Raw genomic sequence first — 72,089 nt, forward strand, 5'->3', positions numbered from 1 at the left:
TGAAATGTCATTTCAGGTGTGTAAAATGTCTATAATACACATGTACATGACAATTTATTTGCAGACACTGATTTGAACATGAGGGACACTCTGAAGCCATGTAATTTTGTCCATCAAATTGAAAGGAATCCCTCCGACCTCTGCAGTTTTGTTGCCGGTAATCAGCGGCAGTGCTGTAGTTTTTCTTTCACTTCGTTGGATATTGCATAATAATGGGAGGTAAGGGGGAGAGACAGATGCAAATTCTATCCTGCAGTTGAACGTAAAAGCTATACTGATTTTCCTCACATAACTATTCTTTGGAAGGAAAACTTCTCTGTGGAAGGAAAATATTTAATCTCGCTATTATTATTATTTTTGTTTTAAATAGACGTTTACTTATAGAAGGTGCGTTGATGTTAAATGAAAGTGTTCTCCACCACAGAACGGCACACAGTTGTCGGTGGGGATGGGTCTAGTGTGCGTCATCCCCGAGGAAGACGTGCTCCGACCATGGGGCAGCATGAGTGCAGTCTGGCTGAATTTTAGACGAACAAGCAAGTTGCACTCGGGGTTTCCGTCACTTACCTCACTTTGTTCAGGTGGCCATTTGTGTATGCAGGGGCATCGTTAATGAAGACCAGCCACCTGGACCAGCCAACCATGTTCTCCACTGGTCGAAGACTCTGCTACCACATCAGTGAGAGGCTGCGGTTAACACAGGCACCATGAGGAAGTGGTAACTGCTGGCCATTTGAATAAGCCGGTGTCCCTATGGCGAGGATAGGGAGTGAGAGGGAAAGATGAGGGTGGGGGTGTTAAGAGTGGCCCTAATATTGCTAACTTATGACAATACTAGAGGAGAATACATGTTCAACTGTCACCCATTTCTCCTGCTACAGTCGTTTGGGATGATGATTTTCCCCAGTCCCCAAAACATGTGTTGCGTTATGACACGATTACAAGCACTGATTTAATTTTCACGACAATTTTGATGATTAATTACAACAGTGAAGCATTTTACATCAGCTGAGGAGCATGTACCAGCGATCCTGAATTTCTGTTATCTGGGCTGGAAGGTGATTGTTGAGCAACGTAGCGGGAGGCGTCCATAGCAAACTCTGACGTCAAGCAACGGTAGATGCAGTCCTCAGCTGTTTACTTACAAGTATTTATTAAATTATATGGCTAGGGCCCCCCGTCGGGCAGGCCATTCGTCAGGTGCCGATCTTTCAATTTCACTCCACTTCGGCGACCTGCAGTCGATGAGGATGATAGGATTATGAAGAGGACAGCACAACACCCAGTCTCTGGGTGGAGAAAATTCCCCGACACAGCGGGGAATCGAACCCGGGCCCAGAGAACTGACAATCTGTCACGCTGAGCATTCAGTTACTGGGGACAGACTACTTACAAGTAATACACTTATTAAACTGTTATCTGTCCAACACCAGCATTGAACATATTTCCCGCCAAATAAACAAAGATAGTACCTTCAACTGTAACCTTTTCTACACTAGCTTGTAGGTGAAGGGTATGTCTGCCACTAGTTTCGAGTGGTATTATGAATTTTTTTCCCAGCAAGATGACACCAGTTGTATGACACGGTCAATTTTGAACTTCATTGTGACTTAAGCCAATTCTTGTGTAGCATCATGCATACAGTTGCGTAATTAGGACTGCTGTTTGTGATTAATTATATAATTAGGACCAATCCTTACCTCAGTTTCACAACAAGAACAACTGGAGCAGACTAACTTAACCTTCTTCTCCTGCATATAGATAGCTTCCAAGGGGATGCACATGGACTTTCCATCCAGAAGGACCGGTGTCTGAGTCCCCGAAATTCTTAATTTCCAACCAGTTCCCGGGTGGGGGATGGGTGGGACGTCATCATAGCTCTGGGACATAGAAATTCGCGCCAAAATTGATATTCTCATCAAAATTCGAAATTACCACCAATAAAGTTGGTGGGAGAGGGGTGGGAAGGGTGAGGTGAGGAGACCCACGTTAAGTATAGGGAGAAAACATGACGTCATCTGGGGGGGGGGGTGGTTGGGGTGGGGGGTGTAGATAATTGATCAATTTAGTTATTATCTTATCTATTTGATATCAAAATAGCACCACTACTGCCATATCCCTACCAACAGCATCTTGTATCACAGTGAGATATGTGTATTAACAGTTATGGCAATTACTTCTGTAATAATAAACAGTTTACTTAGTTTTTTCATCTGTCTCGCTTCGATTTAATTGCCCCTTATAAGTGTAACTGTTACTAGACTTGGGCGAAATTTTTGCGGGTTAATTCATTAAACTCAAGCCAGTAGCAAAATATATGTCTAAAAGAATAAAACAAAAATTATTCACTGATAGAGTCTGGGAAAGGCTCTAAATACTATTCTGTAACATAGTTCGTTATTAAGGAATACCGTACCCAGTCGACTTAGAAGGCTGTGTCAGCTATTTTGCAAAACTTTCTTTTCACATTCACTCCCTCCCCCTCCCCCAACACTCACACACCCTTCACGAAAGCCTGTACCACTTCTGTATCCACAACCCCATCGCACTTAGTGCTCTCCCACATCACTACGATGAGTCACAGTTATAAATTTCTTAGGAGTCCTCCATTTGAAGCGATTTACAGTGGCAAGATCATATAAATCTCTTTGCGTGGTATGTAGATGTGAGACAGAATCATTAGGATTAATTGAGAACAACTGTTTTACATATTAACATCCTGTGTCAGGTAACGTTCAGACACATGCGAATACATTTCATATTGACGTTTGTAGCAGATTTTGAATCAGGTGGTAGTCACAAGAAAGAAGGTTCCGAATTAAAATCAGAACGCTACATTAAGCATTTAGAGCGATGATCATTGCGTGTTTTCAATTCTGAAATAGAGCCGAACGCCAAAATAGTTCACGACGAATGGCACTTGACAGACTTGGCACTTGTCAGTTTCCATTATATGTGGTGTGTCGGTAGTTGATGTGGCCAAAGAACGACAGTCATACATCTCCAAAAAGATAAAAAATTAATAGGTTTATTTGCAATGCGTACACTTAATAACTGAAATATACTCAACGTTATGTCCTGTAGGTACTTTTCTGGTGCTGAGTTATATATAATACGAGTAAAGTTTTTAATAGCAACAAATAGTCTTGGATGCTTATGCACCTCGGTAGGCCTGGCGCTATGTGCGATAATCACGGTAAAAGTACCACCGACCTGGGCCATAATGGAAATCAAATGCAAGTTTTAAAATCGGCAGCTATGATTTTGACAAAAAGATCTGAGCATTGAGGGCCCTCACTGAACGTGGGTGAGAGTTTAAAAAACATATGTACGTAACTAGCGGTTAAATTAATGGTTCTGCATGTAAGGCCTGATCAGTTCATCAGACACTGGGGACCAAAAACTACTATTAAGACATATGTGCAACTGTCGTAATATTCAGGAAACTGTTTTAATTTTCATCAGTTGATACCAGGTTTTAATATAAGTACCAGTGTAATCCCCAAGTACAGGAAGTTTTTATAAACAAATATTGCTTCTCCCTTCACGGGTACTCGGAAACGAGATAGTCTACATGGACAGATGCCGTGCTTTGTTTGGTAAGCAGTTACCAGGAGTAAGAAGGACGATTGAGCTTAATTTTAAATTTAACTTGGCTGTGGAGGCACATACGGAACTTAAAGCCTTTCAGAAATAATTGAAATTGTTTCAGTATAGCTAGATATCTTCATTGTGGTACAGAGTATTAGCAGAAATAAAAATACGTTACGTTGCGCTTCAAGCTAGGGAACCCACAATAGGTGTAGTGAGTGCCGATATTAAATGCCTAGCGGACGAATTGAATAAATTGAGAATATATTGGATACTATCTACGCAAAAAGTTCTAAGGTAGCAAAAAACTTTGGAATATCTCCTGACTTGAATGTAATGATTCGCAGCACAGAGAAACGGAAACGCAATAAAAATGATTCGTAGATGGGACAGCAAAGGAAGATTTAAACCAGAGCCGGGAGGAGATTTTTAAACTAAATAAGTTCAGTGTTATTCTAGAAATAGGTGTGAAACGTAACTGTAACGTATGCTTTAATAGACAACAACATAGACACGTTTATGTTCTTATGGACCCTATGAACCAAGACGCTTCTAAACTATCAGAGTACATGGAAAACATGTTGTCACTGTACAGTACTGAAGTTAAAAAGCAGCATTTTAAAGAAGAAATTTTTAGTTAAAAATGTTCATACAGCTAATTTTGGGTTTAAGCCACTTCCCCCTCTGCGCCTTCTCAATGCTCTTCATAAGTGCAGTTTTAAAAACATAGGCTATTTAATAATATGTAAACTGGTAGCCTTACGGATTGGCAGCATTTTGCTGTGACTGCTGCCCAGGCACATCGGTTATTCACGTTTCTTGCAAGAGTTAAGTATAAATTGTTTGGTAACTACAGGGGGGCAAGAGCAGCTTGTTGGATTAGCTCAGATCACAATAAAGTCAGATTTACTCGACTCATTAGAATACAGTGGGAATATCTAAGTGTTCACATATAAAAAAACTAGAAAGAACTACAGTTTTGTAAAGTATCGAATTTATATAAATTTCAAGCATTAACAGATATTCTTAAAAACGTGTTGTTTCATTTTTACGCTAAAATTTCCTGGCTGCGGCCAAAAACCGGAAGTTCCAACCTAAAAAAAAATTTTATTAGCTTCATGCTACATCAACGTAGTTTCTTCAGTTCAGATTTAGTAATGTTAATGAGCCTATAACATCACTGAGTCTCTTGTGCAAAGCTCTTAGTATAGCTGTTTAAAAAGACACGTCATCCAATCAGTGTCACAAAGAGTGAGTTAGCATCTTCTAATGGCATGTATGCTTGGCACCCCATATCAGAGACAGCGAGCAATGAAAGAGTGGGTCGAGCATGTATGCGCTGACGGGAGGTGTAAAAGAGCCGACCTCCATTTAGCTGTGAGAGTCACGAGCCCGCTGGATGTGGTCCATGAAGTCTCCGTCGATATCGCTTTATCCGCCCCCCCCCCCCCTCCCAAAGAAAACTACTCTCCATCATGGCATATTGTGGGTGACAACATATCTGTGTATGGTGCTGCTGAGGCGTTGGCCGTGGTGCAAAGGCAGATGGCACCAACCAAACTGTGTGCCAACATCCGTCTTGAAAATCACCAGGAACGTCTTTAGAGGAACTAGAGGTAGGACGTTCATGAGTGCAGCATTGTAGCTTTAAAAGATGCAGACAGCTGTACTGCTTATAAAGTCTCTATATCTGTGCTCACCATCACTGCGTCAACAGGTACAACAGCTACAGCAGTGGCTGTGGAGGCCACAATGGCTGCAGATGTAGGCAGCAGTCAATGTCCGTGGCAGAGTCATTGGAAGACCTAGGAAACCAGTCATTAGGCACTAGCAACGACTGCTTCGATCAGAAGCTGCGGTCAGCGTTTCAGAAAAATGAAAGTCTGTGGCAGGATCACTCTAATCATGGAAACGAAGTTGGTTTTGTTTTTGTCAATGGGTGCTTAATTCGCTGTGAATCTTATAAAGAGCACAGCCAGACGTTTAAGTGACAACACCTGACTCCCAGTTGTGAGGCTTGTTTTAAGCATGACAAAAAACATTTTCCTTCTTACGGAATTTCGTTGTGCAGTTAGCACTGGAAACATTGTGGCAATGGTGAAGAAGATGCAGCAGAGTGTTATGGTGATGACCATCTAAGAGTTCTCATGGCGAAGCAATATGAGCAGGCATATTGTGGTAGGTTTTCAGATACAATAACAAAGTATTTTCCTACGAGTACAAAGCACAAATATTGAAAATCTCAACCTTGAAAATGTGAACTGTGCTGAGCTTCACCGTTCGATTGTGGGTGAGAGGTGGCATGCTACTCTCTCAATTTAACAACAATTTCAGTCAGATTAACGTTGATATTTTAGACAGTGATCTTGGCATTTCCCAGTACAACATTTACTGTGTGTGATTTATGAAATTTATACATCAGGATAATGACCTGGCCATGAGAGTGATTCTAGGAAAGAGTATTCATTGGTTACTCCTTACGATTGGACAGAAGGGCGCCGGTTATTGTCTGTCGTGGAAGACTGCCAAATGGCTGAAAATTGGTAGAGGAAGCCATTTAAGTGAAACTGCTGTAAACTAAGTTTTTGTCCAAGTGATGGGAAGATCATACAACTTCGTGCATTCTCATGTTAGAACCTGGGATGGTACAGACAGAGAAGCTGGCGCACGTGCTTAGTGGAGGTTGGCCCCACCCTCCCCGGATGCCACGAAGTCGCACGACTGTGTGTGAAGTTTAACAGCCTTCTTTCAGAAAGTGGAAATGTTCGGCCTGCAGAGATTAACTCACTCCACAAATTGAGGGACTGCTGTCTCGTATAGGTAGATGTTATTTACCAAAACATGGTCAAGCTTACCGGAACAAAAACTCCTGCTTAGTCTAAATCTTCCTTTTTCATACATGACATATTTGGGGACGCTGATTGATTCGTCTCACTATATGTAAAGTAGAGGCTCGCCGCCCAGCGTGGAATCCCTGGTGTTTTGGCTGGATTGGCTACCAGGCCAACAGAAAACATAAGAGGGGAGAGTCAATGAGTAGGGAAATTTTCGATTGGTTTGTGCAATGTGGGCGAAGATTCGTTTTGCTAATTACGCTCCGATATCGGTGGAAACCTGGTTGTAATGATTCGAGAAACTTTGTCTTTTGGTCCTCCTATGGTGGAGAACTTCAGTCTGTCCCTAGTGGGTGAGGTTTTGGGTCTGTACCTGAAGTGGTTGAAATGGTTCTGAGCACTATGGGACTTAACATCTGAGGTCATCAATCCCCTAGACTTAGAACTACTTAAACCTAACTAACCTAAGTACATCACACACATCAATGCCCGAGGCAAGATTCGAAACTGGGAGCGTAGCAGTAGCGCCGTTCCGGACTGAAGCGCCTAGAACTGCTCGGCAACAGCGGCTGGCGGTCTGTATATTGTGGTGGACTAGGAGGTTGTGCCAGTTTCCAACTGTACCGACAGTGGAACTGGATATCATGTTGGACATATTGTGCATCACGACGGTAAGCTTATTCGCCCAGAGTCGGCTGTCTGTCTTTTGAAGATTCCAGCACACACCGTCATGTCAAATTCGTTTGGCTGGACCAGCAAAAGGGTGCACTTCACACTGAAATCTTCCGGGATTTCAGGTCTCTTATTGGGAAGTTACTCGCGTTTTGATAATCAGAACGCCAGACCGCGTAGTTTACATATTTTCGTGGACACGTCAGAGCATTACAACTGCCGCAGCACACTGCTCCTCTCCACAGCACGCCGTTGTCTGATGGCGCCTGAGTCAAGGTAAAAGAGTAGAGTAGTGCTGTCACATGATATTCACAGCTCTCTGTTCTCAGGTGAACCATAGTTTGTGGTATAGTTAATCGTAGTTGATTTCATTTGAACAGAGTTGGGGCCCACAGTCAATCATGTAAACAACATTAGATTGTCTTGTAAAAGCGATTAATTCAGTCGAAAATTTCTAGAGATTCCACCCTAAAGTATGCTTTGCCTGTCAGACACCATTCCTTAACCGATTTGTGTTTGTCAGTTTTGTGTAAGATTTATCAGCTGCGTCTCTAGGAAGTTGTAGTTACTATAAGTTTAATAAAACTCGTCATTATTTTGTAACCTTAAATTTGTTGACATTGAGTATAGATTGAAGTATCAGGCAGTCGTTTCTGAAAGTATTTGTATGGAGTGTAGCCATGTATGGAAGCGAATCATAGACGACAAATATTTTGGACAAGGAGAGAATAGAATCATTCGAAATGTGGTGCTACAGAAGAATGCTGAAGATTAGAAGGGTAGATCGCATAACTAATGAGAAAGTGTCGAATAGGATTGGGGAGAAGAGAAGTTTGTGGCACAACTTGACTAGAAGAAGCGATCGGTTGGTAGGACATGTTCTGAGGAATCGAGGGCTTACCAGTTTAGTCTTGGAGGGCAGTGTGGAGAGTAAAAATCGTAGAGGGAGACCAAGAGAAGAATACACTAAGCAGATTCAGAAGGATGTAGGTTGTAGCAGGTACTGGGAGATGAAGAAGCTTGCAGAGGATAGAGTAGTATGGAGAGCTGCATCAAACCAGTCTCAGTACTTAAGACCACAACAACAACAAATACGCCACTGTTTTCATTCATACTTCCTATACTATTAACTCTTTTCATTTTATTTTGTTTTATTTATTTATTCATTCATTTTTATGGTGGTACATGGATACACCAGAAATTTAAGGTTTAATATTTTTAAATTAGTTAATTTGATTATTGACTTCTGAAGGAGATTACGTGCATAGGTCAAAAAAAGTGACATGAATAAATTCAGTAATTAATATAGAAGACTCATGTAAATAGCATACAATTTGTAGACCAAGGTAATATATTTCTTTATGTAAAGATAATAATATTTAGCTTCATTCACACATTTGTTTACGATTAAAGCAAGCGACGGCTTGCAGGAACAAAACAGTGTCGTTCGGATACGCTGTAATCCATTTTTTGGCAAAACCGTTGAAATCCTGACGAAGGAAGTTGCGGACCATTGTCCGAAACAATTGTTTACTGCAAATCTGCCAAGCAAAAGAAAGAAGCGAGCGCCCTGACAGTGTTAGTACTAGTAGTCGAATGCATTGGAATGACAAAAATACATTTGTTGTCTGCATGGATGACAATGGACCACCTTTTGCTGCAGAAACGACCAGGAAAATCAATATATAGGCGTTGCCAAATACCGTCAGTTTGAGGCCAATTAAAAAATTGCAGGAGCGGTGCTGGCTCATTGTACATTCATGCGCGGCAGAGGGCGGTCATACCTTCAGTTTATTTATTCAGCCAGAGCCGTGTACAATTCTGGCGTGCTAGCTGCTTAGTTCGAATGATTCTCCACTGTCCTCTATCTAATAATTACAACGCAGGTGCTTACAAATGTGTGAGAATCACAATTCGTGATGGTTCCTTAGGAGAATGCAATAAAATCATTCTGAAAAGGAAAGCAGTTGCGCTTTGCATGGTATTTGTGAACTACTGCAGCCGATTATTCTTCGGATTATGAGGTCAAACCATCTGAACGTAGTACCAGAGCAATCGTAATGATCTATCTTGTTCACTGTCCTACACGGTCTGCCGAGAATAAATGGGAACAACTTCCAGTACTAACGAATCAGAATGATCAGTTCGAATACAATAAACCACTGATGCGTTGAAATGTGGATCATTCCCCACAGGTATGTTGTTGTTGTGGTCTTCAGTCCTGAGACTGGTTTGGTGCAGCTCTCCACGCTACTCTATCGTGTGCAAGCTTCTTCATCTCCCAGCACCTACTGCAACCTACATCCTTCTGAATCTGCTTAGTATATTCATTTCTTGGTCTCCCTCTACGATTTTTACCCTCCACGCTGTCCTCCAATGCTAAATTTGTGATGCCTTGATGCCTCAGAACATGTCCTACCAACCGATCCCTTCTTCTAGGCAAGTTGTGCCACAAACTTCTCTTCTCCCCAATCCTATTCAATACTTCCTCATTAGTTATTTCGTTATGTGATCTACTCATCTAATCTTCAGCATCCTTCTGTAGCACCACATTTCGAAAGCTTCTATTCTCTTCTTGTCCAAACTATTTATCGTCTATGTTTCACTTCCATACATGGCTACTCTCCATACAAATACTTTCAGAAATGTCTCCCTGACACTTAAATCTATAATCGATGTTAACAAATTCCTCTTCTTGAGAAACGCTTTCCCTGCCATTGCCAGTCTACATTTTATATCCTCTCTACTTAGACCACTATCAGTTATTTTGCTCCCCAAATAGGAAAACTTCTTTACTATTTTAAGTGTCTCATTTCCTAATCTAATTCTCTCATCATCACCCCAATTAATTCGACTACATTCCATTTCCTCGTTTTGCTTTTGTTGATGTTCATCTTATATCCTCCTTTCAAGACACTGTCCATTCCGTTCAACTGCTCTTCAAAGTCCTTTGCTGTCTCTGACAGAATTACAATGTCATCGGTGAACCTCAAAGTTTTTATTTCTTCTCCGTGGATTTTAATACCTACTCCGAATTTTCCTTTTGTTTCCTTTACTGCTTCCTCAATATACAGATTGAATAACATTGGGGAGAGGCTAAAACCCTGTCTTACTCCCTTCCCAACCACTGCTTCCCTTTCATGTCCCTCGACTCTTATAACTGCCATCGGGTTTCTGTACAAACTGTACATAGTCTTTCGCTCCCTGTATTTACCCCTGCCACCTTTAGAATTTGAAAGAGAGTATTCCCGTCAACATTGTCAAAAGCTTTCTCTAAGTCTACAAATGCTAGAAACGTAGGTTTGCCTTTCCTTAATCTTTATTCTAAAGTTCAAATGGCTCTGAGCACTATGGGACTCAACTGCTGTGGTCATTAGTCCCCTAGAACTTAGAACTACTTAAACCTAACTAACCTAAGGACATCACACACATCCATGCCCGAGGCAGGATTCGAACCTGCGACCGTAGCAGTCGCACGGTTCCGGACTGCTTTATTCTAAGATAAGTCGTAAGGTCAGTATTGTCTCACGTGTTCCAGTATTTCTACGGAATCCAAACTGATCTTCCCCGAGGTCGGCTTCTACTAGTTTTTCCATTCGTCTGTAAAGAATTCGCGTTAGTATTTTGCAGCTGTGGCTTATTAAACTGATTGTTCAGTAATTTTCACATCTGTCAACACCTGCATTCTTTGGGTTGGAATTATTATATTCTTCTTGAAGTATTTCGCCTGTTTCATACATCTTGCTCACCAGATGGTAGAATTTTGTCAGGACTGGCTCTCCCAAGAGCGTCAGTAGTTCCAATGGGATGTTGTCTACTCCGGGGGCCTTGTTTCAACTCAGATCTTTCAGTGCTCTGTCAAACTCTTCACGCAGTATCGTATCTCCCTCTTCCATTTCCATAATATTGTCCTCAAGTACATCGCCCTTATATAGAGCCTCTATATACTCCTTACACCTTTCTGCCTTCCCTTCTTTGCTTAGAACTGGGTTTCCATCTGAGCTCTTGATGTTCATTGAAGTGGTTCTTCTATCTCCAAAGGTCTCTTTAATTTTCCTGTAAGCAGTATCTATCTTACCCCTAGTGAGATAAGCCGCTACATCCTTACATTTGTCCTCTACCCATCCCTGCTTAGCCATTTTGCACTTCCTGTCGATCTCATTTTTGAGACGTTTGCATTCCTTTTTGCCTGCTTCATTACTGCATTTTAATATCTTCTCCTTTCATCAATTAAATTCAATATTTCTCTGTTACCCAAGGATTTCTACTAGCCCTCGTCTTTTTACCTACTTGATCCTCTGTTGCCTTCACTACTTCATCCCTCAAAGCTACCCATTCTTCTTCTACTGTATTTCTTTCCCCCATTCCTGTCAATTTTTTCCTTATGCTCTCCCTGAAACTCTGTACAACCTCTAGTTCTTTCAGTTTATCCAGGTCCCATGTCCTTAAATTCCCACCTTTTTGCAGTTTCTTGAGTTTTAATCTACAGGTCATAACCAATAAATAGATTGTGGTCAGAGTGCACATCTGCTCCTGGAAATGTCTTACAATTTAAAACCTGGTTCCTAAATATCTGTCTTACCATTATATAATTTATCCGATACCTTCTTGTATCTCCAGGATTCTTCCATGTATACAACCTTCTTTTATGATTCTTGAACCAAGTCTTTGCTATGATTAGGTTGTGCTCTGTGCAATTACCGGTCGGCTTCCTCTTTCGTTTCTTACCCCCCATCCATATTCACCTACTACGTTTCCTTCTCTCCCTTTTCCTACTGACGAATTCCAGTCACCCATGACTATTAAATTTTCGTCACCCTTCACTATCTGAATAGTTTCTTTTATTTCATCATACCTTTCCTCAATTTCTTCAATTTCTGCATGACGTCCCCACAGGTAAGCAAGACAAAATGTCTGCGTTTCCGTATTGTGCCATAGGGCGGCAAAGAAGTTTATATTAATACCTAGAATGAAATAGCGACCAAGTTCAAGCTTCTGTGCTGTTTGATTTTGATACATCTTTTGCCAGATAAAAAAAAGCATTCAGCCGCTTAGGATCAGTAAGAAGAAAAATATTCTACCATGCACATATTGATGACATTTTTGACACCGTACGTTATGACTAATACTTCCTTCTTTAGCTGACTGTAGTTTACTTGGTCTTTGATTTGTTCAACGTTCTTGATGCGAATGCTGCTTGACGTCCTCCGTTGCCAGCACTTTGAGACGAAAGTGGCCTTATTCCATGTGGTGATGCATTATTTGCAAACACTAAAAATTTTTGCAGATAGAAATGCGTAAGGCACGAGGTGCTAAGAAATGCATGTTTCAATTTCTGGGAAGGTTGCTCAAATTTTCCAATCCTTTTGAAAGGAATTTCTTACACCTGAGGTGATGCAAAGGAGCGGTTATTTGCCCTACGGTCGGAATCAATTTTAGGTAACTGTCAATTTTCCAAGAACAGCTTGGAATTATCTTACATTTGTGGGAGAAAGTAATCTCTATATGGCCTCCTTTTAGAGTATGCTGATACAATAGCACCATGCTTAGTAAACATATACGACAACTGGCCAGAAGAGAAATACGTACCCAAACACTGGGAAGTTCCATAAGTCACACTAATGCGTAAGAAAGGAAACAGAAGTAATCGACTGAATTACAGAGCCATATCGTTAACGACGATTTGGAGTAGGATTTTGGAACAAGTACTGTGTTCGAACGTTATCAATTACAGCAAAAAAAAACGGTTTCTTTGACAAACAGCATCATCATCATCAGCAGCAGCATCATCATCATCATCATTTAAGACTGATTATGCCTTGCAGCGTTCAGTCTGGAGCACAGTCCCCTTTATAAAATTCCTCCATGATCCCCTATTCTGTGCTAACATTGGTGCCTCTTCTGATGTTAAGCCTATTACTTCAAAATCATTCTTAACCGAATCCAAGTACCTTCTCCTTGGGCTGCCTCGACTCCACCTACCTTCTACTGCTGAACCCATGAGTCTATTGGGTAACATTGCTACTCCCATGCGTGTAACATGATCCCTCCATCTAGGCCTGTTCGCCCTGACTGCTACATCTATAGAGGTCATGCCCAGTGTTTCTTGATTTCCTCATTGTGGACACCCTCCTGCCATTGTTCCCATCTACTACTACCTGCAATCATCCTAGCTACTTTCATATCCGTAACCTCAACCTTATTGATAAGGTACCCTGAATCCACCCAGCTTTCGCTCCCATACAACAAAGTTGGTCGAAAGATTGAACGGTGCACAGATAACTTAGTCTTGGTACTGACTTCCTTCTTGCAGAAGAGAGTAGATCGTAGCTGAGCGTTCACTGCATTAGCTTTGCTACACCTCGCTTCCAGTTCTTTCACTATGTTGCCATCCTGTGAGAATATGCATCCTAAGTACTTGAAACTGTCCACCTGTTCTAACTTTGTTCCTGCTATTTGGCACTCAATCCGTTTATATTTCTTTCCCACTGACATTAATTTCGTTTTGAAGATGCTAATCTTCATGCCACAGTCCTTACATTTCTGATCTACCTCTGAAATATTACTTTACAAGCTTTCAATCGAATCTGCCATCACAACTAAGTCATCCGCATATGCAAGACTGCTTATTTTGTATTCACACATCTTAATCTCACCCACCCAGTCTATTGTTTTCAACATATGATCCATAAGTAATTGCAGCCTTGTCTTACCCCTGAAACTACTCTGAACCATGAACTCAATTTACCGTCAACTCTAACTGCTGCCTGACTATCCATGTAAAGACCTTTAATTGCTTGCAAAAGTTTGCCTCCTATTCCATAATCTCGTAGAACAGACAATAACTTCCTCCTAGGAACCCGCTCATATGCCTTTTCTAGATCTATAAAGCATAGATACAATTCCCTGTTCCACTCATAACACTTCTCCATTATTTGCCATGAGCTAAAGATCTGGCCCTGACAACCTCTAAGAGGCCTAAACTCATACTGATTTTCATCCAATTGGTCCTCAACTAATACTCGCACTTTCCTTTCAACAATACCTGAGAAGATTTTACCCACAATGCTGATTAAAGAGATACCTCTGTAGCTGTTACAATCTTTTCTGTTTCCATGTTTAAAGATTGGTGTGATTACTGCTTTTGTCCAGTCTGATGGAACCTGTCCCGACTCCCAGGCCATTTCAATTATCCTGTGTAGCCATTTAAGACCTGACATTCCACTGTATTTGGTGAGTTCCGACTTAATTTCATCCACCCCAGCTGCTTTATTGCACTGCAGTCTATTGACCATTTTCTCCACTTCCTGAAATGTGATCCTATTTCCATCATCATTCCTATCCCATTCTACCTCGAAATTTGAAACATTACTGATCGTATTTTCACCTACATTGAGCAACTCTTCAAAATATTCCCTCCATCTGCCCAAGGCATCCACAGGATTCACCAGCAGTTTTCCTGGCCTGTCCAAAATACTTGTCATTTCCTTCTTACATCCCTTTCGAAGACTGCTAATTACACTCCAGAATGGTTTTCCAGCAGCTTGACCCATAGTCTCCAACCTGTTTCCAAAGTCTTCCCAAGATTTCTTCTTGGATGCTGCAATTATCTGTTTGGCTTTGTTTCTTTCTTCAACATAACTTTCTCTGTCTACCTGAGTTCTAGTATGTAGCCATTTTTGATACGCCTTCTTTTTCCTTTTACAGGCTGCCTTGACTGTGTCATTCCACCACTACTTTTACATACTAGTGTTCCAAGACATTCTTTAGCCACTTGTAGTACTATGTCCCTGTACCTTTTCCATTCCTTTTCCAATGTCTGTAATTGACTACATTCAACTAACTGGTACCTTTCTTAGATTGCTGTTATGTACTTGTGCCTAATTTCCTTATCCTGAAGTTTCTCCACTCTTATCCTCCTACATATGGACCTGACCTCCTGCACTTTCGGTCTCACAATCCCAATTTCACTGCAAATTAAATAATGATCAGTGTCATCGAAGAATCCCCTGAATACACGTGTGTCCCTCACAGCCTTCCTGAATTCCTGACCTGTTATTATATAGTCAATGACAGATCTGGTTCCCCTGCCTTCCCAAGTATACCGATGAATGTTCTTATGTTTAAAAAAGGAGTTTGTGATTACTAATCCCATACTGGCGCAGAAATCCAGGAGTTGTTTTCCGTTACGGTTGGCCTCCATATCCTCTCCAAATTTACCCAAAACCTTTTCCTACCCTTCTGTTCGATTTCCAATCCTGGCATTAAAATCCCCCATGAGCAGATCACTGTCCTTGTCCTTTACTCTAACAACTACATCACTGAGTGCCTCCTAAAAACTATCCATCTTATCTTGATCTGTCCCTTCACAATGCGAATATACTGACACAATCCTAATTTTCTTGCTAGACACTGTCAAATCTATCTACATCAGTCGTTCGTTTACATACCTTACTGCAACTACGCTGGGTTCCATTTCTCTCCTGATGTAAAGCCCTACACCCCATTGTGCTATTCCTGCTTTGACTCCTGGCAGGTAGACGTTGTATTCTCCTACTTCCTCTTCTTTCTCACCCCTTACCCGAATGTCACTAACAGCTAAAACATCCAGCCCCATCTTACTTGGAGCCTCTGCCAGCTCTACCGTAGTCCCAGAGTAGCCCCCATTGACATTAATAGGTCCCCATCTCATTACCATTTGTTTGCCGAGTCGTATATTAGTAGTCCCTGGTTTGTCAGTTAGAGGTGGGACTCCGTCACCTCCAAAGGTCCGAGGCATTTTGCTCTGATTATTGCCAGCATCATGTTTAAAGCACCAGGGAAGCAGGTTACTAGCCTTACTTGCCCCGAGTCCCATTGAGTTTTACCCCTAACGGTTGAGGGGCTAACCGGTGGATTTGGTAGTCTTTGCCGTATGAGCACAAAGGTGACCACAACTCAGAATATGTCCGAGATGCCCAGCCTTATTCCAAAGTAACTGGTATCCCAACTGTCGGGACCACTTACTTGGCCACTCATATGTTGCCCGTGGTTCATGAACTAGGACATGACTACAGGAACCCACACCATGAACCACAACAGCAACATCGATATAGAAAATATCGTTCTTGTGAAACACAACTAGATCTTTACTGTCACGAAGTAATGAGTGCTATTGACAAGCGGTGACTAATTTATTTCATATTTTTAGATTTCCGAAAGGTTTTTGACACAGTTTCGCACAAGCGACTTCTAAATAAAGTGCATGTCCATGGAACATCGTCTTAGTTGGGCGACTGGATTCGTGATTTCCTGTCAGGGAGGTCACAGTTCGTAATAACTGACGGGAAGTCATCGAGTAAAACAGAAGTAATCTCTGTCGTTATAGGTCCTCTGTTGTTCCTTATCCGACTCTAAATAATGAGCAGTATGAAACTATTCACATGAATATTAAAAGGAATCAGCTAAATTTCGGTTACACTAACGAATTACAGTTACGAATAATTTGAATTGGAACTATCATACAGATAATGTTGTGGTGAAAGTAAAACAAAGATCGTGATTTATTAACAGAACGCTTAGAAAATGCAATAGGTCTACTAAAGAGACTGCTTATACTACGTTTTTCTGCCCTATTCTGAATTTTTGCTGCGTGGTGTGGGATCCACATCAGATAGGATTAATGGAGCCACTGAAAAGTTTAAAAAGGAGCAGTTCGTTTCGTATTATCACGAAATAGGAAAGAGAGTGCCACGCATATGATACACGAAGTTTGGGTGTCAATCATTAAAACAAAGGCGTTTTTCTTTGCGGCAGGATTTTCTCGTGAAATTTCAAACACCAAATTTCTTCTCAGAGTGAGGAAATTTTTTGTTGGCGACCATCTACGCAGCGAGCAGGATCGTCATAATAAAATGAGAGGAGTCAGAGCTCGCGAGGGAAGAAACTGGTCATTTTTACACATGCGCCGTTCGAGAGTGGAACGGTTGAAAAATTCAGTATCGTGAAGGTGATACGATGGACCCTCTGCCAGGAAATTAACTGTGAAGTGCACAGTAATCATGTAGACGTAGAAGGCCTCTAAATAATTATTCGAGAGACGAGCCCATAAGCGTCAATGGCAAGTCTTAAATATTCAGTTTCCATACTGAAAAATGAACACTCCCGTAAATCACACTTAAATCCTGCGTCCACTGAAACTTGAAAGAGTCTGCAGATTGCCGTACAAAATGACGGCATCTAAATAATTTTATTAGGACGGCAGTGTCGACATCGCTTGCTCAAGAGAACGTTGAAATACGGCAGGAGCAAAGACGCTACCGAAGGAAGTCAACGTACGTGTTAACGACCATAAATCTTTTGGTTGCTTCATCCTGGGGAAGTTGGAAATAAGTCTCTGCTAAATCAATTTTTGGAAAGAATCGTCAAGCCGTTAGGCGATCAATTGTCAGGTCAAAGCATGAAAGCGGGAATGAATCAATCACTGTTTGAGCGTTATCTGTAGATTTAAAGTCTACAAAAAGTCTGGTCTTCAGGTCGATTTTCTTATGAAGGACAGGTGCCCATTGGCCTGGAGAAACGACTTCCAAAATTCCGATTTGATCCTATCCGGTGCGTTCCAATGCAGCTTCATCGCATATGGCGTGAGGTACTGAATGAGCCTGGTAAATCTTAGGTTTTGCATTGTCCTTGAGCGTTATATGAACTTTAAAATTCCAGTGTGCCATAGAACAAACGTTCATATTTTTTACTCAGCTCACGAATACTGGCATGTGAAACTTCCATATCAACAGCATGCACATTGTCCTCAGTATCTAACCCAGGTAAATCAAAAAATCCATGCAGGAAATATTGTGATGAGAACGTGGATGAACTACTGCGAATATCACTTCTGTAGTCGTGTTTCTATATTGCGCTTCAAAGGGCGCGTTGCAAGAACAGATACTTTCGCCGCTGGAGGCCGCGAGGCGTACGCATGATCTTTGTAGTTCAGGGTGTATATTCGTTCGTCAGCGTCTTTGAAGCACGCGTACCTAACCGAAACCGTGCAGATCGATTGGAAGTCAGCAGAGAAAAGAATAGTTTTCAGTTCGTCCGCTAACTGTCATATCTCGACTTGCAGAAGATTGTCTTATTTTGATTTGTGATTGATAAACAGTTTAGCTGCACATCTACTAGTTGAGAACTAGTTAGAATGAGACAAGTTTTGCACTGACCCTTTCGCTGTGCGCTTCCGTCGCTTTCATCCACGGTTCTTATATGGATTTCAAAAATGGCTCTGAGCACTATGGGACTTAGCTTCTGAGGTCATCAGTCCCCTAGAACTTGGAACTACTTAAACCTAACTAACCTAAGGATATCACACACATCCATGCCCGAGACAGTATTCGAACCTGCGACCGTAGCGCTCACGCGGTTCCAGACTGAAACGCCTAGAACCGCACGGCCACACCGGCCGGCTGTGTGGATTTCCAAGCGGAGTTGATTCAGATTTAGAAAAAGGGATCCTTTATTTTCATTTCCATTTTCTCAATGACAGATGTGGAACAGAATGTATTTTGCGTTTCTTTTGCACGCGCATTTGCTGTGCGTTTCATGACTTACGACGGTGTCGGAATTCCGCGAGGCGGAGAAAGCAGTTCTTGCGATCGTGTGTTAAGCCTAGTTTACACGATGACTTGGGTTGTGTCACTCGTTGCGTGGATTGAGTTGCACGCAAGTAGTTTTATATATGACCGTAGACACGGCGATACCAGTATACACTTCATTTTCGTCGTTTTGTGGGTCCCTGAGTCGTGTCTGAAACGAAAGTTTTGGCAGGTGCACGTCGCACGAGATATGATGGAGTTACAGCTTGTTGCGTGGAGTCGGTGCATAAGAAAAAAAAAAAAATAAGAAACTTGTTTCGATTCCTGACTGGATGAAGAAAAGACGTGAGCTCGGTTGCTCAGCATCCTTGCTGAGATTATTTGTAACGGAAAATCCCAGAAGCTCTTTTAATTATCTTAGAATGTCACCAGAATTGTTCACATTTCTTCTAAATAGAGTTAATTATGCCATAAGGAATAAAGGTACTGTACTGCGTGAAGCATTGTCGCTAGAACTGAAATTACATATCACATTGCGTGCATTACAATCGAGAACAGTCGGCGTGCTATAAAATATATGGTTTTAGCTCGTGGTGACGCTACTTCATTAACATTAGCAACAATAATTATTCGAAGCACGCCGCTTTAAGAAGAGAATGATTTGCAAACTAATCTCTTGAAGACAGACCTGTGCAGTGGCAATATTTCAAAATTCTAACATATGTGAATGGAGAGCACTGCAGCGATGTTTTAAATAGATGAATACTGAATAAAGAATGTAAATTCTTGAATGTGTATAGCCTTCTCTCCTCTCAACAATATTCCTTAACAAAGAGTTGGCCAACTCGAACGATGGGATTTTAGTCTTGTAGACAAGAGCATTGCCAAAGCTAGAATTACACAAGCTTGTGTTTTTCATAATTCAGTTGTATATGTGCTCTTAACTCTATAAATTTTGCCCTGCAGCTCAGATATTGTCAAACCATCTATGCTATGATCGCACATGACGGTCTCAGCGGCAGCAATATGTTGCTTATTTTTGTAATCAGCATCACTGAAATCCCACAAACACCTCTCCAAAGCACAGATATCCAAAACGCGAACATTTTTCCCCGTTCCCCACTCCATATTTCAGTTTGTCTACACTCTACGAACGCACATAACCTCAAAACTCATGCAGCTAATGACGTCAAAGTTGGAACACGCCGAAAGTGTTTAGTTTCATCAACGAGTTGCGCAAACGCGCGGCCCGCATGCGCAGTGGCCGGTAGCGCAGTTGCCTGCAACCTAGTGTCGTCGTGTAAACTAGGCTTTACACAACATTTCACACAAGACTTCGGAAGTGCGCCGTGTTTATGCTGTTGCGTGTGGCGTCGGTTGGCCTGTATCATGGTGAATGGGGGCTACTTCCAGCTATCCACGGTCTGTGCTCCCACAACAGGCACTTTAAAATCAACTTCAGCAAAAGCTCGCACTTCCTCTGTTTTGATTACTTGAAGCACGCCATTAAGACTAGAGTCGCCACGCTTCAGAATGTCGGCCCGTATTCTCTTATTATCAAAGTTTTGAATAATGGCATGTTATGTTGGAATGTAGCTCCACAAGAGCAGTTAAATTTACATCTCCTAGTCATGCCCTTTAGTTCAGCGATCCATTCCTCTTAAGACTGATTATTAAGGCCCTGAAACGAGCAGCAGCTACACGAATCTGAATGTCGAAGAAGTCATTCAGTTTGCTAATATAGTCTTCATAAGGTAGTGTGTGGGGTTCTGATGGAGCAACTTGCTACACAATCTAAAGTATACGTTCTCACACACGAAAAAGAGAAAGAGTGTCGTGGTTCACGCGTTATGTTGTACGCCTGAAAACGCTGCTCAAGCTGCAGGCCGCCCTCAATCCATTCATCTTGTTTAGCATCACAAGAGCTGTGAAGACGGCACCTGGCCGCTAGCAGTCTGTGCTTCCGTCGGTGTAATTTGCTGGGTTTGTTGTGCGCCCACCGATCTGTCAATAGCCTGTAGCAAGGAGATAATTTGTTGGCTCAGAAGATGAATAGTGTGTGACTCCTCTCCAGAAGCTATCACTGCGTATACAAATGAAAGACACTTGAAGTAGATAAAAGGACCACACAAAAATTATGAAAACTTTACTGATGCCGATCACTGCTAATGGGCGGAAATTAGTTGCCAAAGGATGTCTGATGTATCAGTAGTTGATGTGACCAATAAACGACAATCAGACATCTACTGAAACATAACAAAGTAATAGTTTTCTTTCGAACATGTACACTACATAAATGAGATACATGAAAGACTGAAGTGCTGTACTTTCTTCTGTGGTGCTAAGTCACATACAATAAGAGCAAAGTTCCTTAAGTCAGAGAAAGATCCTGCAGAGAACCCGAGGAGATTCTGATCATGACTAACAAACAGTAAACGGATCAAAAGCTTCTGTTCAGTCACTCGACCAGTCTCGGATGGCAATAGAAGACAGCAAAAAGAAAAGCTGAAGTTTTAAATTTCATATGTAAGAAATCATTCACGCAGGATTTTTGACTTTGGTACAGATTCCCGCAGGGGGGACATAGAAACGGCATCCGTGGCGTAGAGAAGCAGCTGAAAGCAGGTAAACCACCAGGCCCAGATGGAATTCCAATTCGGTTTTACAGAGAGTACTCTGCGGTACTGGCTCCTTACGCAGTCTGCAGTTATCGCGAATCCCAGAGGAGATTCCCAAGCGAACGGAAAAAAAGGGCAGGTGACTCCAGAATATAGGAAAGGTAAAATAACTGACCTGCATATTCTTGACATCTGTTTGCTGCAGATATCTTGAACATATTCTGAGTTTGAATATAACAAATTTCCTTCAGACAGGAAAGCTTCTGTCCACAAGTCAATACTGATTTAGAAAGCATCTCTCGTATGAAACTCAACTTGCCGTTTTCTCATATGATACTCTACGAACCATTGATGGAGGACAACAGGCAGTTTCCATAAACCTAGATTTCCGGAAACCATTTGACACGGTGCCCTGTATAGATTTTTGAGGACACTTCGAGTATATGGAACAGGTCCTCAGCTATGTAAGTGACTCGAAAACTCCTTATACAGGGTTTTACAAAAAGGTACGGCCAAACTTTCAGGAAACATTCCTCACACACAAAGAAAGAAATTATGTTATGTGGACATGTGTCCCGAAACGCTTACTTTCCATGTTAGAGTTCATTTTATTACTTTTCTTCAAATCACATTAATCATGGAATGGAAACACACAGTAGCAGAACGTACCATCGTGACTTCAAACACTTTGTTACAGGAAATGTTCAAATTGTCCTCCGTTAGCGAGGATACATGCATCCACCCTCCGTCGCATGGAATCCCTGATGCTCTGATGCAGCCCTGGAGAATGGCGTATTGTTTCACAGTCGTCCACAATACGAGCACGAAGAGTCTCTACATTTGGTACCGTGGTTGCGTAGCCAAGAGCTTTCAAATGCCCCCATAAATGAAAGTCAAGAGGGTTGAGGTCAGGAGAGTGGCGAGGCCATGGAATAGGTCCGCCTCTACCAATCCATCGGTCACCGAACCTGTTGTTGAAAAGCGTACGAACACTGCGACTGAAATGTGCAGGAGCTCCATCGTGCGTTAATCACATGTTATGTCGTATTTGTAAAGGCACAGGTTCTGGGAGAAAAGGTAGAGTATCCCGTATGAAATCATGATAACGTGTTCCACTGAGCGTAGGTGGAAGAACATGGGGCCCAATCAAGACATCACCAACAATGCCTGCCCAAACAATGAGTCGCATGTCAACACAAGCACCGAAGTCAACATTACCTTCCTTCAATTGGGCTAACTGGCGGTGAATTGAGGAAGTACAGTACATACTGACGAAACTAAAATGAGCTCTAACATGGAAATTAAGCGTTTCCCGACACATGTCCACATAACATCTTTTCTTTATTTGTGTGTGAGGAATGTTCCCTGAATGTTTGTCCGTACCTTTCTGTAACACCCTGTGTAATAGAAACTAGTGCGTGGTCCTCGCCGGCGAGTGCTCATCAGAGACAAGAGTATCGTCGGAAGTGCCCCAGAAATATGTGATAGTACCTCTTTTATTGTCTATTTACATAAATAACCTGAGGGGGGAGAGGGGGGACTGAGCAGCAATTTAAGGCTGTTTGTTGATGACGCTGTAACATACGTGAAAGTATCGCCGTTGAGTAACTGCAAAAGAATGTAGGATGAGAGGCAGAATTTATATTTTGTGTGATGAATGGCAGCTTGCTTTAATGCAGGAAAATGTAAGATTATGCGAATGAGTAGGAGAGAACAATCCCGTAATGCTCGAGTACAGCATTAGTACCGTGCTGTTTGACACACCCACATCGATTAAGCATCTAGGCGTAACGGTATGAAATGGAATGAGCACGTCAGCTTAGTAATAAGGAAGGCAAATGCGCGACTTCATTACACTGGGAAAATTTTGGGAAACTGTAGCTCATCCATAAAGGAGGTGTCATACATAAAGCTAGTGTGACCCATTCTTGAATACTGTTGGAGTGTTGGGAGTCCTCATCAAGTCTTATTAAAGGACATAGAAGCAATGCAGAAGTGGGCTGCTAGATTTGTTACAGATAGGCACAAACAACACGCAAGTATTACGGTGTTGCTTCATGAACTCAAATGTGAGTTCGTGGAGGGAAGGCAATGCTGTTTACGCGAGGCACTATTGCGCAAATTTTAGAGAACCGGCATTTGTGACGAAGGGCTGAACGATTCAACTGCTGACAATGTACATTTCGCGTGAAGATAATATGAGAGAAATTAGTGTTCGTGCGGAGGGTTTTACGCAACCGTTTTTCACTCGCTCTATTTGGGAGTGGAACAGGGAAGAAAATGACTAGTAGTGGTACAAGGTATCCTCCGCTGTGCGCCGTACGGTGGTTGGTGGAGTATGTAAATAGACGTAGATGAAACAGTCTTGAATGTTTATGGGCCTTGATAGGTCAGAGACACTTAGTAATGTTTTTAATGTCGTACTACTTTGATGCAATTCCCTGATTGAGATCTTTCGTTCTACTGTTGATAAATGAGTAATTTCACTGACTCCCTGTGGCGGCGCTCTGACCGTTTAAAAGGCGCTCCGGAAACATCAGAATCACAAGGATAGATACCATGTGAATTTAGGGGCGTCTGGTGGCGTGTGCGCATGACGCAGCCCAACAAACACAAGCAGCAGTCTGAAACGGCAAGCGATGTAAGTGCTGGCTGCGTGCTGGCGACAAGTTTAGATGTTCAAGTGCCGTCTCCCGTATAGCCGTGAAACGCACGTCGTGTGCTGGGTGCAGTCGAAGATGGTGCCATCCATACCACAACATCTTCTGGCTTTCTTCAAACTGGGCCAAATATCTCAGGAAATAAGCGTCAAACGAAAAACCCACAAAGAACGAAACTTGTCTAGCTTGAAGGGGGAAACCAAATGGCGCTATGGTTGGCCCTCAAAATGGCGCTGGCATAGGTCAAACGGATGTCAACTGTGTTTCTTTTTAAATAGGCAGCGCCATCTAGCGGGCCAACTATAGCGCCTTCTAGTTTCCCCCTTCAAGCTAGACAAGTTTCGTTCTTTGTAGTTTTTTTGTTTGATGTTTATTTCGTTAGATATTTGTCCCGGTCACTATCAATGTATCAATGGACCACATATATATATATATATATATATATATACTAAGGTGACAATTGGCAGAAATGCGTTGGTGTAATGATTTAAATAATGAAGATGTTCATGTACAGAGTGATTCATCCTGGCCCCACCGACAGATTTTATGCACGCTGAAACACTTTCAAAAAAACATACGGGAGATTTTCATGTTCTCTTGCTCACTACTAGTCCTACAGAAAAAAGGAACAGTAAGTTTTTGTACCGAATTTAATGAACTTAAATGTATTACTGGTATACGTTTTCGCTGGAGGCCACAGTTTTTCAGTAATTCAAGAGAAACGCGTTTGTAGGTCCCTTTTGTGCGTTTCACTTGAATAATTCTAAAACTACAGCCTCTAGAGAATACATATCCCTGTTCAAAATTTAAATACATTAAATTTACCACATAATGTATTGTTCAAAAATGGCTCTGAGGACTATGGGACTTAACATCTGTGGTCATCAGGCCCCTAGAACTTAGAATTACTTAAACCTACCTAACCTAAGGACATCACACACATCCATGCCCGAGGCAGCATTCGAACCTGCGACCATAGCAGTCAGGCGGTTCCGGACTGAAGCCCCTAGAACCGTTCGGCCACCGCGGTCGGCAATGTATTGTTCATTTTTTTCTGTTGTACTAGTTGTTTGTGCGTAGCGAACAAGAGCATATGAAAATCATGCATGTCGTATCTGAAGACGTTGTGGGTTATATAAAATCCGTGAGCCAGGACAGATGAATCAGTCTGCAGAATTTAAATACGCCTCGGCATAATAAATGTAGTTACGTAGCTGCGGTGGTTTTGTTAACATTCGTGCAATCGGTGGGACAGCCCCATGATCAAAATTATCTTGACGAGAGTGCGTTTGTGGTCGTTGTTCACAAATTGCTTAGGGCAGATTCACCCACGATATCGTGACAGATACGCACGATTACCGCCCCTATTTAAGTCGCTGGGTACAGAAGTAGAGGCATAAGAATAATAATCGTTGCTATGTTGCGGAAATGAGCAGTCTGTGCACTACTTTGGTTTCATATTACGACAATCTGACGTACGCCCGATGCAAACCAGAATACAGGAGTCGGCGAGCAAGTCCGGCCCTGACGGTACATACGCATCTATGGGGCTGTTAACGTCAGCTCCTCAGGAGACACGCGGGCGTTTCTTGGTCTCACTGGTGGCGGCACCCGCTAATTGCCATCCGTAATGGAGCCGTAATTATACACCGTGTAGTTGGTAATTGCTGAGCGTCGCCCGGCTGCTCTTAATCCATAACTTGAACTGCCTCAAGTCCGCGGCCGCCCTAAGTCGTCCCAATTACTGCTCCCAACATTCATGGGTAATTAACGGACCCATTAAGCCCCACCCACGGCCGCGCAGAGAGCGCCCCACGTTTCTTCCGCTCCTTCGTGTCACGCGCCATTCCAGATCGATGTTAATAGCCGCTGGAAGTCACTCGCGAAAAGTTCTAAGTGTGAGAGGCCGGCTGCGTCCTGGTATTCCTTCCTTCTCTCATCAATATACTACTTATTTTTATACAGAAAACAGTAGCCGTACTTTGACTGGTACAGACATTTAGCAGTCGGTAGTCACCATATAAAGCGTCGGTCCTCCTGTGTAACTCAGTGCTCAGCGTAGATGGTTGTCACGAGCACCACCCGGGTTCGGTTCCTGATATTGCCAATGATTTCTCCTCAGTGCGAGGACGGGTACAGGGTTCATCCAACCGCGTGATGGCAAATGTCGAAACCCTTCAATGGAAAGTAGCAGTTTTAAAGTTTGGAAAGTCGCCCAAGACCACTGTGCTGACCACGTCCATCGCCATACCACCCACGCATTACGCCGAATGGCAGAGGATGACGCTGCGGCACGTCGACACCTCTTAGGCCTTCAGGGCTTCGTCGAGGAGCTCGTATATGGTGTGATTGAGCTTCCTGTACCGATTCGTTTTATGCAACCCGCACTACATCTGTATCAGTAACTGTATCTAGACAGGCAACAACCATTTCATCTGCGCAAGTTTTCTATCAAACCTTTCGGTCAGTGTTAGGCAAACGGAATCATACGGTAAAAAATACTAGTGAGAGTGATCATGAGTTACACAGTATTTTTTGCACAAGGTATACCTTACTTCTGTCATACTTATCCAGATGTCTCCTTTTTTTCTTTGTGTACTTAAATCTACAGTCATACGAGATTTTGGGTGTCTCTGCTGGGGGAAAGGAATGAAAGAGGAAACCGCCTGGTAGAGTTTTAATCATCACTAACACTTGGTTTTAGAATCATGAAAGACGGTTGTACAAATGGAAGATTCCTAGAAACACCAGAAGGTCTCAGATTTATTGTATAATTGTTCGACAGATATTTCGAAACCAGATTTTAATTTGTGATATATTCCCAGGGACAGATGTTGACTATGACCACAACTTATCGGTTGTGAACTGCCGATTAACACTGAAGAAACTGCACAAATAGGTAGGAAATTATGGAGACGGGATCTGGACAAGTTGAAAGAAACAGAGGTTGTTTAGAGTTTAAGAGGGAGAATTAGGCAGTAATTAACGAGAACAGGGAAAAGGAATAGAATAGAAGACGATTGAGAGATAAAATAGTGAAGGCAGTAGAGGACCAAATATGTTACATGGCAAAGCCTAGTAAAAATTCCTTAAATAACACAAGAGATATGGAATTTAATTGACGAAAGGAGAACATATAAAAATTCAATGAATGAAGCAGACGAAAGGGAATACAATCGTCTAAAAATGAGATTGATGGGACGTGCAAAATGGCTTGAGAACAAATGCATGGAGTTAGAAGCATATATTACCAGGGGAAGATAGATGCTACCTACAGGAAAATTAAAGAGCCCCTTGAAAAAAAAAAGAAGCAGCTTCATCAATAACAAAAGTCCTGATAGAAAATTAGTCCTAAGTAAGGGTAAGCTGAAATGTGGCAGAAGTTTACAGAGATTCTTTCGAAACAAGACGCCCGGAGTAGGTGAAATTCCGTCAGAACTACTGACAACCTTAAGAGATCCAGCCATTACAAAACTTTTCCATCCTCTCAGCAAGATTTGTAAAACGGGGGAAATACGCTCAGGCTTCAAGAAGAATGTAATCATTCCAATTTTAAAGAAAGCACGGGCTGATAGGTGTGTATATTACCGAACCATAAGTTAAATACATCATGGTTGGAAAATACTACAGAAGAATGGAGAAACCGTTCGAAGCCGACCTTGGGGAACATTAGTTTGGAGTGTGGAAAAATATAGTAACACGTGAGGCAATACTGACCGTCAGCCATATCTTAGAAGAAAGGTTAAGTAGAGACAAACCTACGTTAATTGCATTTGTGGATTCAGAGAAAGGTTTTCGCAGTGTTGACTGGAATACTCTTTCTGAAAGTCTGAAGGCAGGAGGGATAAAACAGAGAGGGCTAAATGTTATTTACATCTTGTACAGAAACCAAAGGGCAATTTTAAGAGTCGAGGGCCATGGAAGGGAAGTAATGGTTGAGAAAGGAGCGAGACAAGGTTGTAGCATATTCCTGATATTATTCAATCTGCACATTGGGCAAGCAGTAAAGGAAGCTAACGAAAAATTTGGAGTAGGAACTGACATGCATGGAAAAGAAATAAAAACTTTAACCTTCACCGAAGATGATGTAATTCTGTCAGAGACAGCAAAGGACTTGGAATAGCAATTGAACGGAACGGAGAGTATCTCGTAAGGAGTATATGAGTTGAATATTAACAAAAGCAAAACAAGGATAAAAGAATGTAGCCGAACTAAATCAGGTGATGCTGAAGGGTTTAGGTTAGGAAACGAGGCACTAAAAGTGGCAGATGAATTTTACTATTTGGGAAGTGAAGTAATGATAATGAAATAGAATGTCTGGATGTGAAACAAGGACGCTAAACAGTTTGGACAATACGAGAATAGGAACTTCCGAAATGTGATGCTAGTGAAAAATATTGAAGATTAGATGTGTAGATTACGTAACTAATGTGGAAGTAGTGAGTAGAATTTCGGAGAAAAGACAGTTGTGGCACAACTTGAGTAGAGGAAGAGATTGGTTGATAGAACATATTCTGAGACATCAAGGAATCACCAGTTTCGTATAGGAGGAAACTGCTGAGCGTGAAAACCGTAGAGGAAGACCAAGGGATGAATAAAGTAAGCAGATTCAGAATGATGTAAGTTACAGCAACTATTCGGCGATGAGGAGGCTTACGCAGGATAGATTATCATGGAGAGCTGCATCAAACCAGTCTTCAGACTGAAGACCACAATATCAACAGTACGTAATGTTTTGTACATGGTTCAGATGTGACTTCCACACCTCCAATATTGATATCTCATGTTGATTAAGTTCTTTCAGATGGTGAAACACATTTTATCTATAATTTGCGAAAGATTAAGAACCATAAACGAAAAAAAAACCTGGCACACTCATTCAAGGCCTGTATGACTACAGCGATAATTACACAAAGAAAGGTCGGAGGCACTTGGATGTGTATGGTACAAGTAAGATATATCTTGGTCCATAAATACCATGTAACTCATGGACAATCGTCGCTTGTACACTTTACAGTAGGATTCCGTTTTTTATAGTCGCCCAAAGGTCTGAAGGGGAACTTCTATCAATTACGTGGCTATCGATAACGTAAATGGTGCCTGTTTGGGAATCATTCCTGATACAGATGTAGTGTGGGTTGCATAAAACAAATCGGTAGAGTCAGCTGAGCCATAGCGTACAAAGCGTCGGCTGTCATCACCACCTAAAGAGAAGGCTGCGACACGCTCGGTGTGACGTCACCCAGAGCGGGCCAGGCTAGGCGAAGCGCTGCGCTGTCAAAATCGAGCGCACGCCCTGCAATCTTTTTAAACAATTTTACAGAACATTTTCGGCAAAAAGAACCTTGATTTCTATGATACTTATAGATTTACATATCAACCTCATGGTGAATTGCCCAGCATTTCATTAATGTAAAACTGTTACGGCTTTCGTGGCCACATTTTGACAAACTACCTGCTGGCTTCTGTCTCGGTTTCTTAGGCCGACTTTTGATTGATGATTTCTCTGACGTCTCGCCAGAACGAGTGACTCCAGTCCACTGCCAGCAATCGAGGATGAAGCTTTGCCAGTGCCAGCCACTCGTGCTGGCGAAGCGTCAGAAGAATCGTTAATCAAATGTCGGCCGAAGAAACCGAGACAGAATCCCACAGACAGTATGTAATTTCATTAATGGTCATATGTATTGTGGTACTTCCTATACAAAAAATAAATTCGGAAATGTTGCAATGATAAATAGGGGCGCTGGGGATGTGCGTGCAGTGCGCATGTTCATGCGAATGAAATTAAATTAAGATAATATTGAGATTGTTATTATTATTTTGACTTGGGAGAACGTCTCTATCTGTCTCCATTGTCGAGGAAACGGCTTTTAATCAGAATGTTCACTTCCGATCTCATGAGTGAGGGAATGAAATATTCATAACATTCCTCATATCTATTAAACCGCTCGAGATGTGGAAACGAGATTTTGGCCAATATCACACAGAGAGATGAATGTTTAGTCTTATGGTTAACATACGAAACTGTATTTATGGCGATACAGCAGACGTTGTCGTTTTTATTTATTTATTTGTTTTTTCCAAAACAGTACTGTAAATTCGGAAAAGAAATCAACAACTAGAGAAAAGAGAATTGGCTAATATGAAAAACATGAGTGTATGTAAACGTACACGAAAGCAGCTGAAAGAGTGAATAATTTCTGGCATGTATGTCACATCTAGTTAGGTATTTAAGGTATGTAAAATGATGCTTAATGATAGCACAGATTATGTTTTCATGTCTCTCTAATTGAACGATTAATAATTAATCAACAGCACCAAATCTAAAATATTGAAGAAATCAAAATTAAATCAAAACTGCAATGTTCCACGTGTTACATACCATTTTGCTTGTTATACTCTACCCTCAGATATTTTACCACGTAAATTGGTTTCATAAAATAAAATGCAATAGAAGGTTGAATTCAATGTAAGGTGGAAGTGACAGTGAATCTGGGTTTGAAACGTTATTACTGAAGCAGCAACGCTACTATTACATTAGCAATATTTCTGTTCATACTCATCGAAATTTGTGCTTTGCAGCTTGTATATCATGCACTTAGGTAAGATTGAGTTCAGTGGGGCCTTGGAAGATGCGTACCAGAATCTTGTTGATGTCTGCTGTTGAAATATCCCTTTTTATTGCTGACATCTTCCGTTGAGATCAAGGCCGGCATCAGATTGAGTGGGCCCCGTGGTACTATTGAGTTTCTGGGCAGCTATTCAGCACTGTTTACACGGATACTTCTTTTGACGGATTTTTTTCATCAGTGCGATATGTGAAAATAGCTCCAGTGATCTTTGGCTTCACTAACGTAGGCACTGAAAGGGGTTAGGAACGTTTATATTTTAGTCATTATCTGAAGAACGTGATTAACATTTGTTACGAACATAAAGTAGCTGTCGTTGAATCTTACTGGGTTGTATCCTAATAGCAGCGAAAAGCCACAGTCTAAGAAAAATAAATTTCTGTGCCATAAAACTGAAATTATTGTTTTACCACTATGTACTTCTGTACCATTCGATTAAATTTTGTGACTATTCAGTTGGCAAAGCCTGATTTTCGAAGCGCTTAGTGGCTGAAGTTACTAACGGAGGAATCTAGCATTCGGCAATAGAGATTGAGCTCTCTTGCGTATCTGAATAGATTAAACATTAAAGAATGCATAAAATCTTTAGTGAAATGGGCTGAAACATGCTGAAACTTGATATAAAAGTATATGCAAATATTCACTGTACCGGAACTCAAAAGTAACAAGAGTGACATGAATTACGATGGCAAAAACAGCACTAAACGAGCTGTACTGTTACTAATCTTGATTCAGATTAATAGCTGTTAGGTTTTGCGAGCATTCTGATTCTCTGAACCTTGCTCTGAGTGTTCTGCATCGTTTGGTGCGAGGGAGTATCAACAAACAATTTGTTAGCAAAGCTTTGTAAAACAAATAATACTAACAGCAATTGTGTCGAACAAATACCTAATACCGCACAGCAGACTATAGTGGATCAGATCATGAAAATAAAACGTCTTTGCTGATTTTTAATACGTCAAATATGGTTAAATAAAGTAGAATTATTGTCGAATACTTGTTTATACATCTATCCATCCAGAAAACATTTCACAATAATGAAGCGTGTCATTACCATGCAACGCAAATGTGTAGGTTGCTCGAATATGCAGACACACAGCGTACGTACGCTTCGACGAGGACGGGGTATGTGGTCAGTCATGGCCTCTCTGAAAAAACCGTAGCGGAATTTGCCTGAAGTGAAACTCGATGCAATCGAAGATGAGATCAGTTTCTCAACAAATGCACTGACTCATTCGGCTGGTCGCTATCGTACAGTCTCCGTTTGATCAATCACTGTTTGCACCAAATAACATATAAAACATAGTCTTGCACTGCATACACTATGAGCACCCACTGGAGACTCCAAGACCAGGAGAATGCTGCTGAGTCCCTTGCAGTTTCTTCAATCTAAAAAACTGAGCATCTCATCATGATGAGTGAGATGCTGAGCGCAGACGAATGGGAACACATTACTGTTTAGGAAGCGATTTTCTTATAAAATTATTACATTGTTATTGAGTAGTATATTTTGACAGGTTTTTGCAGTTGTTCCGCTTCCTTATTGGCCCTACTGTGAGTCATCTAAGCAATTTTAACTGTGTAATGTGCATTACTTATGAAGTATGTTTTAGCTGGCTTTTTGAACAGTTGTATTTCATTAAGCTTATTCATTTACTTGAATAATATATTATACAATGTTATTCCCCAAAATAAATCTCCATTTTGCGTATTCTGTATGTAAAACAGATTGCTAGTTCTACTCACTTGTTCCAGTAAAACTGGAAATTGATGGTAGAAATCTAAGAGCGCAAAATTCTGATGGCAGTATATTTTTGCGTTCATTTCATGTCAACCGAGAAATAATTTTCATCCCTGATAACTTTGCGTTTGTTACACGATCTGCAGGTTAATTATCTACGATTAATACGACAGAGTTTCTTTCCCTCTTTTTTGTTGAAGCGCATACCGTTTACGATCCAAAGAGCCTGTTGAAGGTATCTGTTAGATATGTTATGTAATAAAATCCAGATTGCTGCTATAATAGTTTAATGATGCATTTGTCGTGATGGATCTATTGCCATCTTCAGACTATTTGCGAAAATTATAATTTTTTCTACATATTTTATACGAATATATGTGTAAGTAAGTGCCGAATATGTAAATCCGAAATTACGATTAACCCACATTATAATAAAAAATTTTAAAAAATACTGCGTAGCTTTCGCAGGTGGCCTGAAGATGACATTACAGTCGAAATAGATCCACCACAATAAATGCATCATAAAACTACGGTGTCATAGCAGCAATCTGGATTTTATTACGTAATACAAACTGTTTATTTTATTTTTGCTCAAAGTTAATTTATTACTGCCCGGTTGTAAATAGCTTTAAGGATGTTCGATTTGCCATCCGTGTTAGGAGTTCAAATTTTTTTTGTTTATTTTTATTATTATTATTATTATTATTATTATTTTTGTTTCAGTGGCTATGATGTTTGCTGTCGTCAATAAAGAGAACTTATTTTCCAATTCTTACATCGTCTTAAAAGTCATTGACATATAATAAGAACTGAAATGGACCCAATACAGTACCCTTAGGAACACTTTTGTTTGCATATTTCTTGTATGACAATAGCTTTACTACCAATTTTTTATCAGCAGAAATTTGAACTACCTCTTCCTTTCGTACATTTCTTTCCATGGAACCAATCTTTTGCTGTTCCTCTTACCCCTAGTACTTCCAGTTTATCAGTATTTTATGGTCAACAGTATCAAAAGCCTTGGAAAAATCCAAGAATGTGCATGTAACTCAGTCATACTTGTTAAGAGATCTGTAATAATCGGTATTGTACTTCTAACAACCCGTAACCGAAGTGTGCCTCGTTAGCAACGTTTACTCACGGTGCTTGAAAAATACCACATAATCGTGCGTATGCAATTCGAACCTGTATTACTAATTTCACTTCAAAAGTGAAAACGGTTAATTTGTCGTAGAAGGAGCGTGGAATCTGTAGCATGTGCTACGTGTGCTGTGTGGGTAAGCATCAAGGAAAAGTATCCCCGATGCTGTCCGCTGTCAGCTGTTTCTAGTGGTGTTGATTTCTTGGAGGTAACGACCAGCCGCCTACAACCTCCAGCTGACGCGAACCGGCTAAGCTCTTAGCGCCGCTGGGCGGCTCCTCAGTAAGCTCCGGCAAACAATATCACTGCCGACCAGGACTGAGCGCCTGACGCCGGCGCCCGCGGTGCTGGTCCTTCCCGCAAATTGCCTGTTTGTTCAGCGCGTCTCGCCTGTGGCCGACACCCACGGGACGCGGACGGATCTGTCGCCGCCGTGCCGCTGTTTGTACGGCAGCCTCCGGAGACGCCGCAGACATCGAGAGCCTACTCCTGCTGCGGCTGCTCTGCTACCCCTGCTACGAGCCCCGGTGTGTACCCGCAGTGCAGCCCAACCTGACGAGCCCTCTGTAGCAGAGACAGCCTCTGGCCAACAATACCACCGGCGTCTCCGCGCCAAACACTTCTCTCGCTCTTCAGATAGCCGAAACCGGTCGATCTACAACCCGTATAGCCTGCGACATTTTTGGGACAATCTGTCACACATTTACCTCAAGACTTTCGGCAATTAGAATCCTTATTGTACCTTATCGCTTACAGGATGGTCGGTGGGAATAATTTCGCGCCGGCCATTGTGGCCTCACGGTTCTAGGCGCTTCAGTCTGGAACTTCGCGACCGATACGGTGGCAGGTTCGAATCCTGCCTCGGGCATGGATGTGTGTGATGTCCTTAGGTTAGTTAGGTTTAAGTAGTTTTAAGTTCTAGGGGACTGATGACCTGAGATGTTAAGTCCCATAGTGCTCAGAGCCTTTCGAACCATATAAACCCAATATTTTTGCTAATCCTCCTGGCGTAAGTTCGGCCCTTCACCTAGACAAGGAAACACCAGCTCCTACTATATTTATGTGAACTAAGAACGAAGCTTTCAGATATATATCTTGTTCCACTTCCTATCAATTTCAACGCTAGAGTGCAAGATTTTTAAACACCACTTGTGAATCATTCATACTGTGTACATACAGGATGTTACAAAATTACATCGACAAACTTCGAGAGCATGTACAACGTGTCGTGACTAACAAATTGAGGATCAGAACCCGTGTCGAGAAATTTCATCAAACGACGTTACAGAGCTTCGAAGTTATAGGTGCAGCGCCTGTATGTGTATGTACATCTACAGCGTTATTCCGTGATTATATTACAAGCTTTCGTGGATGATGAGCCCGCATTTCGTGGTCGCGCGGTATCTTTCTCGCTTCCCGCTCCCGGGTTCCCGGGTTCAGTTCCCGGCGGGGTCAGGGATCTTCTCTGCCTCGTGATGGCTGGGTGTTGTGTGTTGTCCTTACGTTAGTTAGGTTTAAGTAGCTATAAATTCTATGGGACTGATGACCATAGATGTTAAGTCCCATAGTGCTCAGAGCCACGTGAACCATTTTTGAGCCGTGGATGATGAAGAAAGATGAATCATCAGTATGAGATGGAGGTCCCTCATCCGCAATCGAATGAGTCGAAAGTCCTAACAGAAATTCGTTCTGATAACTCTGATTGAGGTATATATATACTGGTACAGTTGGTACTGACAAGGAATCCCTTGAGTACGACGTCGCTTGTTCTATATTTTTTAGGGACAATATGAAAGTTCTGTGTTAGGAATTATGAACGGAAAAATATTTGCTGCTAATGACTCAGCATGTGCATTAGGAGGGCGACAGAAAATGAGTGTCCGGGAGCTGCAGAGATCAAACTTCTATGGGATTTATGTACTACCCATCACAAAATAGGCATCGTCAAAGTTCAAGAAATTTCCTAAAAAGATAATTAACTTGCACCATGGAAACCGAATAATAAACGGCGCGTCACCGTGACCATAAAGGTTCGCACCCCCGAGATCGAAGACGAACTCCCTGGGGGCTACAAACATTGCAGGACGTTCAGCTAGGTACCCGCTCTTGCAGAATGCAGATAGAGTCATATTGCTGCAACGGGGTAATGACAAAGGATGGAATGTGATGCCATGCAGCCGCATGTGAAACAGTCTGTCATGAAGTGTAAGGTGAAACTGGCTATCCTTTAAGGTGTAGTTGCGGATTGTGCGATAATATGTTTTAAAGTCACGAAAAGAAACATCCGGAGGCTGAATTTGTCAATTAGTTCCAGGTGCTATGAAGTGCAATGTCACACACTTTCCAGGAGGAATAGTTTGCTCTAAACGAGTGTTATTTTTATTCGCAGAGACCAGGAATCATGGAAAGGCAAGTCTTTTTGACCAGCTATTGGCCAAAAGCAGTACTCATACCATAGCTGTACTTTTTTTACACCCAGTTTCCCACTGTTGCTTTCTGTGACGTAAGTATTCCCTGCTGCCTTTGCACGATCACGTACACGAGAAGGAATCGTAGGGGGCAAAACCACATCCAACTTCTCGCAGCATAATAAATAACTTTCCTGACAATGAATAAAATTTTCCGGATTTGTGGTCGCTTTGTCAATATACATGAACTACCGACGTTTCGGTCCCTGTTGCAAGCGACCTTCTTCAGGGTAAACAAAAACACCCTGAAGAAGGTCGCTTACGACAGGGATTGAATCGTCGGTGGTTTTCTATACACCCCTGGAAATTGAAATAAGAACACCGTGAATTCATTGTCCCAGGAAGGGGAAACTTTATTGACACATTCCTGGGGTCAGATACATCACATGATCACACTGACAGAACCACAGGCACATAGACACAGGCAACAGAGCATGCACAATGTCGGCACTAGTACAGTGTATATCCACCTTTCACAGCAATGCAGGCTGCTATTCTCCCATGGAGACGATCGTAGAGATGCCGGATGTAGTCCTGTGGAACGGCTTGCTATGCCATTTCCACCTGGCGCCTCAGTTGGACCAGCGTTCGTGCTGGACGTGCAGACCGCGTGAGACGACGCTTCATCCAGTCCCAAACATGCTCAATGGGGGACAGATCCGGAGATCTTGCTGGCCAGGGTAGTTGACTTACACCTTCTAGAGCACGTTGGGTGGCATGGGATACATGCGGACGTGCATTGTCCTGTTGGAACAGCAAGTTCCCTTGCCGGTCTAGGAATGGTAGAACGATGGGTTCGATGACGGTTTGGATGTACCGTGCACTATTCAGTGTCCCCTCGACGATCACCAGAGGTGTACGGCCAGTGTAGGAGATCGCTCCCCACACCATGATGCCGGGTGTTGGCCCTGTGTGCCTCGGTCGTATGCAGTCCTCATTGTGGCGCTCACCTGCACGGCGTCAAACACGCATACGACCATCATTGGCACCAAGGCAGAAGCGACTCTCATCGCTGAAGACGACACGTCTCCATTCGTCCCTCCATTCACGCCTGTCGCGACACCACTGGAGGCAGGCTGCACGATGTTGGGGCGTGAGCGGAAGACGGCCTAACGGTGTGCTGAACCGTAGCCCAGCTTCATGGAGACGGTTGAGAATGGTCCTCGCCGATACCCCAGGAGCAACAGAGTCCCTAATTTGCTGGGAAGTGGCGGTGCGGTCCCCTATGGCACTGCGTAGGATCCTACAGTCTTGGCGTGCATCCGTGCGTCGCCGCGGTCCGGTCCCAGGTCGACGGGCACGTGCACCGTCCGCCGACCACTGGCGACAACATCGATGTACTGTGGAGACCTCACGCCCCAAGTGTTGAGCAATTCGATGGTACGTCCACCCGGCCTCCCGCATGCCCACTATACGCCCTCGCTCAAAGTCCGTCAACTGCACATACGGTTCACGTCCACGCTGTCGCGGCATGCTACCAGTGTTGAAGACTGCGATGGAGCTCCGTATGCCACAGCAAACTGGCTGACACTGACGGCGGCGGTGCACAAATGCTGCGCAGCTAGCGCCATTCGACGGCCAACACCGCGGTTCCTGGTGTGTCCGCTGTGCCGTGCGTGTGATCATTGCTTGTACAGCCCTCTCGCAGTGTCCGGAGCAAGTATGGTGGGTCTGACACACCGGTGCCAATGTGTTCTTTTTTCCATTTCCAGGAGTGTATATTGACAATGCGGTCACGAACCCATAACTATTTTATTGAATGTGACAATGGCCTCGGAAGCCTACGCTTATAACTTTCCAGTCAATTTAACGTCCAGACGAGTAGTTGGCATAGTTGTACACGAATGCCTTAAGGCATTGATGTCAGTTGATCTTCATACAACTCCCTCGGTACCTCCAATTTACAGGGTTCCTTTCATATGCATTTCCTCTTCAAGTACCAAATGTTTGGAATTGAAAAGAAATTGGTCACTCAATGATGGGATAAGTTTTTTTTTCCTCATCTATAAATATTCGTGCCGAGTGCGAAGTTTTCTGTGCATGATCCAATTGACGCCTTGTTTGGAATTTAAACTTCTTCTCATTCGGTAACATGTTTGAGGTTATGTAACCATCAATTGCTTATTTTGAAATCACAGTAACCTGTGCCGTGCGCAATTTGAAGTGCTTTAGTAACAGGTCACTGTTTTTCACATCACTGAAATTGTATGGAGCATCCTTGAAACGCGCAAACTCCAGTTTTTGCAACAAGTCCGCCTTGCCCTCCTAGAAACATCATTAGTTTTTCTTATGCACTAGACGGTCATGACTGTTTCTTTACTAGGCTGCAGATGATCTTCCACGTATGTAATTATGTTTAGCGCCTGGAAGTATGGCCGGAAAAAAGAAATAATATCTGGTAACTTTGGGCTCTAAAATGCGTACCTTAATAGCTATGAGCTCTTGTTCATCTTCGCTACTATAAAACACATCTCGTCTTCTTTAAGACGGTTGGTCACGCTGAAAGAAAAAAACCGTTTGGAGCGTCATACCCGAGGACAAGAAACATCTGGTTATCCCAAAGGGCTTGATGGCACAGGAACACCCTTGGAACGTATATGGGTTTTGATGGTGGAACAAGTCTGTGAGAAGATTTTGAGACCCAGTTCAGTTGAATGACGAACTGCATGGTTCAACACAGTACTAATGACTGCATCTTGAATATATTGTTTCTGAAGTGGAGATTGACATCACAACCGTAAAGCATTCTCTTGGCCAAGACTTTCCAATGTATAGAAATATATCAGATACAAATAAGTATATTTAGAGAATCGCACGTAATAATTTGAAATCCTGCTGAATTTTATTTTACATTGTCTTTTCCGTCGTGTATATTACACGAAGAAACTATGTCCATTTTATTTGCGAATTGTAAAAAAATTAATGTTTTAAGTATTTGTTTACATATTGTCATTATTGTAATTGTCTTCTATCATAAAACGGAAAACTAAAAAACAAAAAACCATAAATATAAGATGTAAAATAACAGTTTAAAAAATGGTTCAAATGGCTCTGAGCACTATGGGACTTAACATCTACGGTCATCAGTCCCCTAGAACTTAGAACTACTTAAACCTAACTATCCTAAGGACATCACACAACACCCAGCCATCACGAGGCAGAGAAAATCCCTGACCCCGCCGGGAATCAAACTTGGGCATGGGAAGCGAGAACGCTACCGCACGACCACGAGATGCGGGCTATAACAATTTAAAATATAAGACAAATATAAGTAAAATAAAGGATTAAAATATTAATAAATGTTTACATGTTTTAGTTAGGTATCTCGAAAATACTCCGACACCACAATGAGTACAGCTTATTTTCCTAATACAGTATTTCAGAAACCAACTTTATCGTACAGGAATGTACGTGGCTAGGAAGGATTTCTTAACATATGTTGTAACAAAAGTTTCATGTCTAAAAATTAATTAATCGGTGTGGGATATCTTGCAAAATTTCAGATGACTACAAAAATGTAGGAAACGAGAGATTGCTACTTATCGTAAAGAAGACACGGTAAGTTGCAGACAGGAGCAATTAAAAGACACTTACACAAAGCTTTTGGCCATAGCCTCCGTCAGCATAAGAGAGGCACAGACCACTCAAACACACAAGCACGCACAACTCATGCACACATGACCGCTAACTTCGGCAGTTCAGGCCAGGCATTCTGGCCCGTACAGCGGTAGTTGGCGATTATATGTGCATAAGGTGTGCTTGTTTGAGTGTATGAATGGTGTGTGTTTCTCTTTTGCTGCAGGAGGCTGTGGCCAAAAACTTAGTATAAGTGTCTTTTAATTGCGCCTGTCTGCAACTTAACGTGTCTTCTTCATGGTAAGTAGCAATCTATGTTTTCCTACGTTGTTCATATCCCTACCTGGAATTTCAATTGTTTAAATTATTGCCACAGTTGATTATACAGTTTTCGAGAACATTAATTTTCATACGAGAAACATTTTTTACATATCATCGTTTCGAAGATGTTTCTCTAAACCTAAATCGCAAACATACCTTTTGGAGTGTTTTACCTCTTAAAAATGAAATTGGGCACAAACAGAAAAATGTGTTTTGCACTATTTTGTCCGACCTACACACCTTCAAGTTCCATCAAGATCGTTTACTGAAACTTGGGAATGTTCCATTGCTACTCAGATCTGTAACACATCTGTGCAGGTAAGTACACTATTCATGATGACACAGCGACAGCCTGTTCAGTGTGACATCATCATGACATAGCAATTGGGTCACTAACATTGACTGCATTAGGTCACAATCCAAGATGGTGGAATCCATCAAATCATAGTAGCGTTCGTTTTAATGACTAATAATATATTGCACTATGATCAGCTTTTTCATTTTGGCGACCAGTACAACGCCACTGGAGAGCAATTGGTAATAGTTTTCTGTAACAGACGGAAATTCGTAATGAAATTTGTAACTATTTTGCTGAGACATGGCAGTGTACGGGTGAAATGTCAGGTCTGCATTTTACGATAACAGAAGACTGCAAACGTCTTGTACTGCTATATGTGGTGTCACCGCCGGACACCACACTTGCTAGGTGGTAGCCTTTAAATCGGCCGCTGTCCGTTAGTATACGTCGGACCCGCGTGTCGCCACTATCAGTGATTGCAGACCGAGCGCCGCCACACGGCAGGTCTAGTCTAGAGACTCCCTACCACTCGCCCCAGTTGGACAGCCGACTTTGCTAGCGATGGTTCACTGTCTACATACGCTCTCATTTGCAGAGACGACAGTTTACCATAGCCTTCAGCTATGTCATTTACAACGACCTAGCAATGCGACATATTCAGCTACCACTGATATTGATATTGTGAGTCATGTACCTTCAAGGGTGACGTTCATCATTAATGTATTAAAGCTAAGTATCAAACTAATTATGTCCGCTTTCTCAATTCTGATTCCTTGTCATGTTCCAGACCTCACGTCAGTATAGTTCTTCCTTCTTCACGCCAGCCTGCGTGAGCTAAAACGCGTACATTTCGGCCTCCAATCGTCACACGGTGTTGGTTCTTCTGCCAAAACAACACTATATAAATTTAGTACCATGGTAAGGGGTCCGAACAATGATTGGCTGGCTTTGACATCAGTTTTGGCCTAGCTAAAATGAGCCTTTGTCAACAAAACTTCTACGTTTGGGAACAAAAGCACAGTTTTGTAGTATGGCAATTCGGGCTCCACCCTTTGATTTAAAAGTCATGGGTGACAGGAATTCAGTAGTAGGGAAAGGGAGAGAAGGAAACGTAGTAGGTGAATATGGATTGGGGCTAAGAAATGGAAGAGGTAGCCGCCTGGTAGAATTTTGCGCAGAGCACAACTTAATCATAGATAACACTTGGTTCAAGAATCAGGGGAGAAGGTTGTATACATGGAAGAACCATGGAGATACTAAAAGGTTTCAGATAGATTCTATAATGGTAAGACATAGATTTAGGAACCAGGTTTTAAAATGTAAGACATTTCCAGGGGCAGATGTGGACTCTGACCACAATCTATTGGTTATGAACTGTAGATTAAAACTGAAGAAACTGCAAAAGGTGGGAGTTTAAGGAGATGGGACATGGATAAACTGACTAAATCAGAAGTTGTACAGAGTTTCAGGGAGAGCATAAGGGAACAAATGGCAGAAATGGGGGAAAGAAATACAGTAGAAGAGGAATGGGTAGCTTTGAGGGATGAGGTAGTGAAGGCAGCAGAGGATCAAGTAGGTAAAAAGACGAGGGCTAGTAGAAATCCTTGGGTAACAGAGAAATATTGAATTTAATTGATGAAAGGAGAAAATATAAAAATGCAGTAAATGAATCAGGCAGAAAGGAATACAAACGTCTCAAAAATGAGATCGACAGGAAGTGCAAAATGGCTGAGCAGGGATGGCTAGAGGACAAATGTAAGGATGTAGAGGCTTATCTCACTAGGGGTAAGATAGATATTACCTACAGGAAAATTAAAGAGACCTTTGGAGAAAAGAGAACCACTTTTATGAATATAAAGAGCTCAGATGGAAACCCAGTTCTAAGCAATGAAGGGAAAGCAGAAAGATGGAAGGAGTATATAGAGGGTCTATACAAGGGCGATGTACTTGAGGACGATATTATGGAAAGGGAAGAGGATATAGATGAAGATGAAATAGGAGATACGATACTGCGTGAAGAGTTTGAGAGAGCACTGAAAGACTTAAGTCGAAACAAGGCCCCGGGAGTAGACAATATTCCATTAGAACTACTGACAGCCTTGGGAGAGCCAGTCCTGAAAAAACTCTACCATCTGGTGAGCAAGACAGGCGAAATACCGTCAGACTTCAAGAAGGATATAATAATTCCAATCCCAAAGAAAGCAGGTGTTGACAGATGTGAAAATTACCGAACTATCAGTTTAATAAGTCACAGCTGCAAAATACTAACGCGAATTCTTTACAGACGAATGGAAAAACTAGTGGAAGCCGACCTCGGGGAAGATCAGTTTGGATTCCGTAGAAATACTGGAACACGTGAGGCAATACTGACCTTACGACTTATCTTAGAAGAAAGATTAAGGGAAGGCAAACCAACGTTTCTAGCATTTGTAGACTTAGAGAAAGCTTTTGACAATGTTGAGTGGAATACTCTCTTTCAAATTCTGTAGGTGGCAGGGGTAAAATACAGGGAGCGAAAGGCTATTTACAATTTGTATAGAAACCAAACGGCAGTTATAAGAGTCGAGGGGAATGAAAGGGAAGCAGTGGTTGGGAAGTGAGTGAGACAGGATTGTAGCCTCTCTCCGATATTATTCAATCTGTATATTGAGCAAGCAGTGAAGGAAACAAAAGAAAAATTCGGCGTAGGTATTAAAACCCATGTGGAAGAAATAAAAACTTTGAGGTTCGCCGATGACATTGTAATTCTGTCAGAGACAGCAAAGGATTTGGAAGAGCAGTTGAAGGGAATGTGTAGTGTCTTGAAAGGAAGATATAAGATGAACATCAACAAAAGAAAAACGAAGATAATGGAATGTAGTCGAATTAAGTCCGGTAATGCTGAGGGAATTAGATTAGGAAATGAGACACTTAAAGTAGTAAAGGAGTTTTGCTATTTGGGGAGCAAAATAACAGATGATGGCCGAAGTAGGGAGGATATAAAATGTAGACTGGCAATGGGAAGGAAAGCGTTTCTGAAGAAGAGAATTTTGTTAACATCGAGTATAGATTTAAGTTTCAGGAAGTCGTTTCTGAAAGTATTTGTATGGAGTGTAGCCATGTATGGAAGTGAAACATGGAAGATCAATAGTTTGGACAAGAAGAGAATAGAAGCTTTCGAAATGTGGTGCTACAGAACAATGCTGAAGATTAGATGGGTAGATCACATAACTAATGAGGAGGTATTGAATAGAGTTGGGGAGAAGAGGAGCTTGTACCACAACTTGACTAGAAGAAGGGATCGGTTGGTAGGACATGTTCTGAGGCATCAAGGGATCACCAGTTTAGTATTGGAGGGCTGCGTTGAGGATAAAAGCCGTAGAGGGAGACCAAGAGGTGAATACACCAAGCAGATTCAGAAGGATGTAGGTGGTAGTAGGTACTGGGAGATGAAGAAGCCTCCACAGGATAGAGTAGCATGGAGAGCTGCATCAAACCAGTCTCACGACTGAAGACCACAACAAGAACAACACCCCTAGATTCTGTAATTGATGCTCAAGACCCACTCAGAGAAATGCAGTGCTTAGAAAAAAGAGGCTAAACTCATTCCATGGGGTCAGATCCCTGCTAAGTTTCCAAGTGAATCAAGACTGGCTAAGAAAATGATACTCGGAAACATATCTCAACAGCCCAAACTTCGTAGAGGTTTCTGAAAGGACAATCACCATTTGATGTGTCAACAAAAGCATTAGCTGGTGGTAGGCATTCTAATCATACTTTTATGCTGAAGGCATTGTGATCATTGGAAGATGTATGGATGAACGGTGAACTAACCTGAAATTGCTTTATGCGAGGATATGAAGTTGTGAGTGCTAATGTCAAGGGAATAACAGTTTACTATGGTTAATGTTTGTGGACAAGTGCACTTTAAGCTGTAAGTTAGACCTGTAGCAGTGTCCATGTATGTTTGTAACAATGGTGATGTATGAGAAGAGGGATTTTGTGGCAACTGTTACATTTTTCCTATAACATGGGGCACTTCGTTACAATACTGCTTTAAGGTGGCGACGTAGGAGGGAAATGGCATGCAGCCTCCATCGTACGCTAGTTAAAGACTTCAAACTTTTTGTACAGCAATATAGATTCAATACCATAGCATGACGTCTGTACCGTGTTTCAATCACAGTGGGTAGCTGGAACCGTAGTAGGCCTCATTTTTTACCTACACAGATGTGTGATTACTACTGTTCAGGACTCTATTTCATCAGAGTGTCATGAGCTTCCAATTTGTGACAGCAAGATAAAACTTCGTGTTCCTACAAATGCAAAGATGATGTGTCAAACACAAATTAGGTCTATTATCTGCGAGTGAATTCTTCATAAAGAGCAACATTCAGAGCTCAGTTCTAACCACAAAATGTTCATTTAGGTTCCTGCTTCCACTGCTGCACAGTGTATTTGTAAAGTTAATATTAAACTCCATACAACATCATTACTGAGACAGAAATATTAACCACTCGTTGGCTAGCTGAAATGGTAGTCCATAAGAACATATACATACATCATCACTATTTAAATAACATCATCACTGCTCATTGGCTTCCTAAAATATTTATTCTTCAAAACATATCTTGTTATATAAATATCATAATTAAATACATATTATTCCTTCGTTATGCAGGGCATATGTACCATATACATTATAGTATAATATGAACATATTTCGTCACACAAATATAGCTACATCATAAGCACATCATTTTTTACCTTTCGGTCTCAATAGTTTTTAATATAAATTTCATAATTTACCCTTTCTCTGTCATTCTTCACACTGTGTCCAGTACCTCACAAAACACATGGTCAGCTGGAATTTGCAACTCATATCTTTGTATTATCAAAGTGAATAGCTGAGGATTGCTAGCTTCATCTAACTGTTTTCAGACATCTGAAAACGGCATTAATATAGTAGACTTCTGAAACATTTTCCACATATTGCGAAAAGTTCATAGCAAATTACATTTATCACTAGTTATGAAAATAATTTCTTATAGTCGAAGGTCAAGCAGCCTCAAAACGTACTTCACTACACTTGCACTGGCGTAGGAGGAGAGAGTAATTTGCACTTATTACTTAAATAGAAGAGTAGAAGGTGTAGTAACACCCAGCTCGAGGAGGCACCAGTCCACAACTGATGTACCCATGATAAAGAGACGGATCCTCTACCTAGACCACTCATTCTTTCCTCATTTCCTGTATGCCAGTGGAACTACACTCCTGGAAATTGAAATAAGAACACCGTGAATTCATTGTCCCAGGAAGGAGAAACTTTATTGACACATTCCTGGGGTCAGATACATCACATGGTCACACTGACAGAACCACAGGCACATAGACACAGGCAACAGAGCATGCACAATTTCGGCACTAGTACAGTGTATATCCACCTTTCGCAGCAATGCAGGCTGCTATTATCCCATGGAGACGATCGTAGAGATGCTGGATGTAGTCCTGTGGAACGGCTTGCCATGCCATTTCCACCTGGCGCCTCAGTTGGACCTGCGTTCGTGCTGGACGTGCAGACCGCGTGAGACGACGCTTCATCCAGTCCCAAACATGCTCAATGGGGGACAGATCCGGAGATCTTGCTGGCCAGGGTAGTTGACTTACACCTTCTAGAGCACGTTGGGTGGCACGGGATACGTGCGGACGTGCATTGTCCTGTTGGAACAGCAAGTTCCGTTGCCGGTCTAGGAATGGTAGAACGATGGGTTCGATGACGGTTAGGATGTACCGTGCACTATTCAGTGTCCCCTCGACGATCACCAGAGGTGTACGGCCAGTGTAGGAGATCGCTCCCCACACCATGATGCCGGGTGTTGGCACTGTGTGCCTCGGTCGTATGCAGTCCTGATTGTGGCGCTCACTTGCACGGCGCCAAACACGCATACGACCGTCATTGGCACCAAGGGAGAAGCGACTCTCATCGCTGAAGACGACACGTCTCCATTCGTCCCTCCATTCACGCCTGTCGCGACACTACTGGAGGCGGGCTGCACCATGATGGGGCGTGAGCGGAAGACGGCCTAACGGTGTGCGGGACCGTAGCCCAGCTTCATGGAGACGGTTGCAAATGGTCCTCGCCGATACCCCAGGAGCAACAGTGTCCCTAATTTGCTGGGAAGTGGCGGTGCGGTCCCCTACGCCCTCGCTCAAAGTCCGTCAACTGCACATACGGTTCACGTCCACGCTGTCGCGGCATGCTACCGGTGTTAAAGACTGCGATGGAGCTCCGTATGCCACGGCAAACTGGCTGACACTGACGGCGGCGGTGCACAAATGCTGCGCAGCTAGCGCCTTCGACGGCCAACCCCGCGGTTCCTGGTGTGTCCGCTGTGCCGTGCGTGTGATCATTGCTTGTACAGCCCTCTCGCAGTGTCCGGAGCAAGTACGGTGGGTCTGACACACCGGTGTCAATGTGTTCTTCTTTCCATTTCCAGGAGTGTATATAAGATGAAACAAAAAACTTTGTATGTTCTTTGACTTTGAATTCATAAGGAAAATTTGGTATGGTACAAGAGTTACTGATAAAAACTTCAGAATGTGACAGTAAGATATCAAATCAGTCTTGCGTATCTTCTTCAGTAGCATCCTCTACACTCTCTACATTTAAATGTATTTTTTCAAATACATCACAAGACTGCTCCATCTCCTGAGAAATTTTCGATCGATAACCAATAGCTTCAGCGGTAAATTGTGCTTTTGACGAAGATAAAAATTTCAAACAGATGATGTCTCCTTTCTCCTTTGAAATCCAGTACTCGAATTGCAAGCAGACAAACTTAACACCTGCTTCAGTTTTCGAGTTAGCATCATCAAAGTTTAGAATAGCCTTGTATTGAGTCAGGAAGGCAATACCTAATATCATTTGTATAATAAGAAGGGGCACAATTAAGAAGATAGCTGGGAACTGATGACCATGACAAATGAAATCCAAACGTGTCTGTTTTCTAAGTAACTTTTCCAGTAATCACATCCTAAATTTTGGTTCGTTGCAATGGAAATGTTGGAGAAACAGTTAATTCCAGACATTTACTGAAAGCTGTCTCACTGACAGCCGAAGTAGGACTACCTGAGTCTAATACCATTGATAAGGAAATTTCTTTAGCAGAAACTGACACTATAGGGTGTATTAAGTTTGTTCTGATTCTCTACCTTCTCTTCCAACAAGATTTCTCTAATATCATCAAACTGGACAACATTTATTCTCTTCTCCTTTGAATTCATGCTAGAATGTTGTCCCTAAGAAAGTGCCACCAAAATCAATTATCATGAAATTGCAAAATATATTGCATATTTCGTACTTTCTTTTGTAATCGGGACTTTAATAAAAATGGCAAAGGTAATGTGAATCAGAACACAGGGAGGAGCTGCGATCTAAATAACAATAGATTTATTCATACTTAACATCACCAGACAAGAAATGGCAAAGAAATGTCACAAAAACATTTACTTATTTCACAAACGCTTTCACTAATATGTGGTCTACGGTGGACAAAGTGATTAGCTGAGGATCGACACACGACACTAACCAGAATAGTAACCGCTTTATCTGACTTCATACTCGTGAATCCGGGTATGGCACAAAAACTACACCACCATCAAGCATCTACGTATACTCTACTGTACCAAAAAGAAACATATGGTTCGAAAGAACAGGGCTCTAAGATATATATATTGGAGCCATACGCCGTAGCAGCGAGTACTTTACCCTTCTGCTGGTGAGGGCGGCACACCACGATGCGTTCGGCGACTGAAGTCTTGGACAGCAGCAGTCTGCTATTAATGGCGCGCGCTCAAAAAATGCAAGTACGCTGTCTAATTCGGAACGCAGGTACTTCCCTATGAGCCTCTGAAACCCCGATGGATTACATTATGCAGGTGGACCCATTTACTGGTCTGGAAAACCAATTTAACTCCATGCCATGACTATACATGACAGAATATGTCAAATGTTTAGACAGTCGAATCAAGACAAATAAGTACACCTACACATCACTCATAGTCTGCATGATGCTAGGACGGACTAGGTGGGCGAGCGGTTCTAGGGGCTACAGTCAAGAACCGCGCGATCGCTACGGTCGCAGGATCAAATCCTGCCTCGGGAGATGGATGTGTGTGATGTCCTTTTGTTAGTTAGGTTTAAGTAGTTATAAGTTCTAGGGGACTGATGACCTCAGAAGTTAAGTCCCATAGTGCTCAGAGCCATTTGATTTTGGAAACTAATGACCTTAGCTGTTAAGCCCGATAGTGCTTAGAGCTATTTTAACCATTTTTTTGTTAAATCTCAGAGTGATCAAATGCAACATAGCAACGATTACTGTTCTTATGCCTCTACTTCTCTACCCAACGACTGAAATATGGGCGGTAATAGGGGGTATCTGTCACGATATCTTGGGTAAATCTGTCCTAAGCGATTTGTGGACAACGACCACAAACGCACGCTTGTCAAGATAATTTTGATCATGGGCTGTTCCACAGATTGTTAGCACGATTGTTAACAAAACCACCGCAGCTACGAAACTACATTCACTATGCCGAGGCGTATTTAAATTCTGCAGACTGATTCATCTGCCCCGACCCACGGATTTTATGTAACCCACAACGTCTTCGAATACCACATGCATGATTTTCATATGCTCTTGTTCGCTACGCACAAAAACTAGTACAACAGAAAAAAAATGAACCATACATTGCTGACTTCGGTGCCCGAGCGGTTCTAGGTGCTTCAGTCTGGAACCGCGAGACCGCTACGGTCGCAGGTTCGAATGTTGCCTCGGGCATGGATGTGTGTGATGTCCTTAGGTTAGTTAGGTTTAAGTAGTTCAAAGTTCTAGTGGAATGATGACCTCAGAAATTAAGTTCCATAGTGCTCAGAGCCATTTGAACCATGATGCTAGAGGCAATACCTCTGACAGTTCAGAAGGTGACTGGCACACTAGCAAAGGACACAAGTCTCACTGTTTAGGTAGAGACCTGCAGTTCTGTAATAGTGAAGCGCCAGGACAAGAGTGACCACTTCTCTTTCTCTCTGCTTTCCTCGACAGCTCGGTAGCGTAGCCCATTTACATCTTAGGCTACTTCCAGTTTAGCACAAGCCAATCACGAGCCTGAGCACTGCATTCGAAGATGGCACACTGCTCCTTGTTCTGCATATACTGATTTCACCAATCAAAGACTTTAAAATTAATTGGGAGAAAAGTAAAAAAAGATTCAGCTTTGCGGCCTCTTTCCCAAGAGTTTAAACATGACCAGGATGGAACCACAGCACTCCTAAAAAGTTGTTATCTCCCCTGTAGCGTCCATTTCGAAGTTTCCAAAGAACTGCCATAAACTTGCTAAAAGCCTCATGCCTTCACAAATATATGGTTCTAACAGAGTCTGGACGTCTGGGCGCCAGTGACGTGTCTCACGGAAATTCGCAGAACCCCCACAGTCGTCTCATCGACTTCTCACCTAACAAGGGCCCATTCTCTGCTTTATTGCCGGTCTTCAATGCTTTGGCCATTGCAGCGGCGTCTACTCGGTGCTGTCAGTCTACCTGGAAGCCACCAGCAACCGAACGGCGCTATCGAAACGTCCGGAAATGTTCTCACCCAGGTTCTGCAGAAAAAACGCGCTCCCCTCGGCTCTCAGTCGTCATACGCTTTTACTGCAGTCGTTTAAATCGGCACCCTTTTCCTTTGAACGCAGGTAAATCTTACTGCTATTCCTTCACTAGAGCACACAAGCAAGAGCGTTAACTACTACCCACCATTCCATCATGATGTATGAAGTCAGATCATAATAAGGATTATGTTCCCTAAGAACATTAAGCGGAATGACACCGAATCAGAAATGAGAGTGCCCTACAATCTCAATGTTTCCTACAGCTTGTGTATGTACATCTGTTTCATACTCATTTTAATCATCTGACTAAGGCATGCCATTTACTTACACAGTCAGAAACAGTGATTTGCCTTACGTTTAGTGCTTGTTCCTCAACAGATTCTATGTTAACAAGGTTATGGTAGGTTTCACCTAACATCTGTTCCTCATTTTGATTAACAGTAGGTTCACACTGTTCATTTTGTTCATTAATAAGTTCACAATATATGATTTTGACTCAGGTTCTGCAGAAAAAAAAACGCCTTCCCCTCGGCTCTTTGTCATCATACCCTTTTACTGTAGTCGTTTAAATCGGCAGACGGATGCCATATTCCTTGACTTCCGGAAAGCGTTTGACTCAGTGCCCCACTGCAGACTCCTAACTAAGGTACGAGCATATGAGATTGATTCCCAAATATGTGAGTGGCTCGAAGACTTCGTAAGTAATAGAACCCAGTACACTGTCCTCGATGGTGAGTGTTCATCGGAGGTGAGGGTATCATCGGGAGTGCCCCAGAGATGTGTGGTAGGTCCGCTGTTGTTTTCTATCTCCATAAATGATCTTTTGGATAGGGTGGATAGCAATGTGCGGCTGTTTGCTGATGATCCTGTGGTGTAAGGGAATGTGTCGTCGTAGAGTGACTTTAGGAGGATACAAGATGACTTGGACAGGATTTGTGATTGGTGTATAGAATGGCAGCTAACTCTAAATATAGATAAATGTAAATTAATGTAGGTGAATAGGAAAAAGAATGCGGTAATATTTGAATACTCCATTAGTAGTGTAGCGCTTGACACAGTCACGTCGATTAAATATTTGGGCGTAACATTGTAGAGCGATATGAAGTGGGACATGCATGTAATGGCAGTAGTGGGGAAGGCGGATAGTCGTCTTCGGTTCATTGGTAGAATTTTGGGAAGATGTGGTTCATCTGTAAAGGAGACCGCTTATAAAACACTAATACGACCTATTCTTGAGTACTGATCGAGCGTTTGGGATCCCTATCAGGTTGGATTCAGTGACGACATAGAAGCAATTCAGAGGCTGGCTGCTAGATTTGTTACTGGTAGGTTTGAGCATCACGCGAGTGCTACGGAAATGCTTCAGGAACTCGGGTGGAAGTCTCTGGAGGAAAGGAGGCCTTCTATTCGTGAATCGCTACTTAGGAAATTTAGACAACCAGCATTTGAGGCTGACTGCAGTACAAATTTACTGCCGCCAACTTATATTTCTCGGAAAGACCACAAAGATAAGATAACAGAGATTAGGGCTCGTACAGAGGCATATAGGCAGTCATATTTCCCTCGTTCTGTTTGGGAATGGAAAAGGGAGATAAGATGCTAGTTGTGCCAGCCACGCACCCTATGGTGGATTGCGAAGAATGTATGTAGATGTAGATGTACGAAAAGCGGAATTCTCTGTATCGACAAATGAGTCGTTTGCCACACGTGTCATTAGTCATCTCTGTCGGCTCTAACATTATCACGAGTATTAGGTGGTCTAATCTCAGCTACTACAGCACGTCATTCAGGACTAAAGTTTCCACGATCAAGCCTCTCCTGATTATTTCTTTGGTAATGAATGTTACAATCACGCGAACTATCTCTTCGTGTGATCTAAAATTACTGTTCTCAGTTTCTCGATTTGAATTAAAGTTTTGTCTTTCACGCCATTTACTGTTATTTCTTTCATTACACTGATGTCTTTTGGAATCAACATTATTGCTGTAGCCTCTTTGTATCCTAAAAAAAGAACTTTTTTCTGCCTATGAGATTGCCGCGATCGTTAAATTGTTGTTTTGCATGCCAATGTGTGAATAATTGCAGGATGATAATTACTGTACTTTTTGAAGAAAAGGTAAATTCATTACAAACTACAGCTTGCACACGCTTTATGCAACATGTAACGATAACTACAGATATTCGATTTAGATTATAACATGTCCGATATGCCTGCCACCATTGGCGACGATGTGGCGCAGACGAATAGCGAAATTCTTTATGACCCGCTGGAGTGTCGGAACATCGATGCTGTCGATGACCTCCTGAACGGCTGTTTTCAGCTCAGAAATGCTTTTGGGGCTACTGCTGTACACCTTGACTCTAATATAGCCCCACAAAAAGGAATCGAATGTGTTCAGATCCGGAGAAAATGGTGGCCAATCGAGATCCATACCAGTGGCCTCTGGGTGCCCCAGATGTAGAATGCGGTCCCCAAAGAGCTCCATCAGGATATCAAATATTCTCCTGCTTCGATGGATTTCAGCTTCGTTTTGCATGAACTACAGCTTGTCGAAATCAGGGTCACTTTGGACAATGGGGATGAAATCATCTTCCAAAAGCTTAACGTACCGTTTGGTAGTCACCATGTCATGAAGGAATATCTCACCGATTATTCCGTGACTGGACATTGCACACCACACAGCTACCCGTTGAGGGTGAAGAGACTTCTCGATCGCGAAATACGGGTTCTCGATCCCCCAATTTGGCTTATTGACGAAACCATCCAAATGAAAGTGAGCTTTGTTGGTAAACCAAACCACGCATGTGCATACTAATTCACATCATGCCCCGAGGCCAACCGTGCAGTCCTAACGCAAACTGTTCAGAATTTAAGATGATGTTACTTCATATAGGTCAATAATTGTCGCCATGCATGATCACGGTTATTAGAAGACTGATTATTCTGTTCATAACTATTGTTACGAGTTGCAGAATATCTTTCATCTGACCTGTCTCGTTGTAATTGGAAATTTTGACTGTTGCCGTGTTTATTTATTTCGCGAGTAAAATTCCTTACCGTCGTCATAAGCTTTTGCAGTAAATTCTGAAAAGCCTCGATATCATCTCTACAGCATCCTGCCAAAACCATGTGTCACAAGCGTGTCGATAGTTTAAAGAAATTATTAATAACTCAGAGGGACTGTACGGATTTGATAAGAAGCGGTTCTTACATATCGTGCGCTGAAAATAGTCTGCCGGGCTGGAAAAGTCTGAGTAATGAAAATTCTTTAGCATAATGATCCTGTTCTTGACTCTGTGGTGTGTTGCTTCAGAGCAGTATGGTGACAAGAACGTGTAATAAAATTCACCTTCTGTCTGGCATTCTTGTGCCATAGCTCTCATTGTTGTGGCTGGCTCAGATTCTAAATAGTCCCACATATATTCAAGTATATAACCAATTGGTCATGAATGTGGAAGACAATACTGTAATTGTTGAAGCCACTCTCTAGAGTACATGTCGTTGGGAGAATTTCGAAAAACTTTAAACTTTCGAAATGTAAGAAAATGTTTGTACTTGAATGAATCATTCTGCTGAGAGAGCAAATTATTTTTCGCTCTGTGTGAGGAATCCGCGCTATCTTGTTTGGGTTACGCACTACGTTCACTTATCAGTTCACGTACATGCCACGAAGAAGAAACTTCGTCAGAAGTATTAAAACGAAGAGTATGGCTATTGGTATCATCATGCCCGTGACTGATTTTCTGTTCAACGCTCGATAATCTGCCATCCAATTTGTGCACATCAGACTTGTGCTGTTGGCTAACTGTCATTTGTCCTTGTCTAAAAAGATGTGGAGAAAGAAACTGTTCCGGTTGTGCAAAGGGAACAGGCTGTGTAGCATCCGAATTTTTATCCGTATTGCTAGACAATTGGGTTACAGTTACAGAAAGTTCGTCTACCTGTTTGGTAACACTATTTAACTGTTCTTGGGTATCTGTCTTTTTAGCCTTGACCGATGCCCATTGCTCTTCAAGGTTTTGTCTTGACAGGTGTTGTCTTATCTATCTCAGTGAAATCAATATTGTGAGAGGAATCACGTTCAACTGGCCCTCCTCTGTCGACAGCAACACCAGAAATTACATCATCTGCAGCTCTGGCGGCTGACCTAGCTCTAGTAGCTTTTGACATTTCAATGCAATTGTAGTAGTAAAACAGCAAACAAAAAGGAAAACTGTCACATGCACAGGATGAGTTCTAAACAGATAACTAGTGAAAATCACTTACTGTATGTGTTAATGGAAATAGAAAAATATTCAAATTATCACTGACACGGTTCACTGAATAAATGCAAATCCAAGCCGGCCGGTGTGGCCGAGCGGTTCTAGGCGCTTCAGTCTGGAACCGCACGACCGCTACGGTCACAGGTTCGAATCCTGCCTCGGTCATGAATGTGTGTGATGTCCTTAGGTTATTTAGGTTTAAGTAGTTCTAAGTTCTAGGAGACTGATGACCTCAGATGTTAAGTCCCATAGTGCTTAGAGCCATTTGAACCATTTTTGCAAATCTAAGCTTCTGACAATATCACTGTCTAACGAAATACGTACACTTCAGTAAAGGACATAACGTTGCATGTACCATAAAAAATCACAGGCTGCTGAACCATATGCATCAGTAAGTCAGAATACTTTTAAATGGAAGTATATAATTAACAGTAGCAACGATCAATAGGAAAATCACTTGTTCTAAGGATAACGCCATAAAAAAATGCATAAAGTACACAAACCGGTATTGAAAACTGCAGAAAATACACAAAACTATAATCCTGCTCAATGAAGCTTCCGTTGTTCTCCATGTTTTGTCTATGTTGTTTACTGGTAATAACTATGCAAAACAACTTTGTTGATATACTGGCGTTTAGCGTGTAATCACTACTATTGTTGCATCACAAATCTTGAAAGTAATTGTTAAGTCAAAGCCTATAATCCAAATATTAGAACATATGTGATTGCAAGACAAAACTTTAACTGACTGCCAAAATCAGTAAACTACCATGTAATTAAGCATCCTAGCAAAAAGGGTCGACAGGTGAATGTTTATTAGTAAAACTTCTAAAGCATTGTTTGTATGTGTCTGATTGGTATCTGACAAACTAGTAAAACTGATCTTGATACTGAAGTGTTTAAATCTCAGTGCAGGGCAACAATACAGTGTTAACGTTGAATTATGAATCAAAGTATGCGAAGCTCACGCTACACGAAGCGAAATCCAGCCTAGGCAGTATATCACACAATTCGCCAGTATAGCAACACAGTTGTTTTGATTTCAATAAAATCTACGTATGCTGTTTGACTCCAAATCAGAATAATACAGATTAAAATGGTGGACCCAAATATAGTTTATCTTTAGTTTTGAAAAAACTCGCTTCATCATAATTGTTATTGTTACTATAGAGCAACTGAAGATAAAAATTCACGCATCTGACTGTGATAAAACTGTTCGAAAATTCACAAGACAGCACTTTCCTGAAATCATTGCTGGTATTAAGCCTCAGAACCGATACTGGTATTTAAAAAAAAAAAAAAAAAAAAAACACATTTCACAATCACAAATGATGGTAATTAATTTCGTTGGCCTACCCATGCGCACAGAATGCTCGTCTATCCTGCAACCACTCACTATTAAAATAATGATGAAACTGTCAAGGATTAAATTTCATTTACCGCATTTTGGATGTGCATTGCAAGACGATATCTTATCACTTTCCATAAAAATGCTTCTTCAACAAGTAACTGGCGATGTGCAATGAGTAAAGGAAACACATTCGTAATAGTAAAGACTGAAAAATAAGTAACTAAACGGACTGAATAAGTACAAAGACTCCAAGTGTAACTACGCTTCGTTAGCAACTATGCAATCTCTCATAAATTTCTCACAACTACACAAGTTAACTTAAACCTTTCTCAATAATTTTCCAGTGTACAATTACTTTCCTTGACAATTATTTCCGTTATAAGACAAATACATGTGTTTCACTATAATACTCATTACAGTAATCTTCAAACATACTCAATGTTCTAACAAGACACAATTACGAATATATAAAAGAAACTATATTACCTTTCAAAATTTCCCTCCTGACACTCTTGCATTCATATCATCTCAGTTCCACAAAACTTTTCCTCAAATTAAATTCATACGAAAGTAATTTTCAAATAATGGTGCTTCCATTACACGGCAGACCATCTTCCATCCTTCTCACCCACGTTCACACCACACTGTCTAACACACACTACTTGCTATTCTCATCCAAAGAAGTAACCTCTCAGACTAGCATCTCTGATCTCAAAAACTGTCAGAAAGATTATGGTTATATCGGTACTGAGAAGGTTGAGTCAATTTAGAAAATCCATTCATATTTATAGCCGAAACTACTTAAACGTTGTCACAGCAAATGATACATATACCTCTCACACATCTCCGTTTAATTTGTTGTCAGAATTGCTTGAGACTACCATTGGAAGGAAGCAGGTAGACCAACAAAATATCTGCCAACATCTGATTAGACGAGACACTTAGAAAAACCGTTATCTGGCGAATCGGTGAATTCCTGGTAGTTGCAAATAAGACAACTTTGTCGGTTTGATATAATGCTACTACAATATTCTCGAGATTTAAAGAAATGTAGTAAGTAATGCATCAACAAAAATATATGAAGTATTTCCGTGTAATGGAATTGAGTGGTATATCAATAATTACCGACCTACGACATTGTGAAACCACATTTTTTTTCAAGGCTTCTGGCGTGATAATGTTCGTTAAAGAATTTTGATAATTGGAATATAGAGAACGGAAAAGAAAAACACGTTGGTATTATTGACAGTGCAAGGTAGTAGATATCGACTACATTACGTTTCTGTCGTAACTATGGGCAGGAAAGACACTGATATAAATTTATGATCATGAAATGATAGCAATCAGCGACGAGCGTACGGAGGTGCGCACATTTACTCTGATCGGCAGCAGACAGTTTCTGTCATGTAAAAAGGGTAGTTACTAGTTAAATTAGCTCAAGTTAATAGCTTCAGCATGGTGATCAAAGTTACGTAAACTTTTATAAAGTTTAGAAAATAATTCTCTTTGATGTTTGGTGAGTAAAGCTTGACTATTACGTAAATCCGTTACGCTAGAGGCACTTTCATAATATTAATTTGCCGAAGTAATAAGCTGCTGTGTAGAAACAGCACTGCAATGAAGTACTGGAAACGAGGCGCCACGAGGAGCGACGTTGTTAATAATGAAGTGTTATGGCCACGTGGATAATACACGCGAGTGTACAGATAACAAAAATGAACTTTCATTATTACAACAAGCAGAACACAGCGGTTGAAAATAAAAATGTGACGAAATTTAAAATATTTTGTTTCCTAAAACATGTAGTTCGCTACTGTTTGATAAATCACAAATTCACGGAATAAATCATGTTGAATGGTAAAAACTGACACACATGCCTGAAACAACGTGAGATATTATTGTAATCAACGACTGCATAAACTGACCAACAGTTGGCGCTGGACAGCAACATTTCAGTGAGGCCGCATGATAATCATGTATAAAATGAGCTGTTGTGAGAGAAAGAGTCAGGTCATCTCCAGACTGGCTGATAATCACAAGCTGTAAGGTACCACTTTTGTGTAGGATGACACTTTACCCAGTGTTACAGGCCGTGACCAAAATCCCTTGAGCACATCGTTTGGTCAGGATCGCGTGCTGAGTCACCACGATCATACGCTTCGCCTCTGAAGTCCCTAGACCTCAATCCGTGCGATTATTGATTGTCGGGTTACCTGAATTCATAAGTTTACAGCGATCGTCCGACCTCATTGGAAGGACGACATCCGACGGCAATTTGTCATCAAACTTACTGATATGCTGTACAGTGCTGTACACAGCATTGTCACAGACTACAGATATTGTTGATGAAAACCGGCGGACATGATGATCATTTTTTTTATAAAGAACGTCGTCTTTATTAAAAAGCAGTTGTTACGCTAATTACTGCTTTTCTATCGTAAAAAGAATCATTTGTTGTTCAGTTTGTGCTCATATATTCGGTTTAATAAAATTCCACGTTATTTCAAGAATGTGTGTCAATTTTTGCCTCTGTTCTAAGCGCAAATATGACTTTAAAAAGGCTCATGATTTTCATTAAGTCTGAAAACACATTTATATTTTAATTTTGTATACATAATTCGGTTTTGGGTGGTCTCCAGGCAAATGTTATTTGGCCTATAAAATAATGGAAGAGAAGTGTTTCTTAAAAAAGGGTAACCTGTATTCTCAACAGTATACGAGTATATCAGAAATCCTTAAATGCCCAATTAAATATTTCTTTACTTCACAGTAGGATAACTTCAATTTATTGTCAAACAAATTAAAATTATAATATAATGTATAACCTCTTTGATAACAAAACACAGCTCAGTCTTCTCATATTGTGTTCACTACCGCAGAGCAGAAGAATCTCAACATTGGTTTGGGCTAGAACCTATACTGACAATAGCTATCTTTTTCTACTACAATCTTGTATTTCAACTTATGACTTATTCAGAACTAAATCAGGCGTCCATCATATCAAAGCATCCAAGTTCCTCAATTAAATCTCAAATTTTATTAAATTATCTTTCATTTCATTAAATTTCTTCAGTGCCCTTAAGTGGCCAAGAACTTCTTTATAAATGATTATTCCAATAGTCTACTTGAAACTGTGGCAACCAAACAGATTTATAACGGAACAGGCAACCAGCGATCAGGCCCTGGAGACCGACAGCAGTGTCATCCTCAGTTACTGATCGTTGGCTGCGAAATTGACGGGCATGGGGTGAACACACTGCAATCCCGGTCGTTGTTGGCGTTCTGACCTCGGAGGCGCTACAACTCAGTCAGGCAGCTCCTCAGTTGGAATCACGGGGCAGAGTGCACTCTGGTCCAGTCCTCCCACAAAGGAAACATTCTAAGAGTACCAGAAATCGAACTTAGGTCCTCCACATGGCGGTCCGTCGATTTGAATATTATTTATTTATATAGCAAACAGAAATATACAAATACTATGAGCTACGTTTTTGGAATATTAACATTGATTCAAGCTTCGTTTGCAATTAGACATTGAATCTATACGGCATCATAAATGAGTTAGTATTTGTTCCTGTTAATGTGGTTATACAGTCTTTAGTGCTAACGAACTTCTCTAGAGTTGAAACATCCCCTTAGAAAAATTTATGAATTACTATGCTGATAAACCTCTTACATTATTTGATTTTCAAACAGCTGAGCAGAACTGAACGTACTCAGACATTTCGCTCTTTATCTATTCTGATCAACACTAAACTGACACACGATATTTTTAGCGCAACGCAAACTGACTTTCAAAAATCCCTACAAAAGAGTGGCCCTGACTAACAGTAACCTATACCTTTCATGAATGACTTACCTCAGAAAAATCTTCGTTACTCAAACTACTGCAATACAGCGAGCGCCAATACTGCCAGCTAAATAAAAGATTCTAACTACTGAAGTCACTAACTACTGATAGGCATAGTTAGCAAATGAAAGATTTTGATAAAGAACAAACAATGTATTTACCTTAATAGTATTCAAAAGTCACAATAAATATGTAAGTTCATGAAATCCAGTCTTACAAATTTACTGTCCCTGATGGACACAAGTCCAGATCATCCGCTCTCAAAACTCCGCCATCTCTCTCCCCACATCTACCACTGCTGGCGGCTCACCTTCAACTGCGCAACGCTAGGCGCTGTTCACATCTAACTGCCCAACACTACAATATCAAATTCCAACAATGCAAACCAGCCACAGACTGCACACAGCACAGTCAGTGATTTTCATATAGAGCGCTACATGGCGTTACCAACATAAAAACCTAAACAGCCTACTTAGACAATGCACAAAGTAAACATACGTTGTCGTTTGTACGGCGTTTTTTAACAACTACGTTAGAGTTGTGTCGGTGGTCATTATTCCAAGGATATTACAAATAAGACTTTTCACTGGAGAGCATCGTTCTTGTAGTAAAACTTGCAAGTCATAATATGTCGCTGTTCCACAAGTGAGCCATCATTATGCACAGATACACAGGAGAAACTACGCAAATTGTCGAAATCCTACTCAAACCAATACCAAAATTAAATACTGTCTGCCAAGAAAGAAGTAAGTACTCCCCAAATCAAAATAAATGCTCTCAGAAAAGTAAAGAAAAAATTAATTTTTATTTCGTAGTTTCTACAATACAAAACTTTCACAGTTTGAAGATAATCACAGAACACTTAAAATAGCTTCAGTTACTGCAGTATTACAAGAGCGTTAATAGATTCTGGACAAAAGCGAGTGGTGGGGTGGATACGCAGGCTGCAGTAGGCTAAGATGAATTCAATTAATCCCTGAAATTTTGTGCAAATTATGTAAAGAAATAGATCCATCGCCGTTTGAGCGATATTTTTGTTGATCAACTGGATGTTTGAGCGACATAGGCGAATGCAAGTGTATTTGTATGTATTGATTTTAATTTATTGTTATTTGTAATGATATTTACAGCTCTGCAACCCTGAAGTTTTGCCAGTCTCCAAGTAACGACTCCATTGGTAGCATTAATCTGGTATAGGTGGATAATTTAACTACGTAACAGTGCGTGTTATTTACAGCTCTGCAACCCTGACATTTTGCCAGTCTCCAAGTAACGATTCCATTGGTAACATTAATCTGCTGTAGGTACATAAGTTAACTACGTAACAGTTCGTACGTAATGTTAACTCACCACAAGGTTAGTCAAAGACCGACCGCTGTTGCCGGGCGGCTCTAGGGACTTCAGTCCGGAACCACGCTATTGCTATGGTCGCAAATTCGAATCCTAACTTGGGCATGGATGTGTGTAATGTCCTGGGGTTAGTCTTACAACATTGCCCAGCATGAAAGTAATCAAGCAATGAATTCAACTGCAAGTAAGAAATAAACTGATTATGAAACCAACAAGTAAGGGCAACCAGTAAGGGCAACAATGTACAATAGTTGATCTTGACTTAAGTATAGATGGACGCTAGCCAGTATGGTCTTCACATAATGACAACTTAACTCTGTCGATGACCCTTTTAGTCGTATAACGACAACTTAACTCTGTCGATGACCCTTTTAGTCGTATAATTGAAAATCAAAATGTCTTTCAGTTTCGCTATATAAGGATTCGGTGTTGTGTAATTTTGTTTACGTGACAGGTAGGATGTTTTGGACCCACCAGACCCCTTCCTTTGGCTATGTCCTTATCTCTGTCTACATTATTCTTTGAAGCGCTGAATTTTCAAATGTTAACGGATTTTTGGGTCACCTGTATGTATACGAGTACATGCAAAATGCTTCAAATCTCACCTAAAATGGTCACAAAATTTACAACAGTGAAGAAATAATTGACGAAGTCTGAAGAAAGTTTCAGGTGGGCTCCATTTAATCGCTAGAGTCTTTAAATCTTAAGAGATCTTGACGGTCGATTGCGTGGCTGGATACATACAGTCGTTCATTAAAAGCCACACAGAATACTGCTGTTAAATTTGTGAAACCATCTACATTCAAGAACCATGGCACTCAGTGAATGCGCCAAAATACTTCAGTAAAGTGTCGCCTGACTGACGGAGTGCAGTGAGGTAAAGCAGCGTGCAGTTTGTGCCTTACCTTTCGGCCTACGTGAGAAGCAACTCGTTGCAGCAGTATGGAAAACTGCACCAGCAAGAGCTAAAATTAATTCTGTTTAAGCGAAGAAGGGAACGAAAGATTTCACCTACGACACCTGTCCAGACATTCACCGAATTTCTTTTCTCGTGACCACTGTCATAAATAAACAAGTCATATTCATGTGGCTACTGACCATAGTTGAACTGTTTATTACATTTCATTCAGTGGTGAAAATAGCCTCATTACAAGTAGATTACGAGGGGTAAATTTACTTAACTATTTCGCTAACGTTGTCTTACTGCCGAGAAACAAATATTTGTTCCTTCTGCTTTCAAAGCATGGACTTTCTGTGTACAGGGTGAATCATTATTAATACCGAAAAGTGTCACGGGTGAAAGTGGACTGCACTGGGAACGTTCCAGTAAACGTGGGTCCGAGTGCGAACAGTTTGCGAGAGAAATGCAAACAACTGATTACGAGACACCACTGGCTTGCATGTACAGTACTGAGCTAGTTAGTGCAGATTTATTTGAAATTTAACTTTTGCAGCACATCCTCACATAACTGGGCTCCAATCCGACGTAAACGCACATACGGTTCATGAGAAACAACACCATCAACGTTCGTCGTTGGACCACACATTCTTACTATACACTTGACAGACGTGTGTAACTTCGGCTTTTGCGGCATGATTTTGTAGGACTACCTGAGGATGTTTCCCTTAGACAACGTTGGGAAATGTGATACGTACGTGTCGGTGCACTGGTCCACTTCGCTGCAGTGAGAGATCATCTAGCGCACCATTATAGTCCGAGACGGAGAGGTGGAATGACGCTAGTTGGCTACCAAGATCACCCGACCTGAATCCTCTGGATATTCCTGTCTGGAGGCACCCGAAAACCGAAGTGTACAGCATTCTCTCTGAAACGGCTGAAGAACTGTAGCAACAAATTGTAATTTCACACCGGCCGGGGTGGTCGAGAGGTTCTAGGCGTTACAGTCCGGAACCGCGCTACTGCTACGGTCGCAGGTTCGAATCCTGACTCGGGCATGGATGTGTGTGATGTCCTTAGGTTAGTTAGGTTTAAGTAGTTCTATGTTCTAGGGGACTGATGACCTAAGAAGTTAAGTCCCATAGAGCTCAGAGCCATTTTTTCAACGGAACATCGAAAAAAGTTATCCAATAGGGTGCTGATACTGCACGACAACACTTCCCACAGGAAGCAATCAGAGACTGTACTTGTTTGCGCTATCAAATTCCGTTTCGCTAACATGGCACGCAGTGACATCTTCCTCTTCCCGTGGTTAAGGAAATCATTGCGTAACAGGCATTCCCAGACTGAAGCGAGGTTTTTTAGAGGTGAAACGATTCCAGAACAACTAAAATAAAGACAACTACAATCAAGGTCTCCAATAAGTTATCCATCGGTGGGAAAAGTAAGGCGCTTTGAAAGGTGAACATCTAGAGAATCACTGCTTGATTTTTTCGAGGTGATAATGAAACTTTATGAAAACCCTTCATAGTGTTCGTCAAGTGCACCTGGCTCAACTTGCCGTGCAAGTCATGTATAGGAAACCGCCCTATTAGCTGTCTATAAAACATGGTGCCAGCTTGCTGGTACAGATCCAACAGTGACGAAATCTATTGTTTAAAAACATCATTCTATTCGGCCAAAAGCTGCGATATTGTCGACTTTATTTTGTCGAAACAGATTGTAATCAGACATTCACTTTCACTCGATATATATATATATATATATATATATATATATATATATATATATATATATATATATATATATAGCGTGTTACAAAAAGGTGCGGCCAAACTTTCAGGAAACATTCCTCAGACACAAATAAAGAAAATATGTTACGTGGACATGTGTCCGGAATCGCTTACTTTCCATGTTAGAGCTCATTTTAGTTTCGTCAGTATGTGCTGTACTTCCTCGATTCCCCGCCAGTTGGCCCAACTGAAGGAAGGTAGAACGTATGCCTTTACAAGTACGACACAACATGCGGTTCAAGCACGATGGAGCTCCTGCACATTTCAGTCGAAGTGTTCGTACGCTTCTCAACAACAGATTCGGTGACCGATGGATTGGCAGAGGCGGAACAATTCCATGGCCTCCACGCTCTGCTGCCCTCAACCCTCTTGACTTTCATTTATGGGGGCATTTGAAAGCTGTTGTCTACGCAACCCCGGTACCAAATGTAGAGACTCTTCGTGGTCGTTTTGTGGACGGTTGTGATACAATACGCCATTCTCCAGGGTGCATCAGCGCATCAGGGATTCCATGCGATGGAGGGTGGATGCATGTATCCTCGCTAACGGAGGACATTTTGAACATTTCCTGTAGCAAAGTGTTTGAAGTCACGCTGGTACGTTCTGTTGCTGTGTGTTTCCATTCCATGATTAATGTGATTTGAAGAGAACTAATAAAATGAGATCTAACATGGAATGTAAGCATTTCCGGACACATGTCCACATAACACATTTTCTTTCTTTGTGTGTGAGGAATGTTTCCTGAAAGTTTGTCCGTACCTTTTTGTAACACACTGTATACCCAGCATAGTTGAAAAGTAACATGAAAAGAAGGTTTTACCATACAAGCTGTAGCTGCCATAAATATTCACAGTGTTTTACTTTCCAGTGAAGTTTACAAGATGAAACCCTTGCAGTCAAAAAATACAGAAGCCTTACTGTTATAATCATAAAAGCACTTGTACAGTGTGTCTGTGTCCGAAAGTCACTGCCTGAATTTGACATTACTACCACCAACTGATCATTGAGATTGGACAGGTGACACGATCCTGTATGTTGGACCGACTGATGTCGGTTCACATAATACACAGGTGGCAGTGATTCTGCGATACAGAAATCTTAAGGCAGTCGGTCATCACAAAGGTGCACAAAGACGTTCCATAAACTGAGGTGACAAAAGCCTTGGGACAGTGATATTCACATACGCAGATGGCTGCAGTATCAAGTACAAGAGGTATAACAGAGTAGTGCATCAGAGGAGCTTGCTGTTGTTGATTCATGTGAACAGATTTTCGACCTGATTAGGCCGCACGACGGGAATTAACAGACTTTGAACGCGGAATAGTATTTGGAGTTAAAGGCATGGGATATTCCATTTCGGAAATCGTTAGGGAATTCATTATTCCGAGATCCACAGTGACAATAGTGTGCCGAGAATACCGAACTGCAGGCGTTAATTCTCACCACAGACAACGTAGTGACCGACGGCCTACACTTAACGATCAAGAGCAGTGGCCTTTGTGTAGAGTTATCAGTGCTAACAGATAACCAACATTGCGTAAAATACTCGCGGCAATCATTGTGGGATGTACGACGAACGTAACGGTTAGACAGCAGGGACCGAGATGAGTGCCTCTGCTAACAGCATGACATCGCCTACAGTGCCTCTCCTGGGCTCGTGCACTATCGGTTGGATCCCAGATGACTGGTAAACCGTGGCTTGATCTGATGAGTCGCGATGTAGTTGGTAGCAGCTGACGATAATGTTTGAGAACGGCGCAGACCAGCCCGCCGGGTTAGCCGCGCGGTCTGACGCGCAACTTGCCGAGCGCGAAGGCGTGCCGGTCCCTGGCACGCATCCGACTGGCAGATTAGTGCCGATGTCCGGTGTGCCGGACAGCCTTTGGATGGCCTTTAAGTTTGTTCTCCATCTACCTCGGCGAATGCGTCGTGGTTCCCCTTATTCCGCTTCCGTTACGCTATATCGGCGATAGCAGCGCAAACGATGTCTCCAAGTATGCGTACACACAGTTGGGGTTACACTCGTCTGGCATTAGACGCTCGTGGGGGGGGGGGGGGGGGGGTTCACACTGGGGGCCGAACCGCACAATAACTCTGGGACCGGCATGGGGCGGCTGTGGAGTAGGTGGACTGCTGTGGCCTGTTGTGGGGTTGTTGTGAACCACTGAGGGCTACGGCGGGATGAAGTCTCTGCGTCATATCTAGGTCCCCGGTTTCAATACACACACAATACACAGTGGTGCAGACCCTACGAGGCTACGGGCCCAAGTTGTCAACAAGACACTGTGCAAGCTGGTGGTGCCTCCATAATGGTATGGTCTGTATTGACATGGAATGGACTCCGCTCCCTGGTCCAATTGAACCGATCGTCGACTGAAAGTGGTTATGTTTGGCTACTTGGAGACTATTTCCAGCCATTCCCTCATGCACTTCATGTTCCGAAGCAACTGCGGAGTTCTTGTGGATGAGGATGTGCCATGTCAGTGGGTCACAGTTGTTCGTTATTGGTCTGATGAACATTCCGGACGATTCGAGTGTATGGTCCCAACGTAAGACATATTCGAGAGGTCAGTTCGTGCACAAAATCCTGCGTCGGTAACACTTTCGTAATTACGAACACCTATACAGGCAGCGTAGCTGAATATTTCTGCAGGGAACCTGCAATGTATTTTGAATCCATTCCATGTCGAAATGCTGCAATATGTTGGGCAAAACGGGCTCTGACACGGTATGAGGAGGTAGATCATGACTTTTAAGACAGCGTATGTTCACAGTGTTGTCCTGTGGTGCAGGCTGCTAGCAGTTCTCGCTGTCTTCCATGGGGTGGTGAAGCAGTGGCTGCAGACTGAGTCGTGCCTTACAAATGCATGAGTTTAATCCGCTGTGGCCCCTTACACTACCGACTCAAGTGCTGACGTCCTACGTCGCTTCAGTATATACATAGAACGCCATGCAATTTGAATTCGGTTGTGATCGCACCACCTGCCAACTCCGGCATCAAATAATCGGCATGTAGAGTCCCACGAGGATCACTCCAGCATGTAATCCAGCGGATGCATGACATCATTTAGCACGCCAACGTCAGCAGTGGGGATACAGGCGACTCTAACAGGGAAGCAAATACACTGCCTGACATAAAAACTGCAGAACCCAAAATGGTAAGAAGAAACAGAACGAAGGTTCACGGATTACAGAGTGTGTTATGTTATTTCAAAATCGATTCCGATTTACAAAGTACTTGGCAGTATGGCCGTACTAATCAATAGCACTTTACAGCTCTGCCCACTCCCCCTCTCCGACCTGCATGCATACACTGACTTGTTTGGGAACGACGTCATAAATCCATTGTACGTGTGCTCTCCTGTTGGCCCACAACTGTTGCAACTTATCCTTAATATCCCGGATACTGGCATACAGGTGAACCCTATAACTGGTCACGATTTTCCTATTGAGACGTCTGTGGAACAGTGGAGTGAACGTTGACGTACGAGCTGGTCCCAAAGATGTCCCGTCAGGAAATCTGGAGATGGCCTGGCAACGAGAGTTCTTCATCATCACGCAGACGGTTCATAGAGACATGCGCCCCGTGTGGACGAGCATTGTCCTGTTGAAAACGGCACCACGACCCTTTCGCATGAGAGATAACACTTGAGGACGCAGGACGTGCCGAAAGAGTTCCCTCAGTCACTACCAGCCGTGGCCTGGAGTCACATCCGATGGCTCCCCACAACAAGGCGCAAGGAATAAGACCTCTGCGCCTCTCCAAAACGTAGGAAAAATGGCCCCTTTCCCGGAAAGCTACCATTCTTGCAGATGGGCTGGTGCACAACCGAGATTTATCGCTGAACGCCATTCAATTAATAAGCAGTCCCTGCTTCGCTTTCTGGTTACGGTAACACTTTACACGCAGCCGTTTGTGTCGTGGCATTAACGGCAGATGATGCGTGAACTGTAATTCCTTAGTACGGACTCTTCTTGTCTGCAACGAATTGTGCGGGGTGGGACATTATGTAGCAGGGAATCCATTACTTGGTTGCCGATGGCAGGCGCATATGAGGAGGGGTTACAATGTGTTCGGTGCACAAAGTGGCGACCGTCACTTGTGGTGGTCAGACATGGTCTGCTGGAATCCTGTCGATGAGTATTCCGCCCTCGCGTTCCCATAGGACATCTATCAAATCCGAAAGCCTCAGATGCTTCACTTTTGTTTACCAGTCAGTATATTTCTAATATGAGAAAAGTATCTCTTCCTCTGTATGCGTGGCCTTTCAATCCTCCGTGTGCGTTTTCTGCATCCTCTGAATTACCAGTGTTCATGAATATCGACATTGGAAGCAAGTAATCTGCATCCACGACCATAGTTGAGGCTGTTACTGGGCAGGTTTTTCATTTCTTCCTTGTTTCTCGGTGTTTTTCATTTCCCACTGTTTCTTCGGACAGCACTTCAGCACTGGAAACAGTTTAGGCGGCTTCATACAGTTGTCTTGTACACACGTCTGTATCTCTGGTGAAGCAGCGTTAGTACTGTTTCTATACTGATATTCCCTGATGTCTTAACACGTCATCCTCTCCCTTATTCTTGTCTGTGTTTTCCATATATTCCGTTACTCGCCAATTCTGCAGGGAACCTCCTCATTCTTTACCCTATCAGCCCTGCTAATTTTCAACATTCTTGTGTAGCAACACCTCTCACACGCTTCGATTCTCTTCCCTTCCGGTTACCTGAAGATATGCTCTCAGAAGTTTCTTCCTCATATTGAAGCCCTCTATGCTGTGCTAATCCACTTTTTATGTGTTTCCTGCTTCCTTTACCTTCAAGGTAGCACAATTCTTTTTCTCATACTGTATGACGGCCAATTTTTATGTTAAATTTATCGCTAATCTCAGTCCTGCTACTCCTCATTACTTTCGTCTTTCTTTGATTTACTCTCAATTCATATTCTAGGCTCCTTACATTTTTCAATCCATTCAACAGGTAGTGTTATTCTGCCTCACTTTCACTGCATTGCCAACAGCGAATCTGATCACTGACGTCGTTTTAAAGTGAATTTTAATCTTAGTCCTGAACCTATCTTCAATTTCCATCAGCGTTTCTTCCAAGTATAAATTATGTACTAACGGCGAAGGAAACACACATTTCTTACAACCATTTTAATCCGAGCACCTAGTTCTTGGCCTTCTAATCTTATTGTTCCCTCTGGATTGTTGTGATATTTAATATTACCTGTCTTTCGTTTTAGATTATAGTTATTTTCTTGAGAGCTTCGTCTTGCATCATTTATTGATATTATAACTATCTTTAATTCCCCATTTAGGAGAGCGTTAAAACACAATCAATTTTCATGGAATTTTTTTCGTCTCTTTCTTTTCTCTTCCCCAAAACCTCTCATATATTCGCTGTGTTTCTTCTTCTCCTCTTCTGTCCACTTCTTTCCTGGTTTCTTCCCTTTGGTGTTTCCTCGCATTTCTGTTTCCTGATTTTTTCTCTGTATTTTTCTTCGTTCGTTATTTCTTCTGTGGAGTTATTTAGTTTCTTGAGGTCCTCCATAGTTTCCTTTGTCCAGTTAGTTTTCATCGTATTACTCGTCACTATGTTAAAAAACTTCTTGATGAGCCTATTTTCGTTCATCCTATAAATGTGCCCATAGAATTTACCCCTTGTTCTTCTGATGTTGTTTGTAATTGTCTCTGTCTGTTTGTACAGTTCTTTTGTCGGTCTTTTTATCCAGATTCCCTGTCTCTGAACTGGCCCACAGATATTTCTCAGAATTTTCCTCTCTTGGTTTTCCATTTACTTGATTTTCGCCTTCTGGTAAGTCTACTGTTTTGTAATGTCTTAATTTGGCGTTAATGGAAATACTTCTTTTGTTGTAATAGTTCCATGTAAGTCTGTAAACTTTTTTTTAACTTTGCAGCTCTTTCTCTATTGGCTGTCGAATTTAGTCCTGTTTTCTGTATAATCTCTCCCAGGCATTTGAAACTTTCTACTTGCAGCTACCTTTCCATACTTTGTTAAAAGTGGGTTTCTGCCTGTGGATTTTGTGTCCATGTACTGGGTTTTTCCACACAAAACTCGTTGTCCTGTCCTGGATGCGATTTCATGTAGTGTCTCTAGTGTAGTGTTTCTTTGGCTTCTTTTCTGTCATTTGTTATGATGACTATCCATCGGCAAAGGCCAGACATTTTAGGTTGACTGTTCTATTTTTGTATCTCCCCATATTTACCCCATTGAATCCTTTGTCCCACGTCCTGATTAGTTTATCTAAAACTGCGTTAAATGAAATGGGTGACAGGCCATATGCCTACCTCACTCTTGTCTTTATTTCGAACGGTTCCGAGATCTCTCCCATGAACTTCACTTCGGATTTTGTATTTGTTGATGTTTCCTGGATTAGTTTCCTGGTCTTGTGTTCTACCTTCATTTCATCCTGTGTACTGAAAATGTTTCTCTGTCTATGGAATCGTAGGATTTCTTGAAATCAACAAATGTTATTGTGGTATTTCTGTACTTTCTCGTTGTTAATATTGTTCTCAGGCACCAGATCTTTTCACTGAACGATCTTCCCTTCCTGAACCCTGCTTAGTACTTTCCGATATGTGGGTCTATCTGAGATTTAATAGAGCTTTGGATAGAATTTTGTATGAGACAGGCAGTAACGAAATTACTCTATAATGTTCAGGGCCCGTTTTATCTCCTTTCGTGTGGAGGGGGTGTATTAGGGCTGACTTCCATTCTTCTGGCACCTTTTCTGTTTCCCAGATGTTTTTGATTATTCTGTGTATTCTGGGTGTAATGTTTTCATTGTCTAATTTCCATATTTCAGCAATCACTCCACTATCTACTCGTGCTCTGTTATTTTTCAATGATTTTACTATTTTCATTATTTCCTCAAGTGTTGAGGGTTCGGAGTCCTGGTTAAGTTCTGGGTTTGTAAACTGTAATCTCTGTTTTGGTTCATCGCATTTGAGTAATGTGTCAAAGTATCGAGTTAATATTTCACAGTTTTTGTTCGGATTTGTCTCCAGTGTTGCATTTTGTATTTAAAGCATAAGGTTGGATGTTGATACCCTGTCACATTTTCTCGGAATATTCTGTAAAAATTCCGTGTGTTGTTTCCTCTGGAGGTTATTTTTGAAGTGTTTTTCTGTATCCTGTTGAATTCTTCCCCTTTTCAATGGCTGTTAAATTTTTTCCAGGCTTGTATTCTGTCTTCTGTGGCTCTGTCGCATTCGGAAAATTACTGAATATGTAAGGGGAAACGAACCATAACCATTCCAGGAAGTCATCTCAAACTCTTTGGAACAGGATTTGTAGTACATAAATCGATACTGGACTCTGTAATAGATTTCACCTCAAAATTAGAAAAAATTTCAACAGAATATACGATCTGGATACAAAGCCTACACAAATTAGTGCATATTCCCCCACAAATAATTATAGCAAGAAGAACCCAGAGATGATGGAGGAATCCTTGGAAGATCTGGAAGAAACTACCAGCAAAATCCCCAAGAATCACGTAAAAGTGTATCAGGGAATTTTAATATTCACATCAACCCTATTCAAGTTCATCTTGACTCTTTCACTCAGTTTCTTTTATTGCAGAGGGCAAGCAGCCCTCTGACCGATCGCGTTAAGCTACCCTGCCAGTATTTCACTATGCACTCCGAACACAGTGGTAATCGCAACTGCACGGACTACTCTGGTACGCCTCCCGTCAGGTCCAAATTCTCAACTTATCCACACACTCCCATCGTAGTGCACCTGCGCTTTATCCTAATTATTCGAGACGTTTCGCTGATTCCCGTAATAGTTCGAAAGTGGTGTGTATCTTCACTGAAACAATCTCGTCTTAATTATATACATGGTGTCTAGTTTCCCAGAAATGTTCGAAGGGACATTCACCACACATATAAATAAATAATTTGCTTCTTGGAAATTAGCAGACCTTCCGAAAATATTGACTATGTGAAACTCAAATCGTACTTTTAGCACATTACATCTGTTAGCGTTACGAATGCTGTTGGACAACTACAAAATATCAGTCTGGTGTAAAGGCAACCAACTTGTTGATAATCTAGAGAAACCCAAAATGTGTGCTTCATTAACTGTTATAGAGTGGTATCTTTTGACTGCAAGTTTACTGGGAAACAGCTAGAGTGAGATGTCAACAAAGGTTTATGGGTGACAATGTGTAGAGACTCGCAACGACTACATATGCATTTTTGTTCGTGTAGGATCTGTCCGGCTGTTACTGGGAAACTGAAATTTCTCTATAAAGAAATTACCCAATGAAAAGGCACGGTGGTAAGGTACTCTACTTGTACTGGAGTCGACGGCAGCCCAAATGGTGTCTCGTGTCTAGATTTAGGAGTTGCGTTTGTTGACTAAATAGCTTATGCCAACTTCCGAGACGCAACGGCACGGAGTGCGTTTTTCCTCACCCTTGCATAATTGCACTTTGTGATCCGTTTCCAATAGCTTCGCCGTCGATTAGACGATAACCTTAATATTCTTTCTTTCCTTCTACAAAAAGATTGCACAGAAAACATTTTTACAGCTGATACACCCAGCGACTCAAATACCGAGCACACGTGACGTTACGTGGTATCATTGCGCGGTCTACGGAGCAGAACAGAGCTGCCCATACAGCGAAAACAACCAGTGTCATATTCATTGTGCATGCACACAACATACGCATCGGTTGCTGTCTCGTTGATGACCTTGCTGCGAGCTTGGACTCTTATTTGGTGTCTGGCTCTTGCTTGATTTTGTATGGCAGTAGGAAAGTCTAGAGCCTTTTCCTCGAACTTGCGGTATTTCATAGT

The sequence above is a fragment of the Schistocerca gregaria genome, chromosome 1 (assembly GCF_023897955.1).
Source record: "Schistocerca gregaria isolate iqSchGreg1 chromosome 1, iqSchGreg1.2, whole genome shotgun sequence".
NCBI lineage: Eukaryota > Metazoa > Arthropoda > Insecta > Orthoptera > Acrididae > Schistocerca > Schistocerca gregaria.